At 40.3% G+C, this 72,089-nt stretch overlaps 1 non-coding gene across 1 annotated transcript; it reads right to left on the bottom strand.

Moving 5' to 3' along the window:
• Positions 1-33,746: 33,746 nt before the first annotated feature.
• On the bottom strand, positions 33,747-33,818 carry TRNAD-AUC (transfer RNA aspartic acid (anticodon AUC)). The gene has a single exon. It is a non-coding gene; the product is annotated as a tRNA-Asp (tRNA).
• Between the last annotated feature and the right edge of the window lie 38,271 nt (positions 33,819-72,089).

The raw sequence follows: 72,089 nt of genomic DNA, 5'->3' as shown, positions 1-72,089 counted from the left end.
ACGCAGAACCTATCTTCTGCAGTATGGGCTATTTTTGCCCCAAGTGGCGAGTTAATGAGTTTTAGATGAATTTGTATTGGTCAATCAACAAATAGTATCATTGAGTTTAGCGCGTTGATTGAACTTCTCTCTGATGCCATTTCACTTGGCATTCACCGAATCATCATTAGGCTAGACTCACAGCTCGTTGTGCTACAAATTATTGGCATTTATACTGTCCGAAACCCAGCAATTCATCGTATGCTCCTTAGAGTTCCTATTTTGGAAAGGTATTTTGAATTTATTCAATATCAACATATCTCTAGAAGTCTAAACACATTAACCGACTCTCTAGCAAATTATGTATTAAATAGACATTTGCAACACATGTAAAGTAAAAAAAAATTCAATTAGCATCATCAATTGAATAGGATTGCATTACTCAACCATAATAAAACCCTAAAGGTAAATTGTAAAATTTTTTACAAACAGTTTGTGTCCAAGACAAAAATTGGTCATCTGACCCAAAAACTAAATGTATGTAGAAAAGGTATCATACTGAACTAGTTGTGCTCATGATAGCAGGTCATTGCCTATGCTATCATGTGCAAAAGTCTCATCCAACGATCCGGCAGACCGATTTTTTGGCATTGCAATTGCATAGGTAGCTCCTCGATTTGGATATCTGGAATACCCAAGGTTAATCCCTCTATGTGATCTTGCAATTCAGCCAAAGTCTCAGCCAAATCCAAGTCTCAGAGAACTGCTCTCCCTATAGGTCTCTGTGTTAGTCCAACTACATCTCGTGTGTCTCCCACAGGTTGAACAAGTCCGATATCTGTATACATAAAAAATTGATTTAGTTTAGTCTTGGAGTTAATCAAAAACACAAAAAATGCAAAAACTTAAAAAAAATAAAAAACACTTGGTCAAGCAATTTACCAATAGCACCCCATATTGCTCCAGCTGGTAGTGGTAAATCTGGATCGCCATAGAAATCCATTCCTAAATATGGATATTCTGCAAAGGTCATCTCCTGATGATTGAACCATTCAAAGAATGTAGGGGTAAATACAATCAAAGAGTGGGCACCATGCCTAGCCATAAGATCTGTCCACCTTTGCATCCGTGGGTTTCTTGGTCCAGATACAGCCAATAAAATGAGGTGTGGCTGTAAGAGAGGTATTCTCTCCAAGGAAAAAGAAATCACAATTGATCCATATCCGAAATTCTTGATCTTTCCTTTTTTCACCTTGATCAGTTACTCTTTCACAGATGAAAAGACAACCCTACACCAGTTGAACACTTTTGGCTCTAAACATTCTAAGGCATATTGCATGTATGATTTGTTGGCCAAATGAAGCATGGAACTACCAGCCAATTTGGCAATGGTAAAAGGGATCATCCTTAGTGGTAAATCACTAACATCCTTGATAAGTATCTTTCTATCTCTGCTAGCCTGAGCACCTTGCCTATAGAACTGTCGCACATAATCTTTCACTAGTCTACCTTTGTGGGCAAGACCTGTTAGTGAAATGGGGGCACCCTGCCTCAACAGTCCAGTTAGGAAGTATATATCATCAATGGTAAAAGGGACCTCTTTTTCCTGAATGTGAAAATTCTGATCGATTGGATCCCATGATTGAACAAGAAATTGTAGAAGATCCATCTGTTGTCCCATGTTGGATAGCTTAAAATACTTGAGCAATCCACAATTTCTTAGGGCCTCAATTGTTCCCTGATTACTCAAGGCTATGATATCTTTCTCTTCATGCTCTCGTTCTCTCCATATGATTACCATTTCAAATTCCTGAATTGGAAAAAGAAACCCTAAGGACCTCAAAACCCTAAAATATTCTTAACTAAAACAGGAAATAAATAGAATGAAATGAAAGAGAACAAATTTAGTTCCTACATGGTCCAAACAACACAAGGAATGATCCCCTCAATCCTCCGTAATCAACTGGTGAACTTCAGGGACAAACTACTCCAGAGGTTAGAAGGTAAAATGAGATGGTGAGAACGAATGGTAAGAACCATTTTTAATATTTATTTCTTACACATTAATCAAGTAAACAATGGTTTTCATTTATTTAATCCATGAACATGTATTGTTTAATCTTTTGATGAAATCTTAAGCATGATTAACAACTGGCAAGTAGTTATAACATGCTTACATGTAAATTGAACATCTTTGACCACAAAGCAAACTTTTATCGCTGTTTTGAGCTTTGTTAAAAATGAAAAAGCAATGCCCTTGGAGTTCTCTTTAAGCTCTTTTCAGACTCTCTAAACATGAAAATATTGTCGAGCACTTGTCTTTTCTAGCTCGTTAATGGATTAGAATCGATATCTACTCAGTATAGTTTTACCCCTCCTTTGGGCTGAGATAGATTAACTACAAAAAAGGTACTCATTGGTCAAACATGATCAATAGGTTCTCTCTTGTATTGTTTTATTCTTTTTCAGACTTGATAGACAAATTTACGAAAAAGAACTTGTGGATTTTCCTTTTAGTCCCTTTTCAGACTCTCTAAATGTGAAAAGGACTGAGTTATCTTTGTCGTTAAACTCATTAAAAACATTAAAAAGCTACAAACTTGTCCATCTAGAAAAAACTTAGTTTCACCTTCGCTAGATTTGTTAAAACATCAAATAGCGATGGATTCACTCGAAGGGTGAAATTATACAACAAGCATATGTTATCCTCCTCAAGCTTGATAAAAAATAAAGAGGTACTAGGTAGAAATGACTAGGGAAACTGGGAAAAAGCCGATAACACTTTATGGTAGTAGGTCACTCTTGAACATGACACCTTCACCTCATCACTGTGACTATGTGGGTTGGGTCATTCAGCTTGATGGTTATCACACTATTGGTCTATCATACCATCCATCACTTTTTTTTGGGTCAATGCTACCAATTCACCTTAGTGTCACCGACAAGAGAAGTCATTCAGTTCAAAACTTCATCCTTTACAATACAATAAACCTTCATTTTCATGTCCTCCATTCCTGAACCTTGTGTCGTCAGTCGATGTTAAATATCCAAAATAATTTACCTCGTTTCGTGTTGTTGATGTGGGATACATCAAGGTCCTCCTGTGATGAGTCGCTTCTTGTCGACATCAGCACATCATCCAAGAAGTCGACCTAGAAACACCCCTTCAATACCTTGAGGCTGGCATACATCAACGGTAGGTTTCTTGCTTCCGGCGATAGGTTGACATCACTGGACTTCAACCGAAAGACTTTGTATGGTGTTCAGCATCAAATCATTTATTCACACCTTGCGAAATGTATTGCAGTACCTTGAGAGTCATTATCATTATCAGTGATTCCTCTTGCATCTATTAATGGCTTACATCATTGGCTGGTAATCAAACAATGTCTCTCCATGTTCGACTTCAGATCATCTATTCACATGGTTAGACGTGTACATCGAGTGAAGATTGAACGAGATTGAAGACCCCGAATCTAGTTTCATCCATCCGGGCTGCGATGTATTTTTTAGAAGTACTATATCAAATGTACAATGGCTTTACATTCATGGTCATCCATTCATGGGTCTATATCTATAGATGACTATATTTGTACACATAATGAAAGTTTATAAGTTGAGCAGGCGTATGCCTTCCCTCAACTAGTTTGTGAGAAAAAATCAAAGTATCATGACATATGTATTGTAACTAATTCAGGTCTCCTTCCATTTCGAAACCTTCTCTCCAAGTGGTAAAGAATCTCACTCGACATGTTTATTTTTGACTTCATTCTTTAGGGTGCAACTGTTATAGGTCAATTTGGGCACATCAACCCCACCTTCCAGATCCATATTATTAGGGTCCATCAATCCCTAATTCAGTTGTTTTCATTCCCTAATGAGGTCAACTTACATCATGCTTGCCTTCCAAGAGTTTCATATCACCATTCATCTAAAAATTGCCACTAGAGAGATCAATGTAGGTGGCCCTTTATCAGGCTACAATGCATTGCAAGAACTACACTGTCTGGGTGTTATGCATCGCACCTAGCCTTTGTTTCATTGGATGCTTCTGGAAGTTTCCAAATGGATTGAGCTCGCTTTTGGATGAGGAGGAGGATGAATGAACCATAATCTATTATCCCTTCCTCCATGGAACCGCTTACCAATTTTGGCAAAGCATCCATGAGGGCCATTAATGGCTTAACCTCCTCCATTCAGCTATAAATTGACCAAGCATTCAAAGGCTGGTCTAGGTTGGAACTTCTTGAGCTAAGGAAATGTTGTTTGAATGAGGTTAGTAAGAGTATTGTAATGATGCCAAATTGTTGCTTCATGAGGAGAGAAGGGTTTGAAGCTAGAAGGATGACACTGAATCAAGCATGCATATACATGGGTTGTAATCTTTCCTTCTACTAATAAAGAATTCTCAGCTTTCTCCATTCATCTATTTATATGATGTATATCGTATTCTAGATTCTATGATATGTTTAGTTAACAGATCATCATTATTGTATTCTTTGATGGGTTTCTGTCTCGGCTTGTGTGCAGGTACTTTCCAAGCAAGTTAAGTATGGAAAGGAGTGGCAAAATCGGTCGAAGGAGAGAGGGATTGAGCAAAAGTTATAGGCTAGTACCTTTCTTCTTCTTTCTCTTATCTGTTAACTATAGGAAAGGTGATGAATTACTTTATCTATTGGTTCTAGACTAGCTACTAGGTCTAGAGGGTTAGGCATTTGGAGAAACACTAAATTTGCCCAAAAGAGGGACTTTTAAATTCCTTGTAACCTTCATACAACCCATATATATAGCATTCTCTCTTGATACATTGGTTACATATTGTTTTAACACATAAAACCTCATCGATGCTTAATTCCTTATAAAATCCTTTTACAAAGAAATACTACGCAAAACATACCTTTCTGCGTCTTCCGTATGACTTCTACACAGATTTCGAGGTTGTACCTCTATCACAATCGCTATCGGCTATCGGGACTTTCATAGGCCACATTATATATGTGCCTCATCACCCCTCTGATTCTGATATGTGACTATCAGAAGTGTTAAAATAACGCTTAAGCCTTTTAAACACTCAACGTAATCCTTTAACACAAAACAAAGGAATTACACTAACCTTCTACCCTGAACCATATATGGAAGACTTCAAAACTTATCCACTAGCACTTATAAGTGTCATCGGGTCCACCCTTAAGTTGCTCCAAAATGTTGTACTATATGAAGGCCCGACCTCCAATCAACCGATATCTCCGATCTCTACTTTCCCGATATGTGATGGCCGATTTAATCATGGCCATCGATCAGGTTCACGATCCAATAGTCGACGATTAATCGCATGATCACAATCGCTTTTTCACAAAGGCCTATTCCAGTCTTTGTTGCAATGGTTTTCGCCGACCCGATATGCCTTTCGAACCCGATAAGGGTATAAACCAACTTGTATAAATTTTCATGTCCGGAATCTAAATCCGACTGTGTTTTGCACTCGTTCTTAGTGTAAACTGGCTTTAACACTTACGGGACTTAACTTTGTAAATAACTTCCGCCGATGCGATAATTCACCTTTCTCCTCATGACATCATCCGAACCATTGATCCATATGATCAAACAACTCCTGTGCATTCCTCTTCACTTCTCCGCTCACTCCTTTTACTTGGAAATGACGTTGTTTCTTCAGTGTTCTCTATAACTTGGTTTTTCTTCAAGGTTTCGCTTTCCGCCTCCACTGCTCAAATTTCACTGAGCTTAACTTCACTCCTTCTCTCCAAAGCTTCACTTTACTTCTTCAATTGGATTCTAAGATCCTTTTACGACTCCTCTAAATCACTCCATTCCTCTGCGCCCTTCAAAATTCTGCCTGCACTCTATTGCAGAACCTACAAATTCAAGTAATTCATTCATGAAAATACTCTTCAAACACTGACACAGTCAGTAACAAACTCTGTATATATATATGAAAAAAAAAATATTACATTCAAGACCTCTCTGTCTCGCACCAGCCTGATCTTTTGCTATCAGTGGCCTCTCTTTGACTCTGCCTGTAGGCTTACATATATGCTAGGAGTTCTATTGAACTATCCTGGTTCAACTCCTATATCTACTGAACCAACTCCTAAATCCTCTGTCCATTATGTCCACTTCTAATTAATTAATTCCTAAAGTCTCTCCTTAGTTCCTCGAATCATGAACTATTCTAAGAGTCCTAATTGATTTTAGGCTCTTTTGTCATTATTGCCACTCATGTTCTCATTTATTCAAGAGCACTTACAACTTCCTCCATTATCTAATTAAATCACTTAAAGGCCTAAATATTGCATTAACTTGAGACTTAGGAAACTACTTCTCTAAAGCTACATGACCCCCTATGTCTACTTAATTACAATGATTTTCTCTTGGGTGAATGCTCCTACATGATGTTCTGACCCTGAGTCAGAACTTGACATGAGGAATGAAAAAGGGAAGCAGATAATTGATGCGGAACCTAGCACCACTGTTTCCACCACCAAGATCCAGAAGAATGAACCCATAGATGCAAAGGAGGGCGAGCGTCTATTCCACTCAAAAATGTGGGTGAAGGGTTCACTACTACAATTCATTGTTGACAGTGGCAGCCAAAAGAACCTCATTTCAGTAGAGGTCATGAATTATTTGGGCCTACTGACCATACCACACCCACAATAGTACAACATCAGGTGGGTTCACCAAGGACGACCTCTTTGATTCTGCCAATAGTGTCGCCTTTCCTACAACATCAAGCCCTTCACAGATGAGGTATTGTGTGATCCTGGAGCTCTTGATGTTTGTGATGTATTATTAGGCCAACCATACTTGTGGAAGCGTCATGTTGTGTATGATTCAAGGTCTTGCGTTGTTATTATTTCTTTAGGTAATTCATGATACAGGATAAAAAAGGTAGCCCCACCTACTACCACATCTTGGATCTCTGCTAAGAAATGTAGCAAGATCATCTCCCAGACTAGGAAATTTATTTTCTTTCTGGTTCACTCTCAAAGTAAGGGGAATATCACAGCCACATCGATGGCCCTCGGGAAGGGTTCCTTCATGCAGCAGAAGAAGGTGGATATGGTCATGAAAGAATACAAGGACATCGTCTCCTCACCCACAGGGGTACTGTTGCACTGTCAGGTCAAGCATTCAGTCAATCGACTCCTAGAGAACCTCTACCGAACAAGATGATATATCATCACTTCATTGTGAAAAATGCCAAGTACACATAGCGACTTGATCAACATCAGGTACCACACAAGCTTCAGGTGGGTGACAAAGTCTGGTTGCATTTGCAGAAACAACGCCTTACAAGAGCCCATCAAAAGCTCAAACCACTCCTATATGGTCCTTACATCATTACCAAAGTTTTGGATGACAATGCTTTGGAGCATAGCATTCCCCCATTCCTTGGCTTGCACTAAGTGTTCAATGTGGATTGCCCTTGACCATGCTTACCACCATTACTAGACACATCAGACATTGCAGAATAGCTCACACCTATAGAGTTAAATCCAGATTGCAAGGAACAAGCCACAACTGATCAGCTCATGGACACACAGATCAATAACACTCGACAACAAAGAATCGAACTATATCGAGTTGTCAAAGGAGACCAACTTCTTCACCAGGGCAAGTGGCGGCAATTTAATGTAGGAGTAATGCTTTTCGATTTGTAGTACAATGCTTCAAATACAAGAGTAAATGAATGCTTAAAATAACACCTACTTGCAATTAAAAGAAACTCAATGCTCTGAAACTAAATCATTCACTTAAGAAATTAACAACAATTATTAGTCAAGGATGCAGTAGCAATAACTCTTTCCTTTGTCAACTGATGTAAATGAAATCAAACTTAAACAATATCCCCAATCTGAGAACTCAGATAGTAATAGTCAATGTTCTTTACAGTTATTGATCTTCACACTCCACACTAAAGTGACTGAATAGGAATGACAAAGAATTAAATCAACAATGCTACTACTAGAAAATGGAATAAATACGTTAACTTGTAATGATGCTAAAAGGAAAAACCAAACACTTGCAGAAAAGAAATGAACAGCAATGCTATTTAGTAGAAATGAACAGCAAAGTCAATTTACTGGAATGAATAGCAAAGCTTTATAATTGAAATGAACAGCAGAACAATATATTTTGCAGAGAGTAATAATCTTATTCTGATGAAAAGGAACGACAACGCAATTCAGTTACAGCGTATCTAATAAAACAATTCATAAACTCTTGAAACAAGGAATAGTAAAGAGATGTGATTCAAATAAACGGAAATCAAACCAAACCATCACACGACTACAACTGTAGAGTAATGGTATAGAATAGCAAGTGGATCCACCATGGCCGGGCCCTTAGCCGCTAGTGAAGCACTGCCAGACTACTTCAGTATAAAGGAATGGAACAACAACCAACTTATGTATTAATCATATACGAAAATGTTTATAGCCAATTGTACTCTGTTTTAATCAACGAGAGTCAATGATCAAAGTGAAAATACAATAGTGAGTTCTGAATAATGATGATGAATGATTGACCCCTAATCTTTACAAGAGTTGTCCCTTTTATAATGGCCAGGCAGATAAAACAAGAAATAACAGATAGACTGTAAAACAACGATCCCTTAAGATCAAGAGATCCTGAGGGATACGCTCCATCTTCTAACTCCACTCAAACCTTTGTCTTCTTGCACTGATACTATGATTTTCCATTCTTATCCTTAACTATGCGCTCCGATCTTGATCTGCTTGTCTGGATATAGCTTCCTGGTGAAGGAACAACAATTACATTGTTTTGTCTTTTCCTTCAAAATGGTAGTTTTCCATTTTTTCTATTTCCTGCATGGAAAAAGACAATAATTAACTAATTCGCAATAATCAATAACTCCCTAGTTTTTGCTATAATTCTTTGATATATTACCATCTTAGAATATAAAGGAGTTATGATTAATGAAAAAGATAAGGAAATAAATGGCAAATTCATACCTTTTCCATAGCTCAACACACCCCCCTGCTTACCCTTTTTCATGGCCTCATGAAAACCATGTAATTTGCATGCAAAGAGGTCAAAGAATAGGCTAGGGGAGGGATTGTCATGCAGTGGTCTAAAACCATGATTTGTAGCTAAGACTTCAAAAATGGGCCCTGCCTGCCCTTCAGGCAACTCATATATGGCTTTATATCCTTCTGCAGGATACCAGATAATAGGGCTTCGAAACCTACAACTAAGCCAATATAGGCCTTCCCTCAATATGAGGTTACTATAGGTAACCAGGCAATCTGCAGCTAACTTAAAGTTCTTGTAATTGAATGGATCTCTATATTGTATATTCTGATTGGAAGTCTTCCATCTGAATTTAGCTACTGCGAAGGAATTTTCTTTGATAAAGAGGAAATATTCTACCCCTTGCTGTACAATTTCTTTGTGGATAGGTCCCAGGGTTTGGATTACACCCTCCTTTTTCATTAGGCTTTTATTTTTAGCCAGAAGTTGTAATGGGTTTTTTCAGTTCACCCCTAACCCAAAGGTCTGGCCCATTTTCTTGTCTTTGAAAAGTGTTATGGGCCTTGAGCCACTTTAACTGGTTAACAATAAATGAAATAAATGCTTGAAACTGTACATCACCCACAAAAGGACTGGATTCTTCTCCACGTCCTCTTCCAATATAAAATTATGTAAATAAAACTCACAGAGTAATTGTTGGACTTTCACTCCATGGTATTTACAACAAGTTATAAAATCATCAATAGCTTTTAATTCTATAGATTTCTGTGCCTTAACTGCCTTAATTTTTAACAGTAAATATCTTTCTAGTAGAAGTAAAGCATAGTTTTTGGCAGGTGACCTACATGCTAGAACATCCGTATATAAAGAACATAGAGTATCCATTTGACTCCTGACTGTTTTCATACTATTCTTTACCTCTTCAACTTTTTCTTCTGCTCTTCGATATTTATCGAAGGCTTTGTTCTCTAATGCATTGATGCTCCTTAATTGCTGTTGTAATTCTTCACATTTCTTCTGAGGAATAGTCTCTTCCTCAAGCTTCTCTATAGTCCGTTGAGCTTGTGCGAGATCCTCTTGGAGTTTTGTTATACTAGGGTGGTTGTTTATCAAAATGTTTTTGGGTTGAAGATTTATCTGGGTACTCTTATCACAATTCGGAGTGCCCATAGTCTGTGTCTCTTCATCACAGAAAGTCTGGGTGGCCGTATTGCTCGAGGATAGTGCCTCTGTTTGAACATCTTTATCGCAGACATATGCATTTTCTGTTTGGGCAGCTGCATCTATATTAGCTGCATGTTGTTCCTTATTATCTTGAATGAGTATGGGCTCGGTCTGAGTCTTCGTGGCCCTTTTATCATGGGTTTCAGTTTGTATGGCTACATCCACTATTTACGGGGCTCTTCTTGCGATTTTCCCCCTTTTCAATGCCCTTACCTCCCGTCTAAGTTTTTTTACTAAATTTTGTAGTTTTTGTTGTTCCTTTCGTAGCCTCTTAATTTCACTTTTCTTCTTCTTCTCAGGAGGAATATCTATTTCCCTAACTGTCTCTATTTTTTCTGGGCTCAGGTTTTCAGTTGGATTTTTCTCTTCAGGGACTATGCCTTTGCCTTGGCTGATTTCCATATCTTCTGTTTGGAGTGTCTCTTCAGTGTTTACATTCTCCAGACTAGGTTCCTCTGAAGAGGTAACCCTAGCTTGGTCTGCCACTTCCTGAGTGGCTTCTGATCCTACTTCTTCCTCCTCATCTATTTCCTCTGATGTATTCTTGCCATGGGCAGGGTGTTCCTGTGATTTCTCTACCTCAGTATTGAGGTTCAGCGGACTCTGGGGCTGAATATAATCACTCATATTGACCAAAATCTGGGCCAATTCATCCTCCTACAATGGGTTTTGTGGTGGACTTGCGCTAGGGGTTAAAGTAAGTTCCGCTTCCTCCCTCTCTTCTTCACTAGTGTGTTTAGTTTCTTCTTCCAATTTTGATTCTTGGTTATCTTTTACTTTGAGTTGCTCACTTTCAGAACTATGTAATTCTAAGGGTTGGTTGTTGCTACCCTGGAGGTTCTCAAACATTCCCCTGCCTATTCTTAATCTAGAGGAGTGTCTACATTTTTGAGGTCTGTTTGCTGTGCTAGTGGTTCTTTTTCTTTTTGGGGCTGGTAAGGCTAGTCCCCTGTCTATAGAAAACACCAATTCTTCCCAACTGGTCTGTTGCTGAGCAAGGTTATAACTTACTATCAATCGAATTAAATAATGGTGGCTCACTACAATACCTATATGATGGGATTTCTTTATGCTCTGAGTAGCATCATGCAACAAAAAATTTAAATATGTAGGCAAATTTACGACACATTTCTGTTTTAGTACTAATAATAATTTGAGGTGGCATGGTCTTACCACATCCTTTCTCTCATTGCATGTAATGTAGCTTTGTACTACCCTAGCTAGTTCTATCCATGGTTCTCCCAAAGATGAAGGTTGGACTCCTTTTCCTTTAACGATCAGGTTCTATCCCTCATCCTGAAAGGTGGCCATGGCATCTTGAAGTCTCAATTTCTTATGTGTCCATATGGGCCCCACTGCTGGTAGTCCAAATACCTCTGCAATTACTATATCTGTCACTATTATTCACCTTCCTCTTACTAGGGAATGATCATCCTGCAAATTCTACAAAAATTCGATAGCCACGGCTTCATGGGGCTGCTGTAGTCGTGTAAAATAGGCGATCCATCCTGCTCTTACCAAACTTTCTCGTGCAGCGTCAGAAATTGTTAGTACCTGTGGCTCGCTGCGTATTGATTGACCTCCCATATCGTCTAAGTTCTGCACATTGTTAATTTTACACACCAATACATAGAGATAACAATGGAACATCAAACTATGCATATCGGATAATATCCCTTTTTCTAACATCAATACCGTTAAAACCTTCTATTAAGGGATCTAATGCAGTCTAGTAACTCCAAATAGGAAATTGACACATATGCAGGAGTATTTTGGAAATCACCCAAGCCCCCCTGAAATGTGATAGGTCATCCTCGACTGATTAAATGGAGGAGCAGCGTACTGGATGACAATCGTAGAGTATAAGAAAGGAAAGGTGTGCATATTTATGGCAAGATCACAAGAAGTATCGAGTTGCTAAAATCGAGGTTTATGATGAAAATCATGAATAGATATGGAGATGCTATGGAATGATGTGAAAAAAGGAGAAGGACAACTGACATAGGTAAAATGCTTATGCGGTCCTCATCTCAACTAAACCGTTCTGATTGATTTTTTAAACGATATTTCATGCATAAAAGGTTCAAAAGGAGTTTGGGAACATAACCACTTTTGAAATAAAGATAAAGAAATAAGAAAAGGGTTTATAATTACTATTGGCATTGAAAAATATGACTCCAATACCATCAGCAGAGCTCTGTTGCTCACAAGTATTTATAACCTTGACAAAGTTGCTTTTTCACCCTTGGAACCATAATCCTTTATGTATGCCTAGGAAAGTGCTTTTTGATGTCAGAATGGAGGCCATTGTGCTGGCTTGGTAACCAGTTGAATCACAATGCCATTCACCAGGAAGGAGTGAAAAGTGGGCAGGCCAGCTCGTGATGAGACCTCCTGTTCCAAGGACTTTTATTTTTTCTGATGTGACCATTGGATCATATCCCTGGTGTGGTGGCCATAGTGGGAATGCCACTTCACTGGTTCCTTATGATCATGGTAGGCTGCCTCTTGATCAGACCCCCTATCCTTCATTTGACAAATCATAGTATTGTTAGTAATCATATAGATATATTTTTTCTTTCTCTTTTCTTTCATATAGCACTTCCTATTTATATATAGAGTCCTTAAGAGTAGGGATGGTGGAAGAAGTTTGAACATCTCAATAGAGGAAAATATGCCCTTATTCTTATTCAATAATAATAATCAAAGAGAATTATGAGAATTAGGGAAGAACCAACATGATAAAAATAATCAATCAATTTAAGTTTAAGTGAAGATAAAGACAGCAAAGTGATATAAATAGTTGTGCCCTTTCCTTTTCCTTATTAATACAAAGCAATCTCTTTAAGGATGAAAATTTCTCTTTAATTTTCTTATTTCAGTAACCTCTAATTTTTGTATCCTCTCATAAATTTGTATCTTTGCCTTAGAAGGATCATGAAGAGTGAAAAATTATTCACAAAAACTCTCAAAAAATATGATGTTCTTTAAGAGAAACAATGAAAAATGCACTCAAAAAGTGTTGTTCCTTAGATGGAACAGCTATTGTTCCTTAAGAGGAACAGTAGAAAGAACATATGCATGCACAAATTGTAGTTCCTTTAAGAGGAACAACAAAATAGAAAAAATTTTACACGCGAAACTGCTATTCCTTAAGAGGAACAACAACTGTTCCTTAAGTGGAACAGCAAGTAAAGCAAGCGCAAAATAAAGTGTTGATCCTTCGGCAGAACAAAAACACTCCAAATTGAAATTGCTGTTCCTTAGAAGGAATGATAGAAAGTAAAAGAAATAGTGAAACTGTTGTTCCTTTAAAAGGAACAGCAGCTATTCCTTTAATGGAACAACTAAAAGAAATGCACATGGGGTTGCTGTTCCTTAAGAAGAACGGTTGTTGTTCCTTAAATGGAACAACAAAAATATGAATCATGTAGAGTTTTTGTTCCTGAAGAGGGATGGCTACTGTTCCTTAAGATGAACAGTAGTTGTTCCTTCAGAGGCACAACAAAAAATAGATGCACGCGAAGTGTTGTTCCTTAAGACGAACGCTTGCTATTCCTTAAGAGCAACAATGAAAATAGAAACACACAAAAATGTTGTTCCTTAAGAGGGACAATTGATGTTCCTGAAGAGGAACAACAATTGTTCCTTAAGAGGAATAGTGAAAATACAGTCAGGCGAAAGTGTTGTTCCTTAAGAGGAACGGTTGTTGTTCCTTAGGAGGAACAACAACTGTTCCTTAAAAGGAGCAGAAAAAATACAACACACAGAAGTGCTATTCCTTAAGAGGAACAACTGTTGTTCCTTAGGAGGAACAGCAGCTGTTCCTTAAGAGGAACAACAAAAATATAAACACGTAGAAGTGTTGTTCCTTAAGAGGAACAAAAAAAAATGTAAACGCCAAACGAGACATACAAAAATGTTGTTCCTTAAGAGTAGCGGCTGTTGTTCCTTAAGAGGAACAGAACGAGAATAATAAAGAAATCATCTGCTACTCCTTAAATGGAATGGCTGTTGTTCCTTAAGAGGAACAACAGTTGTTCCTTAAATGGAATAGTAGTAAAAATCTGTACAAAAAAACCAGTTTATACAAGAGAAAAAAAAGAAGAAGAAAAGTTTATGTACAAAATTCAAAAATAAAGGAATTGTTCAACGAATTAATGCCGAGGAGGGGTTATCTTCCTCAACAAGAATCTTCATAGTGGAATCTTCCCGTAATTGCTGGTAAAAGGATTCTCGAGTAAGCGGTTTGTGATAAAGTCGCACTCAATGACCGTTTGCTTTGAAAGAATGTCCAGATCCATCAATGGTAGTTAATGTAATGGTGCCATTGTCATGCACTTTCTGTATCTCATAAGGTCCAAGCCATTGTGGCTGGAGTTTTCCAGAGAAATCCTGAAACCTAGAATCGTATAGGAGTGCCCAATCTCCTTCGTGGAAGATCTTATTTTTAATAAGGGCGTCATGCCATTTTGCTCTCTGTTGTTGAATTAATGCAGTGTGTTGAAGAGCTGAGAGCCTTATTTCATCTAACTCATTGATTTGATGTAATCTATTAGTCTGGGCCTAATTTAAATTCAAACCCACCTCCTGCACTATTGTTAATGTTTGAATTTCGAATTCGATTGGAAATATGGGTTCTTTTCCAAATACTAATTGATATGGTGAAGACCCTGTGGTGTTTCTTCACGTTGTTCGGTATGCCCACAAGGCTTCCGGCAACCTTGCAGCCCAGTCACGTCTGTGTGATGCAACTATTTTTGTAAGTATTGCCTCAATTACCTTATTAGTGCTTTATACTTGGCGATTTGCCTGTGGGTGGTATGGAGTTGTAATTTTGTGCAGAATGTGGTAATTTTCTAATGTTGCAACAATTTTATTGCCAACAAATTGCAGTCCCCCATTTGTAATTATCTCCCTCGGGAGGCCATATCGCACAAATAATTGGAAAAGAAAATGTATTACAGAATCCTCTATAGCTCTTAGCAGTGCCTCTGCTTCAACCCATTTGGTAACATACTCTGTTGCAACCAATATGTATGTTTTCTAATTTGATGATGGGTTAAGAGGACCAATAAAATCGAGCACCCATTGCTCAAATGGCTTGATTACTAAATGCGGGTTCAGAGGCATTTCATCAAATTGTCCAAGGTGTTCCGCCCTCTGGCAACTATCGCAGGCTTGAACAAACTTTTTAGCATCTTTAAAAATAGTCGGCCAGTAATAGCCTGTTTGTAAAACCTTATGACCGGTCCTGTGGTCTGCAAAATGTCTACCACATGGCCCATTGTGGCATGCTTTCAGAATGTCAAATATTTCATCTTCTCAGACGCATCTTCTGATGTGCATATCTGCCCCTGTATGAAATAAGTACCCCCAAATCCATGAGAATCGGGTAATGCGCTGCACTATATGTTTTCGTTCATTAGACATTAAATGCTTAGGTAATTTTCCTACTTCTAAGTAATTTGCAACATCGGCATACCATGGTGTTCTGACAATAACAGCAAACAAATGTTCATCTAGAAATTGATCTTCGACTGCTGCTGTATCCGCTGGCTTTGGCATTCGTGAGAGAAAATATGCTACAGGATTCTCTTTTCTAGGTCAATCCTTAATTGTAATGTCAAATTCCTGCAAGAGAATCAACCATCTTGTCACTCTTCCATTTGTAACCGGTTTATTTGCTAAATATTTTATGGCAGAGTGATCTGTATATAAAACTACAGGATACCTAGTTATATAATGTCTAAATTTATTTACAACATGTATTACAGCTAAAAACTCTTTTTCAGTCACAGTGTAGTTTAATTTAGCAGGAGATAGATTCTTGCTAATATAATAAATTGCATATGGCTTTTTATCTTCTTCCTGCCCAAGAACTGCTCCGATTGCTGTGTCTGAAGCATCAAATGAAATTTGGAATGGCAAATCCCAATTTGGGCCCCTAAGCACTGGGGCTGTCGACACAAGATTTTTCAGATCCTCAAAAGCATGGTCACACTTATCTGTCCAAATGAAATCAACATTCCCTGTTAGTGCATATAAAGGTGCAGCAATTTGAGAAAAATGCTCTATAAATCTTCTATAATAACCAGAAAATCCCAGAAAACTGCGTACCTCTGTTTGTGTGGTAGGAGTAGGTATTAACAAAATTATATGAATCTAAGCCGGATCTACCTGTATTGCAGCTACTGAGATATAATGACCTAATATGAGTCCATCAGTTATCATCATATGACACTTTTCATGGCTCAAGCAGAGCTTAGTGGCAATACATCATTGCAACACCTTTTCCAATGTTTGTAATGCTGGCTCAAAATCATCTCCATAAGGTGTGAAATCATCCATATATACTTTGAGCCCTTCATTTATTAAATCTGAAAAATGCTAAGGATGGCCCTCTGAAATGTGGCAGGAGCATTGCATAACCCAAAGGGTAAGACTTTGTAAGAAAATGTTCCCCAAGGACAGGTAAAAGTGGTTTATCCTGATCTTCAGGGGCAATTTGAATCTGATTGTATCCACTGAAGCCATCTAGGAAAGAAAAGAATTTATTTCTTGCTAATGTGTCTAATACCTGATCAATGAATGGAAGGGGGAAGTGGTATTTCTGGGTTGCTTTGTTCAATTCTCTATATTCTACACATATCCGCCACTTTCCATTCTTCTTTGGCACCACTACTAGTGGAGAGACCCACTTGCTGTCAGATATTGGGTAAATAAAGTTTACATCTAGAATTTTTTGTAATTCAGCTTTCACAATATCCTTAAGATGAGGGTTTAATCTTCATTGTGGTTGACGAATGGGTATAGCATCCTTTTTTGTATAAATGTGGTGGGTACACAACTAGGGATCAATTCCTTTCATATCGGGATAATCCCATGCAAAATCTTCCTTATATTTTCTTAGTAGCAGGACCACCTTTTCTTCTTGTTCAGCAGTCAGATTTTTGTTAATGTTCAAAGTTTTTCTTTGCTCAATTTCTATAGTTTTGCTGTTGTAAATAGAGGTGGTAGGTATTGATTGATCTTGAGTGTCTTTCAAGGGATCTTCTTATACATCATTATCAAATTCTGCCTCAATCATGTGACATTGTAAATGGGATCTGGTTTCTGGTTAGTTAACAAAGCTATTAATGATGTCGTCCTCTGTTTGGTCTTTAAATTCGAGGGCATCTTCTATGGTTAATGGTGATCTAATGTTTTCAGTCAAGTATGATATAGGTTGTTTTTTTGTTTTGATTATTGTTAGGCTTGGCTGGGCTGGAGGGTATAAGGCTAAATTCTTGACATTACTCCCTCTTGTTATAGTCATGATGCCTTGTCGACAGTCAATGTAAGCATTAGCAGTTTCTAGCCAAGGTCTACCTAAAATTAAAAGGTGTCCATCTAGTCGGTTTTTGGGATTAATAATCAGAAAGTCTGCAGGGTATTCTGAGGAGTCTACAGATACCATTACATCATGTAGTGTACCTTCTGGTCTGACTACCGATTAGTCAACCAGCTCCAATAAGGTTGTGGTTGGATCTAATGATGTAATGCAAGCTTTTGAGAAGTGGTGGTTGTTAAAATATTGATTTCAGCTCCTAAATCAACTAAGGCATTTGGAAAGGAACATCCACTGATTTGCACCGTAACTATAGGATTCCCTGGGTCCTCATATTTTATAGGTGCTTCTCTTCCTGATAGTAAGTCAAATAGGGTGCCGACTACTTGGACAGTTGGGTTAGTTGTTATTCTCCTCTTTGGCTTTTTTATACATAATTCTTTGATGGTGTTGGGGTTTCAAAATATCATGCAAATATCACTCATTACCATACATTTTTCACCTATGCTTCCATTGTATCACTCACTATTCACCACCTTGTCACTCCATTTTCCTACTATTCACCATTAATGGGTCGCATTTATATTTTCCAAATATTATTTGTTTTTAAGCATTTTTGAGAGAAATTCTTGATTATGTTAGCCTCCTATACCAATAGGTTTCATTTTTCATGATTGATAGTGGAGGTGCCAAATATGTTCATCTTTTCATACTGCAAAGGTTCCATATTTTGTAAAAAGGAATTAGTGGAAAGTTAAAAACTGTAAAGAGGGTATGCCCTAAAAGAATTATCAAAGGGCAAAAAGAGTAATTGGTCAGAAAAAATGATAAAAATGAACCCCAAAGAAAGACCAGGAAAGTGGCTAGTCCAAATGCCACTGCTAGCTTGATGGATGGCCCAACAGTTCAATCTGGACCATGCCATGTTTAAATTGCTTGTTCTAGACTAGAGAATGAATATCTGTCCAAATAGCTTAAGCTTGGCAGATGAGTAGCTAGGTAGAGAAATGAAGGAGCCCAACTACTTCATTTGGGCCCTTGGAAGAGATAAGGGTACACTTAGATAGGAGGGCAGTCAAAAGAAATGAGGATAATCAGGTTCTGCAAGTCTAAATGCACCCAATCAAATGGAAGAAAAAATGCTAGGTGAATTAGGCTGGGTAGGTAGTTTGAATTTGCAGAAGCAAGGTTTTGATCAATTTTGTCTTATCAAAGGAGAGCTCACCTCATCAATAACAAAAGTGCCAAAGCAGTTGTTTGATGGCAGAACTTTGGAAGCATGTCTAACTCCCTTTCACCCCCCCCCTCAAAATCACTCACTAACATCCCCTTGAGGACCTTGGGATCTGCCCAACCAGTCCTATTATCACTTCATTTCTGTAAAATACTAAGTCAAGCTTTGACTTTCTTCAACGAAAAGAAGCCACATTTCTTGTGTAAAAATCCTCATTCCAAATTCCATTCACTTCTTATGTCTAAGTTTTCCTTCATAAACTTGGCTTCATGCCCCTATAATTTCACTTCACAAGGTCATATTAACTCCTAACTCTATTATCTAGCTCCCTAGATCATTTCCTTATCCCCTATTATACAAAAAACTATATAAAATTCCAAAAAATAATAAATATTCCCACCCCATGGCACTATAGCCATATATTGCAGTCTCGGGAAATAATAGTCCATATGGGACTATTATGAACCCGTCCGCGTCCTAACCCTGGAATAAACCTAACCTCTGGTTAGGTTAATAGCCTATACCTAGCCCTCTACCCTTGTATTTTTCCCATTTTATCGCTCCCCTTTCGTTTTATATAATTGGTGTCTAAAGGCCTTGTTAGACATTAAATTATTTTTCTATGTCCACGCAGAAACCCACAATTCTGCGTTAACCAAAGCTCGAAAGCCCCCATCGCACAATATTAATGTAATATTCGGGCGGGCCCCTGAGTCGCAACGAGCCCGTATGTTAACATCCCACCAGCCCACAGTTCCGTCCACCGTCGGATCAGGCCCTTCCCATCCGACGGCCCTCGGCGATTTCAGAGCCGCCCCGACGTCCGACGGTTAGCCTCTGATAGCCTAGCGGTTTCTTCGCCGTACAAAAGACAGGTGTCCCATTTTCATTGCATCAGAGCCCCTCTGACACTTACCGCCCTCATACAAAAGGTGGTCCGATAAAACCACAAACCACCTTCTGTCTCTCCGGCCACTTATGTCACTGCCATGTCACCTCCACGTCACCCTGCCGTACTGCCATGTCATTCGCCACCTGTCCTCCGCTGACGTCACTGCCATGTCACCCTGCCGTACCCGGGACCCACCATGATGTCATCACAGAAAAGGTGCAAAAGGGCGAGAATCGTGTCAAAGGATGCCTGAAACGAGAAACAGAGGCAGTTTTCGATATCACGCATCGCTAAGAAAAATTACTCAAAATGGAGAGCTTCCTGTTGCTCAGCTACCTGCAAAACCCAAAAATTCGTAGGAGGCAACGCTGGAAACAGAAAACTAAAGAAAAGACAGCAGGCAGAGGGAGTCAAGATATGACTACGGCAATTTCATAAGAAGGCCAAGGATGCATACCGAGAGCAGGATAACAAAGCAGTAACTTAGCAAAACACCAGGGTAGCAGGCCCAAAAAACACAAATTAAAAGCACCGCCTCAGCCGAATCAGTCGATCCCAAAAGTCTAAATTCTCTGACAGAATGGATAGCTAATACCCTAAATATCTACTGCATCATTTACTCTTTCATCTACTATTCCTCAAGAGTTGGTAAAGAAGTTATGAGTTATTAACTCATCAACTAGATATTTTGTAATTCATTTTTTGTATATATACCGCCCCACAGAACATATTTGGGGTTGGTCGTTGGTTGATAATCCTCATTCTAGACTTGCGTTGTATACTTTGAGAGCTCTATAATCAAAGACTGTTGGAATGCTTTGGATGAAGAACTGTCTATTGTGTTATTTAATGGCCAAAGAGTGACTGTGGAATTCCTGTGCTACTACACGGCTCAATAAGTGTTTTCTTACCTCCGTTTACAGTTTATATATGTTTACTCCATCATGGTGTTACCATCCAAATGGCAAGAAAGAAGAATAGCTTAGGCTTTGCTTGACTACACTCTATGCTCAGTTCTTGTTATTTCTATATGTTTTCTTTAGAAATGGTTATGAATATGCATACTTAAATGATCATGTTTACCCTGTTTCTTTCACATATGACTGTTATTTAGGAATTCTTGACTAATCCTAAACAAACTTTCATTCACCTTCCCTCTATGTTAGCTAATGAAAGATTCTTAGCTGCCTTTGATCTCTGACCTTCATTCCATCTTTATTCCAGCTTGATGTTCTATGTGTAGCTATCCTGCTCTGTATTCCTCCTGTGACCAAGAAAACGCAACAGCAAGCCCTAATTCATGACTCCATGCCCAATGGTTTGAACTTCTCACTCTATGCATCCCAACTCTGCTTGAAAACATCATCCTTCCAACCAAAATCAAAACAAAACCATGTACACCATTACTAGCCTAAAATCAACCCAAAACAATGCTAAATTTTAAAGAGAGATCCCTCTCTGACTGCAGGTAGGCTAGGACCTATAGCCTAAAGATTGGTTTGTGGTTACCTCGGCCATATCCCTTAAGGAGCGAAGGGACAACCTGAGTGATAATATCATTTGCGACTCCACTCGGGAAATATTCAGAAAATTCCCAAAAAAAATGTTAGAAGCTAGCTCCCAAAAAGAAAACACGTAACACTATGTCAAATCCAGACCCAAATCCACCAGTTGTTTTTGAAAATTCCAGTTTAATCTCTAGAAACCTTAGCAAACAAAAACAAGAAAAGTTTGCTGATACTAGTCCTGAAACAGTTCAGCCAAGCTGTTTTCCAACCCCTGTTAAAGTTTTGTTTCATTCAACCCCTACTTCCCCTTGTTCGTCATCCACCTCTCTAAGCACCTTTTCCACACCTCAATTCACTGCGCATACTACCACTACCACCACTGTTTTTACAGTTGTTCCAACTGTTCCAGTCGTTCCACTTATCCCTGTAAATATGGCTAACAGATATGCACCTTTGCAGATACCTACAAATCCAGGGGCTATGCCTCAGGATTACCAAACCAAAATAACTTATTTTAATGGCACAAGTGCCTACACAGCCCTGCAACATACCAAGAAAATGTAGGACTATTTTGAGAATTATGAAATAGATGATGATAGTGTAAGAATGAATATTTTTGTCCAAAGTTTAACAGGAGATGTAAGGCCCTGGTTTAGAGCTCTTCCTGCAAATTCCATAGCTGACCCAGAGGCCCTTTACCAAACATTTCTTAACAGATGGGAGAAGAAGAAGGACCCTCTGCACATATTATCCGAGTATGACACTATCAAAAGAGGCCCTCAAGAAGCTGTCTTAGACTATTGTGCCAGGTTTAACAATGTTTACAACGCTATTCCACAAAACCTTAGACCTCCACCTGATCTTGCTTTATACAAATTCCCTAATGGATTTGATTCAGACATGGCTTATCAATTAAGGGAAAGAGCCCCTCAAACCTTAGCAGACATGCAGAATGTAGCTGTTAGTGTGGAGGCAAATCTGATTGCCAAGCGAAATAGAGCAAGAGCTAAGAGAAGAACCACTTTTAAAGATGAACCTTCACCCTTTGAGCAAAAATTGGACACAATCATCAAAGGTATGGACAGCTTTGAAAATAGAAAGGGAACTATTGAAAGAAAAGCCTCATGGGAAGGACAGCAAAACAATCCTATCAGAAATCCAAACTTTAGAAAAAATCAGAACCCAAACGTTGGAAGGGTAAGTCCTGACCATGATATAAGACCTCCTTTTCATGAAAACTATGCTGAAGCATCCACATCTAGAGAGCAAATAGAGGACACTCACATAAACATGATGCGTTTGAAGAGTGAACAACAAGTATTTCTAACCCAAGAAGACCAAGATGACCATGATATAAATCAATTTCAGACCAAGTCTGGAGAGTCATTTGACTTCAAATAAGGCTATGCTTCAGCTGTCTACGAAGTCCATAAACAATACAAATTGAGAACAAGAACCATTGATGTGTCTGATCCCATCAAGCCAAAGGATGCTAAGCAGCCTAAGAAAGTAAAAGACAAGGCCGCTATCATAGAACCTGCTGATAAAAAAGACCCAAAATTAAAAGAAGTAACCATAGAGGATGTATCTGACATGCAACCCTCTAATAACCAGCCTTTGGTATCCTTTCCCTCAAAAGACAATGTAAATAGCACTCCTCAAAGCCTTCCCAAAACAGAACAATCTCAAGAAATCACTGATAACCAAGAGAAGATCACTGAAGATACAATTGAAAAGGAAAAATCTGCCAGTCACAATACTAAAACACAGTCAGAAAAACCTTTTGATTTAGAAGCAGAAATTGGTAAATTAAAGATATCTATTCCTCTCTCTGAGCTTGCCAAACATGATGTGTACAGACAGAAAATCAAAAGATCACTACAAATGCCAGAGAACAGGGATGATGTTAATGTCTTAGATGATCAACCTGAATTACGTTTTGGTCCTGAAGTCAATGGTAAATCAAGACATGGAGTTGTTCTACCCTTTTATGTCAGTTTGTACATTCATGATAAAGTGTTGCACAATGCTATGTTTGATTCAGGTGCTTCACACAATCTAATGCCCAAAGTTGTAATGGAAAAGCTAAACCTTGATGTCACTAGACCCTACAAAGACTTATTCTCATTTGATTCTAGTCAGGTCAAGTGTTTAGGCTTAATCAAAGACCTTTGTGTGTCTTTAGTCCAATTTCCCAACAAAACGATCCTAATGGATGTGGTGGTTGCTAACATTCCACCAAAGTATGGCATGCTCTTATCAAGATCTTGGGGAGAAAAACTCCAAGGATCTCTCCAACTAGACCTCTCCTATGCCACTATTTCAGTATTTGGGCAACCAAAGAGACTGTATAGAGAAACAATGATGAAGTGTGTGGTAAGTAGTGAGGAAAAACCCCAAAACTTTCCCATTTACTCAATCCATTATGATATGGATTCCTTTATATTGTTCAATGATGATAGCTGCCCTCCCACTGATGAGAAGCCTTTTCCTTTAGAACAAGAAACATGCATCAATCAAGATTTGGTTTCCCATACCCGTGAAACTGTTAAAACAATTAGTGCAACCAGCATACAAGAAGAACCACATGAAGCACAAAACCTAGGTCCACCCAATCCTAAAATAATCGAAACTCTTAATACTAACCACAAGCAAGAAATCACATGGTATTTAGAGTTTGATGGTTCTGTTAATAAGCTAGGAGCAGGGGCAGGAATATGGATTCACAATACACATAACAGCCATGCAGAGGGTCATGCTTACAGACTAGACTTCAAATGCACCAACAACATGGCAGAGTATGAGGCTCTCCTTTTAGGCCATAAACTGCTCAAAGCTCTAGGAGCTGCCAAAGTGTCCATTCTAGGTGACTCCGATTTGATCATTCAACAGATGAAAGGTAACTTTGTTACTAATGACAATAGGCTAAGAGCTTATAGGTCTTCTTCCACAGAAATACTCAATTCCTTCACCGAATCCAAGCTTGCTAAGATTTCTAGAAGCCATAACATGCATGCTCATAGTCTAGCTACTTTTGCTAGCACTTGCAAGCTGCCCTTTGAGCCCAATCACCACTTTACTGCTGAGATAAAGCATAGGCCTACTGTCCCTAACAATATCAAATATTGGCAAGTGTTTGAGGATGATGCTCAAATCAACAATTTTCTTACCTTACAGCAAGAATTCTCAAGCTTAAACATTGATGAAGATGCCATGGATGACCCACAACAACAAATGAGCCAAAATGAGCAAATTATAACAGCTGAAGCAGCAAATCAAATGCTACACCCAACCATTTTTGATGAGAAAAACATGCAAGAGCTGAAGCAAATGCATTTAGATGAAATAGCTGAAGCAGAGGCCAAAGTGATTGATTTAAAAGACAATTTTCTACCTGCTGGCCTCACTCCATTAGAAGACATATTTGATTCAAACGATGTCCCCAAAAAGCCAAAGATGTAGCCCTTAAACGCTGCTATGGAAGACTGTAATATTGGGACAGCAGAGAAGCCCAAAATGATTAAACTGTCCAAGTCTTTGCCTCCCGATCAAAAACCAAAATATGTTGATTTATTTAAAGAGTTTCAAGATGTATTTTCCTGGAGTTATGAGGACCTTAAGTCCTATGACACCTCTATTATTCATCATAGCATTCCCTTAAAGCCAAATCAAAAGCCCTTCAAACAGAAACTAAGGAGAATCAATCCTGTGCTTCTCCCTTTGATCGAGAAAGAAGTGAAAAGAATGTTTGAGGCTGGTATCATAGCACCCATTAGATTTTCAGAATGGGTATCCAATCTTGTTCCCACAAGGAAGAAAACAGGGGAGATTAGACTATCTATGGACTTAAGAAATCTGAACCAAGTCTCCCTTAAAGATCACTACCCACTGCCAAAAATGGACCACATTCTACAAAGAGTAGTGGGGTCTTCAAGAATTTCTTTGCTAGATGGCTTTTCAGGTTTTAATCAAATACTTGTTCACCCGGATGACCAAGACAAGACAGCCTTTACAACACCATGGGGAACCTTTAAATATGTGAAAATGCCTTTTGGACTAAAGAATGCAGGTGCTACCTTCCAAAGGGCCATGGACATTGCATTTGCCAAGGAAATCCATGATTTCCTAGTGGTTTACCTTGATGACCTTACTCCTTTCTCAAAATCTGATCAAGAGCACCTTAAACACCTAAGGCAAGTGTTCCTAACCTGTAGGAAATATGGCATTTCCTTAAATCCTAAAAAATCTCTCTTCGGCCTAGAAGAAGGCAAATTGCTAGGCCATATCATTTCAAAAGATGGAATTAGAATAGATCCAGAAAGAATCCAAGCCATTTTGCAAATCCCTTATCCGAGAAACATCAAAGAATTGCAAACATTCCTAGGAAAGATCAATTTCCTAAGGAGATTTATCTCAAACTTGGCCGAGCTGATAAGAATGCTAAATAAAATGTTAAAGAAGGATTCCAAGGTAAAATGGACTTTAGAGGCCAAGCAAGCCTTTGAGGGCATAAAATCCGCCATAACCCAAGCCCCAGTCCTCACAAGTCCTCAATTTGATAAGGATTTCATCATTTTCTCATTTGCATCTGAACACACCATTGCTGCTATCCTTTTGCAGAAAGATGATCAGGGAAATGAAAAGCCAATTGCATTTTTCAGCCGAGCCCTTAGAGATGCACCCTTGAAGTACCAAATCATGGAGAAGCAAGCATATGCCCTTGTTAAAGCAATCAAAGATTTCAGAATTTACATTTTATATTCACATGTGATTGCTTATGTGCCAAATGCTGTTGTAAAAGACATATTAACTCAAGAGGGCATAGAAGGCAAAAGAGGCAAATGGATTGCCAATATCCTTGAGTATGACATTGAGATAAAACCCACCAAGCTGATAAAGGGACAAGGTTTAGCCAAACTAATGTTCGAAACCAATTTTCAAGCCTTAGACATTAATCAACTGGACAATGAACAGGAGCTGGCGACTCCACAGATCAGTGAAGCTTTTTTGCAATCCCCATGGTATGCTGATATATGTTTTATATTGTTAAACCTGTGTGCTCCTCCAGGGTTGTCCAGAACCAAAAAGAGATTTTTAAAAATGAAAGCATCAAAGTTTTGTGTCTTAGATAGTGCCCTGTTTTGGAAAAATCATGAAGGAATATTGTTGAATTGTCTAACTATTAATGAAACTGATAGCGTCATGAAAGAATTTCATGCAGGGGACTGTGGAGGGCACTTATATTGGAGGTCCACTGCTGATAAGATACTAAGGGCTGGTTTCTATTGGCCCTCTTTGTTTTTTGATGTGAGAAAGTTTGCTATTTCATGCCACAAATGCCAAATCTTTGAAGGCAAAAGAAAGCTTCTGCCCTTGCCCCTTAAGCCCATTTCAACCGAGAAGCCTTTTCAATAATGGGGTCTTGACTTCATTGGAGAAATCCATCCATCCTCTTCTGGCCAACATAAGTGGATTCTAACAGCCACATATTACTTTACCAAGTGGATTGAAGCCATCCCATGTAGGCAAGCCAATGACTCCACCATCATCCAATTCCTCGAAACCAACATTTTGTCTAGATTTCGCTATCCTGAGAAGATCATTACAGATAACGCTACTGCCTTCAAATCCAAGAAAATGATCAGTTTTTGCCACAAATTCCACATTACCTTAGGTCACTCCACAGCCTATTACCCTCAAGGTAATGGCTTGGCCGAATCATCCAACAAGAGTCTGATTAACATCATTAAGAAAGTCTTGCAGGAGAACAAGAAGAACTGGCACAAAAAGCTTGTAAATGCCCTATGGGCAGACAGATTGTCAACGAAGAGATCCATTGGGATGAGCCCATATGAGTTAGTATATGGCATGGAGGCCAAGTTCCCCTCTTCTTTGGGAATCCCTGTTATCAAATTGCTGCAAGAGATTTAGGCAGAGCCAAATGGTATCCAAAGAAGAATAAACCAAACCATCCATTTGCAGCAAACAAGAGAGAAATTGTATGACAAAGCTCAGATTTTACAAGAAAATCTCAAGAAAATGTTTGACAAAAGAACCAAGGCTGAAGATTTCTACATAGGCAACAAAGTCTTAAGATGGGATTCAAGAAGAGACGACAAAGGAAAGCATGGCAAGTTTGATTTCCTATGGAAAGGCCCCTTTATTATTTCTATTGTTCAAGGCAACAACACATATTTTCTTAAGAGTTTGGATGGCAGCACAGCTGAAGAAGGCCCTATCAATGGTCGAATGATAAAGCACTATCATGATCCCTTTTGTTGAATGCAACATAGCTCTGTATACTATCTGTACATTAATATTTGTATTTTCATCACTTTTTCTTATAGCAGGCCAATAAGAGGGAACAACGCAGCAAATTTTGAAGGAAAGATCAAAGAAAGCTCTATTTCAGATCTATGTTTGTGAAATAATTCCAAAGAAGTGCTCAAGCAGATTTCAATATGTTTACAAGCACCCAAAAGGCAAGAAGTAGAGCTGTAATTTTTCTGCAATTCAACTCAAAAGGATACTGCATATCAACTTATAAGAATTCGGTTAAAGGCATTGAGAAGAAGGAGAATTTCAGTTTACAACAACAATTGAAGATCAAGTCATTCTGACTTGCTGTTCTTGGCTTTTCATCTTGAAAAACCATCCCCAAGTGAAGTCACTGTTAGCCTCCTATACCAATAGGTTTCATTTTTCATGATTGACAGTGGAGGTGCCAAATATGTTCATCTTTTCATACTGAAAAGGTTCCATATTTTGTAAAAAGGCATTAGTGGAAAGTTAAAAAATGTAAAGAGGGTATGCCCTAAAAGAATTATCAAAGGGCAAAAAGAGTAAATTGGTCAGAAAAAATGATAAAAATGAACCCCAAAGAAAGACCAGGAAAGTGGCTAGTCCAAATGCCACTGCTAGCTTGATGGATGGCCCAACAGTTCAATCTAGACCATGCCATGTTTTAAATTGCTTGTTCTAGACTAGAGAATGAATATCTGTCCAAACAGCTTAAGCTTGGCAGATGAGTAGCTAGGTAGAGAAATGAAGGAGCCCAACTGCTTAATCTGGGTCCTTGGAACAGATAAGGGTACACTTAGGAGGGCAGTCAAAAGAAAGGAGGATAATCAGGGTCTGCAAGTCTAAATGCACCCAATCAAATGGAAGAAAAAATGCTATGTGAATTAGGCTGGGTAGGTAGTTTGAAGTTGCAGAAGCAAGGTTTTGATCAGTTTTGTCTTATCAAAGGAGAGCTCACCTCATCAATAACAAAAGTGCCAAAGCAATTGTTTGATGGCAGAACTTTGGAAGCATGTCTAACTCCCTTTCACCCCCCCCCTCAAAATCACTCACTAACATCCCCTTGAGGACCTTGGGATCTGCCCAACCAGTCCTATTATCACTTCATTTCTGTAAAATACTAAGTCAAGCTTTGACTTTCTTCAATGAAAAGAAGCCACATTTCTTGTGTAAAAATCCTCATTCCAAATTCCATTCACTTCTTATGTCTAAGTGTTCCTTCATAAACTTAGCTCCATGCCCCTACACTTTCACTTCACAAGGTCATATTAACTCCTAACTCTATTATCTAGCTCCCTAGATCATTTCCTTATCCCCTATTATACAAAAAACTATATAAAATTCCAAAAAATAATAAATATTCCCACCCCATGGCACTATAGCCATATATTGCAGTCTCAGGAAATAATAGTCCATCTGGGACTATTATGAACCCGTCCGTGTCCTAACCCTGGAATTAACCTAACCTCTGGTTAGGTTAATAGCCTATACCTACCCCTCTACCCTTGTATTTTTCCCATTTTATCCCTCCCCTTTCGTTTTATATAATTGGTGTCTAAAGGCCTTGTTAGACATTAAATTATTTTTCTATGTCCACGCAGAAACCCACAATTCTGCGTTAACCAAAGCTCGAAAGCCCCCGTTTCACAATATTAATTTAATATTCGGGTGGGCCCCCGAGTCGCAACGAGCTCGTATGTTAACATCCCACCAGCCCACAGTTCTGTCCACCGTCGGATCGGGCCCTTCCCATCCGACGGCCCTCGGCAATTTCGGAGCCGCCCCGACGTCTGACGGTTATCCTCCGATAGCCTAGTGGTTTCTTCACTGTACAAAAGAGAGGTGTCCCATTTTCATTGCAACGGAGCCCCTCTGACACTTACCGCCCTCATACAAAAGGCAGTCTGATAAAACCACAAACCGCCTTCTGTTTCTCCAGCTGCTTACGTCACTGCCACATCACCTCCACGTCATCCTGCCGTACTGCCATGCCATCTGCCACCTGTTCTCTACTGACGTCACTGCCATGTCACCCTGCCGTACCCAGGACCCACCATGACGTCATGCTGATGTCATCACAGAAAAGGCGTAAAAGGGTGAGAATCGCATCAAAGGATGCCTGAAACGAGAAACAGAGGCAATTTTTGATATCGCGCATTGCTAAGAAAAATTACTCAAAATGGAGAGCTTCCTATTGCTTGGCTACCCGCGAAACCCAAAAATTCACAGGAGGCAACGCTGGAAACAAAAAACTAAACAAAAGACAGCAGGAAGAGGGAGTCAAGATATGATTACGGCAATTTCATAAGAAGACCAAGGATGCATACCGAGAGCAGGATAACAAAGCAGTAACTCAGCAAAGCACCAGAGCAGCAGGCCCAAAAAACGCAAATTAAAAGCACCGCCTCAGCCAACTCAGTCGATCCCAAAAGTCTAAATTCTCTAACAGAACGGATAGTTAATACCCTAAATATCTACTGCATCATTTACTCTTTCATCTACTATTCCTCAAGAGTTGGTAAAGAAGTTATGAGTTATTAACTCATCAACTAGATATTTTGTAATTCATTTTTTGTATATATACCGCCCCACAGAACATATTTGGGGTTGGTCGTTGGTTGATAATCCTCATTCTAGACTTGCGCTGTATACTTTGAGAGCTCTATAATCAAAAACTACTGGAATGCTTTGGATGAAGAACTGTCTGTTGTGTTATTTAATGGCCAAAGAGTGACTGTGGAATTCCTGTGCTACTTCATGGCTCAATAAGTGTTTTCTTACCTCTGTTTACAATTTATATATGTTTACTCCATCACGGTGTTACCATCCAAGTAGCAAGAAAGAAGAATAACTTAGGCTTTGCTTGACTGCACTCTATGCTCAGTTCTTGTTATTTCTATATGTTTTCTTCAAAAATGGTTATGAATATGCATACTTAAATGATCATGTTTACCTTGTTTCTTTAACATATGATTGTTATTTAGGAATTCTTAACTACTCCTAGACAAACTTTCATTCACCTTCCCTCTATGTTAGCTAATGAAAGATTCTTTGTTGCCTTTCATCTCTGACCTTCATTCCATCTTTATTCAAACTTGATATTATTCTATGTGTAGCTATCTTGCTCTGTATTCCTCCTGTGACCAAGAAAACGCAACAGCAAGCCCTAATTCATGACTCCATGCCCAATGGTTTGAACTTCTCACTCTATGCATCCCAACTCTGCTTGAAAACATCATCCTTCCAACCAAAATCAAAACAAAACCCATGTACACCATAACTAGCCTAAAATCAACCCAAAACAAAGCTAAATTTTAAAGAGAGATCCCTCTCTGACTGCAGGTAAGCTAGGACCTGCAGCGCAAATATTGGTTTGTGGTTACCTTGGCCGTATCCCTTAAGGAGCCAAGGGACAACCTGAGTGATAATAGATTAAACATTAGACAATAATATATTTTACTTTATATATGGAAAGTGGGTTGTTTTTGTGACATGTGTAGGTGCCAAGGAAGCTTCCAAGACACCTTTATGTGGCCTTGAAGGATCGAATTCGAATTTGAAGAGATAAACCTCATGGAGAAGATCAAGGACAAAAGGGGGTTATGTGTCTAGATGGTTGGGAGATGTATGGAACTAAAAGAGAGATTAGTGGCTGATCATTATGCGTTTGTTACTCATCCCATTGTATAAATAGGAGTACAATCTCCTCCATTTGTAATCTTAGATTGTTGAAGTTTGGTAATGTTGAAGTTTTTGTAAATCTTAGAATCTTGAAGTTTTTGTAATGGAGATTTGGGAATAAAGGATCATACTTCAATTTTGCTTCTACATTTGAGTCTCCATTGAAGTGGTGTGCTTGTGGAGTTATGGAGGGCCCCCATGGCCTCACTTGCATGCTTATTTGCTTATTTTAGGTATAATTTATTTTATGTTTTTGTTTGATTTCAGCTTTCAAGTTTTGTTAAATGTTCTAATATTGGAAGAATCTTATTTGGAAGTGTTCTTGTAAGAGAACCGTAAGATCTCATACAATTATTAGATCTAGGTTTATTTCATTTCAGCTTTTAAGATGATCTAATTTTTGAAAGAGATCTTGTAGAATATGTTCTTGTAAGAGAATCATATATCTCATACAATTGTTAGATCTAAGTTTGATTAGTTATTGAAACATATCTTAATGAATTTGTTCTTGTAAGGGGACTTTAAGATCTTGGACAAATTAAGAATCTTTCTAGATCTATATATTTTAGATAGGCACTTCTAAGTTTACCTTCCTGGGTTGACATTAAATTAAACTCTAATTTGCATCCACATTTTAGACCAAACATTTTGGCGCCGTTGCTGGGGAAGTGAAACTAGAAGGATTTAGTAATTATTTTATGCATTTGTTTTTAATGGGCTAATTTGTGGAACTTGGTGACAACAGGTTCATAAAGGAGTTCGAAGTTTGGAGCATTTTTATTTTCGTACATAGTTAATCCCCCCATTTCTCATTAATCCATCTACGGATGATGAATTTGACAATGTTGAACAGGTACTTCTTGGAGAGCAAGGACAATAACCTTGAGCCAACTCTAAGACAAGATTCTCACATACTTGCAAAACATAATGTAAAATTTTTAAATCTTGATGTGAGCATGTTCGAATTTTTAATCCATAGATGGCTTCATTGGAAGCATTCTTTTACTTAGAAAATAAAACATCTTTTAAATTAATATAGAATAGATTAGAAAAATAAAAATGAGATCTCATTAGAAGTCATTAGAAGTCATTATCATTAGAAGTTTTTAGTCTTGTTTTCAAAAAATAAATCATCATGAATAAATTTAGTGGCACATCTTTACATCTCTATCTCTTGTTTCTGTATCACGGGTGAGCCGGGAGCTTGATTATCAGAAAGCCTTGTCTTCCGAGAGTCTAAACGCCCTCGTGACATTGCAGAAAGAGTGTAGATAATGCAAGGTTTTGTTGCAGATCTTAATAGTGTTTTATCCATCCACGCTAACCTGCATAAATAAAAATAAATCAAGAGATTAGTATGCTCTCTTCCTGCGCTTCGTGCGATCAGGAAGATCAGAAAATCTATTGATTTATTCCAATAAAAATACTTTTGCTGGAAAATTGATCTGCATGAGCGAAAAATCATCTTAAAAAAATTTAGATAAAATTTAGTTTTTAATTTTAAATTTAGTTAAAAAAAAAAAAAAAAATTCCCACATAATAATATGTATATCTTATATATTATTATTTAAAAAAAAATTGAAAACTAACATTTTTTTTGTCCCATGTATTGTTAGCGAAGAAATCGCAGTTGGATAAGATGACTTTGTAAGTCTCCTCGGATATAATTCCATGACTCCATGCGTAGTCCATGTTACCTTTCCAGTCATAGTCGGTATGCGTCTCTGGGTTGCCCACCATGAAACCTTTGAGGTTGATACGGTTTGTCTGAGGAAGAGATTTGTTGTTGAAATCATAAATGACCTCTGCAAGTTGTGGTACGTAATGCCCTCCATAGCTCTCTCCTGCTATGTAAAAATCGTGTTGTTTGTATTCGGGAAACCTTGTAAACCAATTTTGCAGAAAAGAAAATGTGTCCGAAGCAGTAAGGTTGTCGCCAAGTATGTTGTAAACTGATGATGTGTTAGTATAAGAAAACCCTACTCCAATAGGTGATTCCAGAATCAATAAGTTGGCCTCATTGTTCCAAGCATATTCACTGAAGGAAACCATAACACTGGGAGGGTCCACAAGGAAAGGTCTTATTTCTTGTTTTGCTCCATATCCAACAGAAGAACATCCAGGGCCCCCATGGCCTCACTTGCATGCTTATTTGCTTATTTTAGGTATAATTTATTTTATGTTTTTGTTTGATTTCAGCTTTCAAGTTTTGTTAAATGTTCTAATATTGGAAGAATCTTATTTGAAAGTGTTCTTGTAAGAGAACCGTAAGATCTCATACAATTATTAGATCTAGGTTTATTTCATTTCAGCTTTTAAGATGATTTAATTTTTGAAAGAGATCTTGTAGAATATGTTCTTGTAAGAGAATCATAGTCTCAAACAATTGTTGGATCTAAGTTTGATTAGTTATTGAAAGAGATCTTAATGAATATGTTCTTGTAAGGGGACTTTAAAATCTTAGACAAATTAAGAATCTTTCTAGATCTATATATTTTAGATAGGCACTTCTAAGTTTACCTTCCCGGGTTGACATTAAATTAAACTCTAATTTGCATCTGCATTTTAGACCAAACATTTCGGCGCCGTTGCCGGGAATCAAACCCGGGTCACCCACGTGATAGGCGAGAATACTCACCACTATACTACAACGGCGCCAAAATGTTTGGTTCCAATTGATGATGTCAATTAGAGCTTAATTTAATGTCAACCCAGGAAGGTAAACTTAGAAGGGCCTATCTAAAATATATAGATCTAGAAAGATTTTGTTACACAAAAATATCGTCACCATGACTATTTGCAGTCAGTATGGGTCTATCATCACTTATACTGTCCTCCTAAGCAAGTCTCAGACCTCAGCTCTTCAAGTCAAGCTTTGAAAGTGAGAGAAAGACATTGAAAATCAACGAAGCTCTGGTTCCGCACTTTCTCTTACTGTTGCCTGTGGTCCCGCACCCCCTGTTCACATTACTTGCGGACTTGCCCGCTCTGTCCCTAAAGGAGTGGGTGCAAACCCCTGTGAAAGTCAAAAAGGCGCAAGTTTATTCTAAAAAACTCACTTTGGGTTAATTCTAGATGATTCTAGAAAAAACTTTGACGTGGATTGTTCGCTCTTAGGTGGTTCATGCATCCCAAAGAAGAAGGAGCTAATCCCTTGATGAGAGGAGCTATCCCTTTGAAGGAGGGCTTTATCCCTTTGAAGGAGGACCTAGTAACTTCCCTCCATTGCACTATAAATTAAGGCATTGGGCTGGTTGCTAAGGAGGTTGGAAGCTGAACATTTTTTAGGGTAAATGCTGGTGGAATTGAGACTTCCCAGTTAAGCTTGAGAGGAGAGATCACATACCTTTTGGCTTCATTGGGAAGAGAGTGAAACTTGTCAAAGTAGAGGAGACTTCTTGTTGGACCCTGGGAGGAGCTTGTACAACATCAAGGCACAGGTTGTAAAGTTCTTCTTTGATTTGAATTAATACAATCAGATTCATTTTTCTCAACAAATTGTCTTATGTCATTTGTTTCATGAATTCCTTGATCATCATGATAATTATGATTTATGATATTGGCTTTTCAGGTGCTATTTAATTAGTTTGCTTGTTTGTGTTTGTAGATTCGCTACAAGGGAGCTCATTTGGATCAAAGGAGCGAGGCTTTCACAAACTTGCATTGGACCCAAGGTAGGCCTAAAACACTTGTTTGCCTTTGTTTATGAATTGCATATTTAGAGAAAGATAGTTTTTTATTGGCTCTGGTGAATAAAAAGTGTCATGTTCAAGAGTGGTTACAAAGTATGACAAACAGGCTCATTTTTCTCTCTTTTCCCCCACCATTTCTGGCAAGTACCTCTTTATTTTTGACAAGCTTGAGGAGGATAACATTTACTTAATTATAAGCTCATCCTTCGGATGAGTCCAACTTAGTTTAAATTCGAACCCTAAGAAGGAGTGGTCCATTCCTGTTTGTAATTGAACAGGTCCTTTACTGTTAAATTTTAACGAGTCCAGTATAGGAGAAACTCGGTGTTTTTCAATTTTAGAGAGTCTGAAAAAACTTAAGAAGACTCCAGGGTTGACCTTTTTCGTAAATTTGTGTCTCCCAAGCCCAAAAAAGTATAAAATAATACTTGAGAGAACCGCTTGATCATTACGACCAAGGATTAATTTTCGTAATTAGTGTCTCTGATCCAAAAAAGTAAAAAAGTGATCAATGACACGTCGTTTTATAACCAATATCGAATTTGAAACGACAAAAATCCGGCAATCTTTTCATGTTTTTACAGTCAGAAAAAGAGTTGTAAGTGGACCATCTTTTTAGTTCCATTTTAATGAGTTTAAAAAGAAAAACTCGGTGATCTTTTCATGTTTTAGGAGTCAAAAAAGAGCTTAAAGGTGACTCTGGTGTTTTTCCGTCGAAAATGACCAATTTTGCCTGAAAAATCTGTTATCCTGAACAAAAACTTCAAACATTACTCATACCTGTTTAAAATGGATAAAAATGCTGCAAAAGTTACCTTTATAAAGTGAAACATAAACAAATTTACAATTCATTTATTCAAAAAACTTATAAAAAGGGCTTTCGTCAATTCATTTTTACCGTTTGAGATTTGGGTGAGAAAATAGAGCTTTTGGTCAGAAACTTCCCGTGAAGATTGCGGAAAATCCATCCGTCGGAATCGAGCGCCGTCTCCTCTAGGTAATCCACATCATCCTACTCTTCAATTTTATCCGTTTCAAATCGTTTTTTAGGGTTTCATTTCATTTTTTAGAGGATTTTTAGGCTAGAAACCCGCGCGCGGGGGCCCGCAGGCACAACACAGGTAACCTGCGGACCCCGACTTTTTCTCAATGGGGAAAAAGTCAGGGGTCCGCACCTACCATGAAGGCAAGGTGCGGACCCACGCACTGTCTCTAATAGAGAGGGTGCGTTCCTCGCAACAAGGGTTTTTAACCCTAAATTTTTCAAAATTCACCCAAACAATTCAATTTCTTGCATTCTAATTCACCTTTTTGTTGGATGTAGAGTATACATCATGCTTGATTGGTGAGAACGAGAGCATGAGGACATAGATCTTGCTGCATTAAATCACCAACTTTCGATCGATGCATTGAAGGCATGCGGCTTGTACAAATTCTGGGCCATACCTGGCATGAGGGCCCAGGTGGACTTCTTGCACTGGCTGGTAGACAGGTGGAGCATACAGGACCAGTGCTTCTTCATTGGTGGCCACCAGCTCGAAATTGAGCCGGCAGACATATACTTTTTGACTGGTTTGCCTAAGAGAGGCGAAGACTTGACTCTATTTGAGAATAGGCCAGGTGGCCAGTCTGTCGGTAGCCTCCAGCTAGAGTTCTGCAACAACTAGACTAGAGACAAAGGGATAGACATCAACACCATATCTTGCCTTGAACTCATGGTGATCGCATTTACTGTTACCAGGCTCTGTGGGAGCGCCGCACTACATATAGCCACTGGATCCCAGATGTGGATGGCAGTTGACTGCTTTCGAGGCACCATCTTCAACTGGTCCGATGCTGTGTTGGCTAATGTAAAAGGCCAACTCACCAGAGCCAAGAACGGACAACTGAAGAATCATCTGCGAAACCAGAGATTCTGGGTTCGATCCCCAGTGGAGTTTCCATTTTGTCACACGAAATGAGTCGATCTTGCGGACAAGATTGACCTTCCTAGAATCTAACGATATCTAGTGACAAGCAAGCCAATCAAAAACTATCTTTCTCTAAATATGCAATATATAAACAAAGGCAAACAAGTGTTTTAGGCCTACCTTAGGTCCAATGCAAGATTGTGGAAGCCTCACTCCTTTGATCCAAATGAGCTCCCTTATAGTGAATCTGCAAACACAAACAAGCAAACAAATTAAATAGCACCTGAAAAGCCAATATCATAAAGCATACTTATCATGATGATCAAGGAATTCATGAAACAAATGACATAAGACAATTTGTTGAGAAAAATGAATCTGATTGTATTAATTCAAATCAAAGAATAACTTTACAACCTGTGCCTTGATGCTGTACAAGCTCCTCCTAGGGTCCAACAAGAAGTCTCCTCTACTTTGACAAGTTTCACTCTCTTCCCAATGAAGCCAAAAGGTATGTGATGTCTCCTCTCAAGCTTAACTAGGAAGTCTCAATTCCACCAGCATTTACCCTAAAAAATGTTCAGCTTCTAACCTCCCTAGCAACCAGCCCAATGCCTTAATTTATAGTGCAATGGAGGGAAGTTACTAGGTCCTCCTTCAAAGGGATAAAGTCCTCCTTCAAAGGGATAGCTCCTCTCATCAAGGGATTAGCTCCTTCTCTTTTGGGATGCATGAACCACCTAAGAGCGAACAATCCACATCAAAATTCCTTCTAGAATCATCTAGAATTAACCCAAAGTGATTTTTTTAGAATAAACTTGTGCCTTTTTTACTTTCATAGGGGTCCGCACCCACTCCTTTAGGGACAGTGCGGGCAGGTCCGCAGGTAATGTGAATAGGGGGTGCGGGACTGCAGGCAACAGTGAGAGAAAGTGCGGAACGAGAGCTTTGTTGATTTTCAATGTCTTTCTCTCATTTTCAAAGCTTGACTTGAAGAGCTGAGGTCTGAGACCTACTTAGGAGGACAATACAAGTGATGATAGACCCATACTAACTGCAAATAGTCATGGTGATGATATTTTGTGTAACAGATTGCCCCCTAAAGTGCGAAGTCTATAGTAGATGAGGATTTAATTTATCATTTAGGAAGAGTGAAGTACTTTATCATTTCGAGGATCATCTTGTGGAGAGCCTGGTTGGAACCTGTAAAAACATTCAATGCAAAATATATATATGAGATCATATCATCACTGAGGTAGGCATTCCCATACTTAGATCAAAACTGACTAGAAAACTAACTACTACTCTGATATAGGAATGATCTTGTAATACATCTCAAGTATAGACACATGTAGACACAGTATGGACGCAACCATCTGTTTATGAATAGCCCACAATATAATGAATACAAAATTCCTCTCATCGTGGATGGTAGAAACTGTTAGGATATTCCGACACATAGGAAATAGTTAAGTTCAACTTGGTCTAGCATAGAGTTAGGTAAAGTGTGTTTCTTTACCGTTGTACATTTTGTAACTTACAATCCGACGGTCACGATATGTAGTGATCCGACGGTTCACTCTCTCCTCGGTATTACCGACACTTGATCTGTGGCTTGACACCCGATTGGTCCATGAGTTCTATTTAAAGCACATGGAGGGTCATTGTTCGAGTAATCCGTGCATGAGAGAAGCTTATGTAAATTTTCATTCTTTGATTAATAAATTGCTTGTAGTAGCCACGTTGGTGCAGACCGTGGACTGTTTCCCTCTTTGAGGGTTTTAACCACGTCAAAAATACTGGTGTATTGATCTGTGATCTGGTTGTGAGCGGTGTCCTTTTGGTGTTCTTTCTGAGGAACTTACCCTGTAAATTCCTACATGGTATCAGAGCTATTTGAGGGCCGCGTCCGTTGGTGATCCAAATCTGAAGCCGGTAAAACTGCATGCGGCTGTCGTTTCCTAGATCTGCTGTTTCTGACTGCTTTCAGGCCGAGAGGACTACTCTGTTGCGTTCGGAGCATCTGTTCCAGTGAGGAACCCCTTTCGTTTCACGCGAAAAGGTTTCCGGTAGCCCTAGCTGCGTCATTTTTTAGATCGGGAGGTATACAGTGTTTTTGCAGTTTACTATTATTTTCTCTCTGCTTATTTCGGTTTCGGTTTATTTAGCCCTTTTTTTTTAACCGGATCTATACCTTTCATTTCTGCGTATGCTCTTTTCCCTGCGACTCTGTGCAATCTGGGCAAATCAGAAACAGAAAGGAAGGATTTTTCTCATGCGTATGCTCTTTTCCCTGCACCTTAGTGTGATCTCGGAAAATCAGAAACATTGAGAAAAATATTTATTTTTTCGGCTAAAGCTAACTTTGAGCCGCAAGGTTCATTTTTTTTAAAATATCTAGTTTTTTTGGCTAAAGCTAACTTCGAGCCGCAAGGTTCGTTTTTCTTTGCATATTCGTGTTGGGTTTTGTGTTTTGTGTTTTGTAGGGAAAAAGAGCTTTCTCAAGGCAAGCACGCAAACCAGGGCCCCCCCCTGGCTCTCTCTCTCTCTCTCTCTCTCTCTCTCAAATTTTTTGTATAGATCAATTGGTTCAAAGCTATTTTAAGAGAGTAGAGGTCTTGGGTTCAAGTCTCCATTTTGTGGGGGCGGATTTTTTCATTCCCGCACATTCGCGCACTTTGCAGGCAACTTCAACAACTTTTTTTTCAAAAAGCCATAACTTCTTCATCCGGAAGCCTTTTTCAGAGCCGTTTTTTTTAAAACAGCCTAATTTTTCGAGATCTATCCATTGGAACACTTACTTTCAGCATCTTTAGCTTTAGTTTTTTTTTTTTAAATGGAAAGTCCATGCCAAGTCATTCTTGACAGCACTAACTACTTCCAATGGATAGCCTACATGGAAGATTTACTTAGAAGTAAAGGTCTCTACAGAATAGCCACATACCAAGAGAAGAAACCAAATGATGAAGACAAGGCTGCAAAATGGGAAAATAGACAAGATCAAGCACGTGGTTTGATAGGGATGTCTATTTCTCCTGATCTTAGATTCCATATTGCAGAACTTGAGACTCCTCATGAAGCATTGGAAAAAATCGCTAAAGTTTTTGGGATTAAAAATGAAATTAGAGCCCATCAACTTGAAAATGAGTTGCTTACTTTGGATCCTAATAATTTTTCTTGCATTGAAGATTTCTTGTCCAAATTCAAGACCCTTAGATATCTCTTGGAAGGTGTTAAGGTTAAGAAAGAAGATGGTAACCTTATTTATTCCATCCTTACTAAGTTGGGACCAGCCTACTCTGTATTTGTTTCCACTTTCCATTCTACAAGGGAAGCTTTCATTTGTCAAGGAAAAGACTACAAGGCCCCTTCCTTTGACTCCTTTTGTGATTCCTTAATAAGAGAACAAGAAAAAATCTTACACCTTGGTCTTCTTAATCTTGGAAACTCTTCCAAGAAAGCGTTAGCCGCCCAGCAGCAACCAAATTCAAAGAATCCTAAGAAGTCATATCCTAAAAAGAATGGTCCTAAACCAAACAAGGGTCCTAAGCAAACTCAGCCTCAAAATGAAAGATCATTTCAGCAAAATGATAAGACCAATAAAAACAAATGGAAGAAGACTGATAGACATTGTAACTTTTGTAATCGAGATGGCCACTTAGAATCTAAATGCTTTAAGAAGATGGAAGCCTTGGAAGCCGCAATGAAGAAACATAACATCCATGTGGAGCATACTTCAACTTCAACTTCCGGAATGGCACTTTCTGCATGTCGTTGTCAATCATCTCAGTCTGGTTATGCATTAAATGTATCTTCTTCTTCTCCTTCTCATGAGTGGCTCATTGATTCTGGAGCCTCTTATCACATGGCCAAAAACCAAGCCATGTTTTCTTCTTTAAATGATTGTAACACCAAAAATATATATGTTGGTGATGATAGATCTCTTAATGTTGTAGGGACTGGAACTGTTCATCTAGACAATGGTCAGTTTAATGATGTATTATGTGTTCCAACCTTATCCAGCAACCTTCTATCTGTATATCAGATAACTCATTCAGGTGAAGGTAAAATTGTTGAATTTTCACCTCATGATGTTGTAATCAAGGATCTAAGAGATCCTAAACAGATTCTAGCTACTGGTATTGCTGATGATTCCACAAGGTTGTATAAGTTTCACAACTTTGGGTCATCAAATCTTCCCTCAGTATTTGTTGCTCATAATGATGAAGTGAGCAAACTTTGGCATGAGCGATTTGGTCACTTAAACTATCGCTCCCTTCAGCATCTATGTAAGGAAAATATGGTGACAGGTCTTCCTATGGTATCTTGTAGAGATGGTGTTTGTTCCGGATGTGTACTCGGAGAACATCATCGAGACAATTTTGAAAAACGTGCCTCTTGGCACACCTCAGCCCCTTTACAGCTTGTGGACAGTGATTTATGTGGTCCACTTCCTGTTGCTTCATTCTCTGGCTGCAAGTATTTCTTAACTTTCATTGATGATTTCTCTAGACGCACTTGGGTATACTTCTTAAAACTCAAGAGCGAAGTATTTAACACATTTTTGGCCTTCAAAGCCTTTGTTGAAAAACAATCTGGACATCAAATTCTTAAGCTAAGAACTGATAATGGTGGAGAATATGTTAAAAACACCTTCATCAACTTTTGCACCGAAAATGGAATTCAAATGCAACATACTGTTCCATACACTCCACAACAAAATGGTGTAGCTGAAAGAAAAAATCGCACCTTAAAGGAAATGGCTAATTGTATGCTGCAATCTAAAGGACTCAGTCTTAGTTTTTGGGCCGAAGCAATTAATTGTGCAATTTATATAATCAATAGCACTCCTACTAAGGTTCTAAAGAATATCACTCCAGAAGAAGCTTGGAGTTCCATTAAACCAGATGTAAGTCACTTTCGTGTTTTTGGAAGTGAAGCATGGGCCCATATTCGAGATGAAAAGCATAAAGCTTTAGAACCCAAGAGTGAGAAATGTACTTTTGTTGGATATTCTGAAGATGTAAAAGGTTATATACTTATTCCATTTAAGTCCAAAAATGTTATCATTAGAAGAGATGTAAAATTTGATGAACATAAATCGGCCTGCGAGCCTAGTCCGGCGGATGTGCCACCTCTTCCTATCTCTTCTACTTTTGAAAACATTTATTCTTCAGATGATGAAAGTGAGGATGACAATCCTCCCCCACCTTCTCAGGATCCTCAACTTCCAAGATGGGTCTGTGCTACTCGGGATGCAACAGGTGATCTTGCCGGTGATCCTACAGATCAGCGACGTACACGTTCTCAGTTTGAAAGAGCCTCTTCTTTACTGGCTCAAGGTCCAGTAAATCATGATCCTGTCACTTTTGCAGAAGCTTCAGGCCATCCACATTGGGAAGTAGCTATGAATGAAGAATATCATTCATTGTTGGCAAATGATACATGGGATCTTGTTCCTCTACCAAAGGGACGCAAACTTGTTAGATGTAAATGGGTTTACAGAACCAAGTATGGACCAGATGGGAAAGTTGATAAACATAAAGCTCGTCTTGTTGCTAAGGGTTTTTCACAGGTTGAAGGCATTGACTACACTGAAACCTTCTCCCCTGTTGCCAAAATGAACTCTATCCGCCTTGTTCCTTCCCTTGCTGCCTCTTTGAAATGGGAAGTCCATCAGATGGATGTTAAATCTACCTTCTTGCATGGGGACTTGCATGAAGAAATCTATATGGAACAACCCATTAGCTTCATCCAAACAGACTCAAGCCTTGTATGTCGACTTAAGAAATCTCTCTATGGTCTCAAGCAAGCTCCTCGGGCTTGGTATGCCAAAATGGATAGCTTTATTTTAGAATCTGGCTTTTCTAGGTGTCATTCTGACAATACTGTCTACACCAAGAAAGTGGGCAACTCTCTTATCATCCTTGTTCTTTATGTTGATGATCTTATCCTTACTGGTAGTGATCCCAACCTTATAAACCATGTGAAGTCTAGCCTCAAAAGGAAATTTGAAATGACAGACTTAGGACACTTACACTATTTTCTCGGTCTTCAAGTCTTGCAATCCAAGGAGGGTATTTCCCTTTCCCAGTCCAAGTATGCTTCTGATATTCTTTGTCATTTTCACATGGAAGACTGTAAGCCAGCCCCTTCTCCCTTTCAGTCTGGAGTCAAACTTTCAGTCTCTTGTACTTCTCCTGAAGTTGATGCTACATTATACCGTCAACTTGTAGGAAAACTCTTGTATTTAACCCATACTCGTCCTGACCTTTCCTTTGCTGTTGGCCTTGTTGCTCGGTTCATGAAAAACCCCCGTGAAATTCATTGGAAAGCAGCTAAAAGAATACTTCGTTATGTTCGAGGTACAGTTCAGTTTGGGATTCATTACAGTGCCAAAGCAGCTCCTCTATTAGTTGGTTTCACTGATTCTGATTGGGCTGGTGACCCTGATGATCGGAAGTCTACTGTCGGTTATGTCTTCACTCTTGGTTCAAGACCTATTACATGGGCTTGTAAGAAACAGGCTACCATTTCTCTTTCGTCAGCAGAAGCAGAGTATCGTGGTGCCGTGGAAGCTAGTAAGGAAGCCTTGTGGCTTCGTCAGATCCTATCAGAGTTTGGCTTTGAGCAGCAGCATCCAACCACACTTTGGTGTGATAATCAAAGTGCCATTCAGCTATGCAAAGATCCAGTCCAGCATCAGCGCAGCAAACACATTGAACTACACATGCACTTCATCAGAAAGCTCATTCATGACCATGTTCTTGAAGTGCAATATTGTTCAACAGATGATCAGGTTGCAGACATCTTCACAAAGGCTCTCACAGAGGCGAAGTTCACTAAACTTCGATATATGCTTGGAGTTCAGGAAGTTGTCACTAAGGGGGGATAGGCTCTAGTGCCTCCTTCCTTCTCCTATTGTGTCATATTTGTAAATCCTTCAATCCTATCCCAAGTTGTTCTTAAGGGGGGATGTTAGGATATTCCGACACATAGGAAATAGTTAAGTTCAACTTGGTCTAGTATAGAGTTAGGTAAACTGTGTTTCTTTACCGTTGTACATTTTGTAACTTACAATCCGACGGTCACGATATGTAGTGATCCGACGGTTCACTCTCTCCTCGGTATTACCGACACTTGATCCGTGGCTTGACACCCGATTGGTCCATGAGTTCTATTTAAAGCGCATGGAGGGTCATTGTTCGGGTAATCCGTGCATGAGAGAAGCTTATGTAAATTTTCATTCTTTGATTAATAAATTGCCTGTAGTAGCCATGTTGGCGCAGGCCGTGGACTGTTTCCCTCTTTGAGGGTTTTAACCATGTCAAAAATACTGGTGTATTGATCTGTGATCTGGTTGTAAGCGGTGTCATTTTGGTGTTCTTTCTGAGGAACTTACCCTGTAAATTCCTACAGAAACTAGATCCAGGGTCTTCATTTCTACTTCTCGAAATAGTACGATTCTAACCATGCGAATGAATGTGCTGAAGACGAACATGGTAGAAGCCACTTGATTACCAGTCAATGATGTAAACTGTTAACAAGTGTGAGAGAAGCCACCAGTAATGTCAATGGCTCTCAAAGTACTCAGTACAATCCGTGAGATGTGAATAGATGTGTTGATGTCGAACATGTCACGGAATCCTTTGGTCGAAGGTCAATGATGCAACCTATCGTCGAAGGCGAGAAACTTGCTATTGAGGCATGCAGATCCCAAGGTACTAATGATTTCTAGATCATATTTCTAGATAATGAGCTGAAGTCGATAGAAAGCGATCCGTCGTAGGCAAGCCCACAATACGAAATCATAGATCAAGTTTGAAGAAATTTAGTTGCAAGGACTGACTCAACGATGGTCAAGATGGATGATAGATATCTTGCAGATGAATGGCTTATTGACACTGACCTCTTGAACACATAACGACATAGCAGATGGTTTGGTGACAATTGACCCAAAGTTAATACCCAGAAACCAGCTGAAGACTTTCAATGTGGTTTGATCAACTGTTAGGCAAAGGATTTCCCAACCCAGGTGAATGAAAGTGTCGTGTTCAAGAGTGGTTACAAAGTATGACAAACAGGCTCATTTTTCTCTCTTTTCACCCACCATTTCTGGCAAGTACCTCTTTATTTTTGACAAGCTTGAGGAGGATAACATTTTCTTGATTATAAGCTCATCCTTCGGATGAGTCCAACTTCGTTTAAATTTGAACCCTAAGAAGGAGTGGTCTGTTCCTGTTTGTAATTGAACAGGTCCTTTACTGTTAAATTTTAACGAGTCCAGTATAGGAGAAACTCGACGTTTTTCAATTTTAGAGAGTCTGAAAAACTGAAGAAGGCTCCAGGGTTGACCTTTTTCGTAAATTTGTGTCTCCCAAGCCTGAAAAAGTATAAAATAATACTTGAGAGAACCGCTTGATCATTACGACCAAGGAGTACTTTTCGTAATTAGTGCCTCTGATCTGAAAAAGTAAAAAAGCGATCAATGACACGTTGTTTTATAACCAATATCGAATTTGAAACGAAAAAAATCCGGCAATCTTTTCATGCTTTTACGGTCAGAAAAAGAGCTGTAAGTGGACCATCTTTTTAGTTCTGTTTTAACGAGTTTAAAAAGAAAAACTCGGTGATGTTTTCATGTTTTAGGAGTCAGAAAAGAGATTAAAGGTGAATCTAATGTTTTTTCGTCGAAAATGACCGATTTCGCCTGAAAAATCTGTTATCCTGAACAAAATCACAAACATTACTCATACCTGTTTAAAATGGATAAAAATGCTGCAAAAGTTACCTTTCTAAAGTGAAACATAAACAAATTTACAATTCATTTATTCAAAAAACTTATAAAAAGGGCTTTCGTCAATTCATTTTTACCGTTTGAGATTTGGGTGAGAAAATAGAGCTTTTGGTCAAAAACTTCCCGTGAATATTGCGGAAAATCCGTCCGTCAGAATCGAGCGTCGTCTCCTCCAGGTAATCCACATCATCTTACTTTTCAATTTTATCTGTTTCAATTAGTTTTTTAGGGTTTCTTTTCATTTTTAGAGGATTTTTAGGCTAGAAACCCACGCGGGGGCCCGCAGGCACAACATAGGTAACCTGCGGACCCCGACTTTTTCTCAATGGGGAAAAAGTCAGGGGTCTGCACCTGCCATGAAGGCAAGGTGCGGACCCACGCACTGTCTCTAACAGAGAGGGTGAGGTCCCCGTAGCAAGGGTTTTTAACCCTAAATTTCTCAAAATTTACCCAAACAATTCAATTTTTTGCATTCTAATTCGCCTTTTTATTGGATGTAGAGCATACATCATGCTTGATTGGTGAGAACGGGAGCATTAGGATGTAGATCTTGCTGCGTTAAATCACCAACCTTCGATCGATGCATTGAAAGCATGCGGCTTGTACAAATTCTGGGCCATACCTAGCATGAGGGCCCAGGTGGGCTTCTTGCAGTGGCTGGTAGACAGGTGGAGCATACAGGACCAGTGCTTCTTCATTGGTAGCCACCAGCTCGAAATTGAGCCGGCAGACATATACTTTTTGACTGGTTTGCCTAAGAGAGGTGAAGACTTGACTCTATTCGGGACTAGGCCAGGTGGCCAGTCTGTCGATAGCCTCCGGCTAGAGTTCTGCAACAACCAGACTAGAGACAAAGGGATAGACATCAAAACCATATCCCGTCCTGAACTCATGGTGATCGCATTTACTATTACCAGGCTCTGTGGGAGCACCGCACTACATATAGCCACTAGATCCCAGATGTGGATGGCAGTTGACTGCTTTCGAGGCACCATCTTCAACTGGTGCGATGCTGTGTTGGCTAATGTAAAAGGCCAACTGACCAGAGCCAAGAACGGAAAACTGAAGACCTTTGGATATGGTGCTTTAGTTGTGAGCTTTGGTCTAGAGAGGGTCCCAATGTTGGTCCCGCAACACCTTACTGTTGGAGCCGGACTTCCTCGAGAGCCCAAACTGATGCGATGTGTTGTAGTTATGGCCCGTCATCATGATGAGGGGACAGAGGTCGTTCGATTCAAACCTGAGTATTTCCATTGGTTGGAAAACAAAGTTTTTGCTATTCAGGACTTCCCTTACGCTAGGGTAGATTTTCGCGGTGACCCAGACATGGCTCTTCCACCAGGAGAGTAATGGGATGACTCAGGTAAAATCATTTTCAACATTTTCCTAATTTAATTTTTTTATTTTTTTGTTTTTATCTCGTCCCAAAACTGATAGTAAAAGTTTCAAATGCAGATGTGGGTCCAGAGCGACCAGCCGCTCTCCGGCCTTACGAGAGGAAACAACCAGCTGTAGCGGCACCAGCCCCACAGGATGAATCAGTAGAGACCTTGGCTGAATTGGAGAGCCATCTAGAGCGTTTGACAGGAAACATTCCATAGACCGGCATAGATGACATTCCTCATCGACTACAGCACTATGTGATTGGGGTCCCAAGACCTTTTAGGAGGTTCCTTTGTAAGGTGGCCCGTACAGTGGTTTCTTATCGAGATCATCACCAGTGATAGGATGGTTGCCTATTGTAGACATACATATGACATTTTTTCTTTTTTTGTATATCATTTTTGCCGATCATAAGGTGTTTTTCAACCTATGATCGAGGACGATGTATATTTTGACACACTCCTATATTATACTATATCACTATTACCGGATTATCTTGTAAAACATGTAATGGAATGTTTTTAAATTTATTTGTATGATTATTGCAAATGTCTACTTAACATTCGAGAAGCAATTGAATCTGCTAATGTATTTAAAGATCTTGGAATATGCTGATATTCAATATAATCAAATTCACGTTCCAAGAGACACACTCTCAAAAATAATCTCAATAACACTGGATTTCTAATGGCATATACTCTATTAAGCTATAATACAACGAGTTCAGAATCTAACCTCACTATCAAACTCCGAATCCCAAATGAAATAGATTCAGATAATAACTCAATCACTGCACTATACTCGGCAATTTTGTTCGTTGTTTGACAGAGGCTTACCCCATGCATAGATACCAACTCGTCAGAGGGCGAATAGATAACCCAAGCTGTAGAAGAAATGTTCCGTGTATTATGACAAGCACCATCAGCAAAACCAATGTATGTTTGGAGAGGCATCGACATCTGCAATATCAAGAGTAAAACCAAGATAAGCAAGAATAATGATGAAAAACACTCTCTAAGCTAAGCACACTTTCTAAACTAAAACACACCAGCTAGAAAGAAAACTAACCTAACTAAAAAATCTCCACACCCATATTTTAAGCATAATACCTCTTCAGGTAAAGACCATTTTTGGGTTTACCTAAAGAGTCCCCGTCAAAGTATACCAATTCATAGGCCCCTTTTGCTAGCTTTCGCTTGACAACATAGGGACCATGCCACATAGGAACAAATTTTCCAGCGCCTAATTTATCATTAGCTTGATCGTACAATAAGACTAGGTCTCCTTCCGAAAAATTTCGAGGGGTCACATTTCAATCATACTGAGCTTTAATACGTTTTGCATGAGTTTCGATTGCCAATGCAGCATCACGTCGATTCTCATCTAGTTGAGCCAAGTATAACAAAAGTTTTTCCTCTTTGGAAGTGGCTGGAAGTAACTCGATGGCCATTTGCAATGATGGGATTTCGCATTCAATGGGTAACACAGCTTCCAGACCATAAACTAGTTGGAAAGGAGTGAACCCTATTGACGTTTTTACTGAGGTTCGATATGCCCAAAGCGCTGAAAATAGAATGTTATGCCAATTCGACCGATGAATCCCAATGATTCGTCGAATCATGATGACTAAAACTTTGTTGATGGATTCAACCAGACCATTAGCTTGTGGATAATAAGGAGTTGAACTATTGTGACGCAAGCCAAGCTGGCCTGTAAGTTCAGTCATCATAACATTTCGAAAATTACGCCCATGATCAGTGATAATCGCTTGTGGAACACCAAACCTAGCAATTATATGATTGAACATGAAAATTGCAGCTTTTTTGCCGTCTGCCTCAAATGTAGGCATCGCCTCGGCTCACTTGGTAAAATAATCTACCGCAAGGATGATATACGCATGCCCCCCGGCCGAGTGAGGGTTACATGTAATAAAAACGATACCGCATTTTGCAAACGGGCTGACGGCAATTATAGGGTGGAGAGGAGCTGGTGGAGCGCGCATCTTTCGATCAAAAATTTGGCAGTTGTGGCATTTTTAGACCGCGTTAATACAATCTTTAAACAAGGACAGCCAGAAGTAGCCAGCGCGCAATATCTTTTGGGTTGTGCCGTACCCAGACATATGACTGCCACATGCTCCAGAGTGATAGTCATTTAGAACCCTTTCAGCTTCCTTGTGAGTTAAACAACGTTGAAAAACAGAGTCCGCCCCACGGCAATAAAGAGTATCTCCAATAATTCTGAATTGTTGGGACTGGAATCGTATTTTGCAATGTTCTGACCTTGATATTTCTGGCCGAAAGGATTGGGTCTGGAGATAAACGATGATATCCCCATACCACGGATCTAAAGTGCTGATTAGAAACAAGGATTCGTCTGCAATGGGCTCCTCCCCCACAGTTTCCGTGTCAGCATGCGGGAAGTCATACATTAACTCACTAAAGATTTCTTTGACTTAGACTTTTCAAATTCCAAGTCGAACTCTTGTAGGATGACAATCCATTTGCAGTACTTTCCCCCTAGCAATTTCTTGGTCAAAATATAGATCATAGGGTTGCAATCAGAAATTACTATAGTTTTACGTAGTAAAATGTAATGACGAAAACGTTGGACAGCTTAAACAGCTGCCAATGCCAATTTCTCCACATGTCAGTATTTTAGCTCAGTTGGATTTACAGTTCGACTAAGGTAATATATCACATGTTCAGTACTGAATTCATCTTCCTGAACTAACACCATTCCAATGGTCGAATGGGAGGTGGCGAGATACAAGAAGTAGTCCTGGTTGTAGTTGGGAGGATGCAATAACGGTGCATGGGTCAACGTGTGTTTTCTTGCATCAAAATATGTCTGAGCTATCTCATCCCAATAGAATGGAGTATTCTATTTCAACAACCGGGTAAAACACTTTGTAACCTCAGCGTAGTTAGGAATGAATCGTCGTAAAAAGTTTGCTTTCCCTTGCAAACTTTGGAGTTGGAGAAGACTCGAAGGAGGAGGCAATTTGACAATAGCTTCAACCTTCGAGGGATTGACGCGAATGCCAGCTTTTGAAACAACAAACCCCAGCAACCGACCCGTTTCTATACAGAAAACACACTTGTGTGGATTCAATCTAATCCGATAATGCCTACACCTCATAAAGATTGCTCGTAAATGGATGAGATGATCAGCTCGATGTCATGAATGAGCAGGCAAATCGTCGAGATAGGGTTGCACAATGTGCTTGATGTCATGAAACGCATAAGACATGGCCGTTTGAAAAGTTGCCCCGGCATTCTTGAGCCCAAAAGGTAATTTTCAATAAGCAAATGTTCCCCATGGACAAATGAAAGCCGTTTTTGGTTGATCGGCAGGTAGAATATTGATTTGATTGTATCTGGAAAAACCATCCATGAAGGAGAATATTTCGTTGCCGGCACAATCATCAATGATTTGATCGATATAGGGAGTTGGGTAATTGTCTTTTGGACAGGCTCGATTAATGTCCCTATAATCGATACATATTCTTATTGTCCCTTGCTTTTTGTTAACCGGAACAATATTCGATACCCAATCCGTTAACGGGATCGGATAAATGAAACCTGCTTTGAGTAATTTTTCAACTTCTGCTTTAATAGCAGCAGCTTTTCTCGGGTGAATCTGACACAAACATTGCCGGACGGGTTTAGCGTCCGGGTAAGTTTTGATTTCATGGACAACAATTGCAGGGTCAATTCCTGGCATTTCCTCATATGACCAGGCAAACACGTGGCGGAATTTTTGAAATAGGGCCTTATATATTTGAATTTCATTTTCCGTACACGAGGCACGTATATGAATGTTTTCAACAATTCCAGGCTTAACCGAAATATGAATAGGAATAGTTCAAGAAATGTTTCCCAAATTTAACTCTGAATCAAGATTTTTCATTGGATTCTGAGGTTCCTTGACATATTCAGTCGTAAAAATTGATGAAAAATCATTTTCAAAATGATCACTCTCGGGTAAAAACGAAGATCTGTGATGAAGATCTTACCATGGTAAATCATCGACACATAGGATTTCATGAATTTTCTCATCAGTGTGAACAAGTTCAGAAAACGTTGTTGAATCCGAGTTTGATGTGAAAATTGATTCCTCATGGACCACATTCATTAAGTCAATTTTGGTTGAAGATGGGTCGGAAAATGACTGCACGGCCTGATACACAATTTCATATGGACTCAAAGGCATAACATCACCAAATGAGTCTATCTCAGATTCGGAAGGTACGATCCAAGGATCATCATAAACAATGGTGTCTGATGAAATCATATGAATGGCTGTAGTAGAAGACGATGTGTTGATAGGAGGAGAAGGAAAAGTTCCCAGTAAACCGACATCTTTAACTAGTCCTACTACAACATCCTTATACGGGATAGTCGTTTTACCGACATGCTAAATACTTTCAGAAGAGGCTGGGTCGAACGAAAAGTAAGTTAGCTGGTCTATAGTTACGATCTTTCCATTATGAGGGAACTTTATAAGCTAAAAGACCGATGAAACGACAGTTTTCATAGCGTAAGACCAACTACGACCCAAGAGAAGGTTGTAATCTAGAGGGGCATCAACCACCTCCACATCTAGATTAACCGTTTTGCCTTCAACCCCTATAGGTAGATCCTGTAGAATGCCGAAAGGATGAAACCCACGGCCATCAAAGGCCTTTAGAATCGTCGGGGATTGATTTAGTGAAGGATAACCAAGCGATCTCCAACACTGTATCGACATAATACACGTTGAGGCTCTCTCATCAATCACAATCCTATAAATAGGTCTATTTTTTACTAACACTGGGATCTGGAAAGCCATTTGATGAGGTAAGCGCGGTGTACTATTTTCTAGATCAAAAATTATAAGGTTCGAGTCCTGAACGTCAACAGCTCCTATAGCCAACAATAGTAATTTACATTGTGCTCGACATGATTACAGCACTTCCAAAGCCGACATTGCTGAAGGTGAAACAGCTAAATCTTCAACAATGTTATAGTTATGAGCTGCTCTCGCATGTGGATTGAAAGCTGACTTTCAAAGTATACCCTTGGCGGGTGGTCTGTGTTGGAGAGGTAAATCCCCTCTACGGATAGAGGCGATCCCTACTAGCCCAGCAAGGGTCTAGCAACAATCAAACAATGCTGCTATGCATGCTCCTAATTACAATTAAACAAGAGGTAAAGAGCACCTACTTGGATTCCTGCGCTGTCGTTTGATGAAGAGATGCCGCCTTCACTCCTTCACCTTGGCCGGTCAAAATCCTTTGCGATCCCCGCGAATAGATACCTGCACACACGAAGAGGAAACAAACGCAAGCGTGAAATCTAGTAAAAGCAACCATACATCAGTCAGAAAAGATGTAATTCACATTTAACCATTGCATGTACAAATGAGAATGGAACAATAATAGCAGTCATCTATTATTAATCAAGACAGAGAAGAGTACAACCAAATGTTCTGACGTCGGTATCCTTCTCAGGAGGGGCCAGTCAGCAAGCGTCTCAAGCATTCACCTTTGGAAATGATTCTCCTAAGACAAGAAACTCTCTCTCACACAAGCAACACAAAGCAACCTTCCCTAAGCTATCAATCACTTCCACACCTAGCACACCAAATACCTATAGTAGCAGCAATCTGAGCATTATAAGCTCTATACAATCCAAGCTATTCCCAACTAGCTGCTCATGGTAATGGCGGAAGCTTATATAGGAGAAGGAGCCTCCTAAAAGGGTGGAAGGATGAGCTTATCCTTGAGGGAAATGGTTACAAAGGGTCGAACAGACATGCCATAGAAGGGAGTCGATACTCACAAAGCCAACAACCACACCTGGAGTTATCTGGAAGGCTGGCTGTTGGAACAAATTCGCCCAAACAGGATCAGCGCGGATTATAAGGTGACTGACACGCTGACGTCGCGCCTCAATAACTGAGAAAGTCATGTCAGCGCGACCCAATACAAAGGAGAGGTGCGCTGGCTCATAAAATGCGACCAGCGTGGAAAAGTGATGTGCTTCCGCACTGGCAGCGCACTGAATACACTACGAGCCGCCAGTCAGCGCAGATATTTTAGAAACAGACGCGCTGATGAGGAAAACTTTGGAAAAGTGGGTTTTGGGCCAGTTCAGAAGGCATGAACTTGATTATTGTGAATTCTTGACACAGTAGGGTGACTGACAGGAAGACAGTGACAAATTACTGTGTAACAGATGCCCCCTAAAGCATGAAGACCGAGAGAGTGGGAGGGGTGAAATGCTTTACAACACTTTGCCGAACTGGAACATCACCAGGAAGGACCGAATATCTCTGATAATCAAGTACATGCAGTCTAGGCATGGGCGCAGCCATCCAAAAGAGATGCGAAAAGGTCTGTGGAATGGACGCAGCCACCCAGCTAGAGAGACCAAAATAATGATAAGGTATGGTTGCAGCCATCCATGAAGACTCAGGTATGGGCGCAGCCATCCATCAATGAGTCATGTAATGATCATCCACAAAATCGCAACCTGGACCATAATAGACAGGGATCCAGGGTCTTGCGCTCCGTCCCGATCCGAACAAAGTACAAGTTCAAGCATGTGAATACATGAGTTGAAGTCGAACACGCATGAACATCGTCTGATTACCAGTCAATGATGAGAACTGTTAACAGACGCGAGAGGTACCACCAATAATGACAATGGCCCTCAAGGTACTATAGGTACAATCCGCGGCATGTGAATCAATGAGCTGGTGTCGAACACCCATGGAATCATTCGATCGGAGGCCAATGATGTAAACCTCACGTCGAACACGAAGAACCTGCCATTAGGGCATGCATGCTCTAAGGCACCTGAAGGGAGTCTCTAAGTCACCTTCCTGGATAATGAGCTGAAATCGACAGGAAGTGACCTTGATCGAAGGTGGGCCATAATGATTCCCACATCATCGACACGAGACAGAGGAAAAAATTATTTGTGTGAGACAGCAGATGAGGTTGTACTATTGCAGAGGTCAACTTCTCTTGAACATATCAGCGACACCATAACGGATTTGGCAGTATTTGACATCGAATGAGCAGAGGGTATGGTGATGATGGCAATGAGCGGATGAGAGGTCAAATAGGATAACCCAAACCCACGGAGGCCAGTGAAAAACAAGATGAGATGGGCCCACCCAGACACGAAGCAGAAGAGTGCCATGTTCAAGAGCGACATACTGCCGACACGACTATGATTACAGTTCCATTTTCCCCACCATTTCTGGCAAGTACCCCGATTATTTTTGGGTGACAAGCTTGATGGGGATAGCATATGCTTGGAAAGCGTCATTTCGATGGTGTCCGATGTCATTAAGTTTTAACGAGCCTGACAAAGGAAGAACTCGGCGTCTTTTCCTGTTTAGAGAGAATGAAAAGACAATGGAAAAGAAAACTCCAGGGGGGTCCTTTTTCGTAAAGTTGTGTCTCTCGAGCCCGAAAAAGTATAAAACAATACTCGAAAGAACCGCCCGACCAAAATGATCGAGGAGTACTTTTCGTAAATAGTGACTTCGACCCGAAAAAGTAAAAAAGCGGTCAGAAGCACGTCGTTTTGGAGCCAATAACGAGTTCGAAACGACAAAAACCCGGCAATCTTTTTAGTTTAAACGGTCGAAAAAAGAGCTTTAAAGGCGACCGCCTCTCATTCCTTTTAACGAGTCAAGGGGAAACTCGGCAATCTTTTCATCTTTAAACGGTCGGAAAAGAGCTGAAAGCAGACCTCCATTTTTATTCTCTTTAACGAGTCAAAAAGGGAAAAATACTCGGCAATCTTTTCACATTTTACGAGTCAGAAAAGAGCTTAAAGGTGACTCGTCCTAGAGGAACGAGTGGTATAAAAGGTAGCAACTGGTTCCGGAAATGGTGGAACTGCTCAAAACATGTAATGGTCAAGAGGCTGGCTAATAAAACCACTCATCGCTGCGGTTCCTAGGAAAGGAAAAACAACCAAGTGAGAGCATATGATCAGCCAAAGAGATGGTAGCAATGGAATGAAACAACCAAGGCTCATCGAACAGAATTCAGCAGATAAAGATGGCAATCACTTGATGTAAATCGGGTATGGGTTCATTTTACACAAGCTTGATTCATGGAGAACTTTTCTTGGATTCGGTTTCATGTTTATACAAGCTTGAAACGAAAAACTATGCTTGTTATAAGTTCGCATGCCCCTAGCAAAATAATGCAAATCGAGGTACATACCCCCCAAGCTTCATTGCATTCAACAAAGTGGATGGAATGAAGGTTCACTCTTGAGATCTAGGAAAGACTCGACTTGTGTCTTACGAGATATTAATCAAAAGACTCGATTTGGAAAGGGGGTTGTTTCATTTTTTAATGAGGTTGACACAGTAAAAGAACTATCCTCATGACCCTTGTTGCGTTTTTTAACGAGGTCGTCACAAGATCAAAACTATCCTCGGACTAAGCCTAGTTTCATGTTTTAAGGAGCTTGACACCGGAAAGGAACTATGCTCCAACCGGACCTAATTTCATTTTTTAGGGAGCTTGACATAGGAAAGTGAACTATGCTCCGCCCGAACTTCATCATAATGAACAGGAAGTCGGGGCTTCCAAGAGTGGCGCTCCCGGTGGGAGGTCAATATCTCGAAAGTCAGGACCCAATGCCCCCAGGACACTATGCACGACGGTGACATTGTTGGATATAGGCACGGGGGAGGTGGCCACGTAGTTGATCTGGGGTGAGACAGATGCAACAGGTGGATGAAAACCAGGAGGGAAGGACAATTGTGCCGGAGGGGCTTGTGGACGAACGAACGATAATTGATCGATCGTCACTATTCTTCCATCGTGTGGAAAGCAAACCACACGGAAAAGCGAAGAAATAAGTGCCCCCATGGCGTAAACATAGTCGCGACCAAGGAGAAGACTAAAGTCTAAAACACCTTGGGTAACCAAGACGTCTATATAGACGGTTTTTCCTCCCAAAGTAATAGGGAACTTCGGGAGAACTCCTAGAGATGGACAGGCTCCTCCGTCATAGGCCAACAGATTCTGCGTGACCGGCCCGAGCTGCGGGGAACCTAAAGCTTGCCAAGTAGTGTACGGCATAAGACTGACCGACGCACCTTCATCCAGAACAGTGCCAGGTACTGCCTTATCACAGGCAAGTACTGTAACCTGGAAGGGCACATGGGATGGAAGGCGGCCGGCAATCAGGCGATTCCAATCAAAGGAAGCGACCAGACTACTTGGTGGGGGAATCGTATGATTGCCCCCAGGTGCTGAAGGGAATGAAGGAGAACCTTCGGGAGTAGCTGGGTTAGGGGAGTCATTTCGGGACTTCGGAGAATCTGAAGAGATGAGAAGAACATGGGCATGATTCTCTTCCGAAACAGAGTGAGCGAGCGGCGGACTCGAGTCGACACTCTTTCCGACCAATGGTTGGTCTGGAACAGGCTGGGGACAGCCAGGTTCGGGAAGAGGGGCTTGGACAAGAGAAGAATGTGAACCAATCTCATTACCGGGAGGCGGATGATCTGCAGCTGCAGAAAGACGTTGATATCCAACGGGGAGTTGTCGTGAGGGAGCTGTAAGACTTTCCAAGACACTGGAGGCTTTATCCATGAGTGGACAAAGGTGAAGGGGATGACTGCCTTCACAAATTTTACAGGGGATTCGAATCTTCCCTTTTCCCTTACCATTCCCAACTAATAAGGTAGCATCGCCGTGAGCTTCAGAGGACGATGAGGGGCGGGCCAGATCGTGAGACCAAACTTCTAATATCCTGGGAATGCCAGGACAATCACGAAGAAGATGGTTCTCCTGGCATAATCGACAAGGAAACTTAACCTTCCGTGGAGGAGCAGAAGGTGACCCGACTTCAGGTGTACTGGAGTGGATAGCTGGACTTGAGAGGGGGACCGTGTGTGTAGGCTCTCCCTTAGGGGACTTCTTCTTCTTGGTCCTCCTCTTCTTCTTCTTAGCCACCTGGTTACTCACATCGAGAATTTCACCAGGCGAAGTAGAAGAGGACGACGTAGAAGTAGGCGTCGAAGGGGAGAGATCCACCTTAGGATCAACATGAGGTTGTTCAGGTGGAGGGACTGATGGACCAACAGCTGATACGGTAGGGACCAAAGAGGTTGAAAACAACCAAACAGGCAACCTAACAGTTAACCCTGGTAGGGACAACGTCGCCATATACGGAGCACCAACATTCCCAAGAGGAGGGAATTGACCTGGATTCCCATCAGAGGGGGAACCTGGGTTATTGAATCCCGGAAAAGTTGCCATAGCAAACGAAAACGAAACCTACTCAAGCTAACGCACATGAGATCTAACCAGGTGATGTTATCATGGCCGAATAAACTTTTAAAACACAAGAACCAAACTTGACCTTTTCATGTTTCAAGAGTCGAGAAAAGGACGAAAAGATGACTCCAGTCTCCTTCGAATGTTTAATGAGCATGAAGTGACAAGACGCTCACAGGCACCTTTTCATTTAGGGAGTCCGAAAAGGATCAAAAGTGACTGCTCTGGAGACTCTAGGTATAGGGTTTACCAGGCGAACCGTAAAACTGCTTATACACCTTAGCAATCGTATGAGAGCCAAGGACTTTCCGTACTGCAGTCAATCTTCCCGAATGCTGTGTTCGGTGCGTTATGGTTCACAAGGCGGCAGACTCGCCTTCCTATGGATAAAGGATAAAAGCCTAGTGGGGTCTCCCTATATACGCGACGGTACGTGGGAGCACAGTCCGTGTTAGACCACTATTGAGTCACAGAAGGAGGAATCACCCAACCGTAATGTGAAACAATAGTGACTATGTTTAAAGACGCCGGAACACGTCTCTAACCTAGACCTCTAGATGTTTGCGTTAAGTTCCAATGCGTTTTTAGGTTTATTCAGTTTATTTTATGGTTGATCTTGAATTAAGTTTTGATTTCAGGTCCTACCGTGTGTTCTCTCAAAATTACTTAGATGCAAACTACATGCCAAAGAATACCATTTCGTTCGATGAATTCTAGCTATGAGAAGGTTAAGAGTTTTCGATCAAACAAAATGAACGCAAGCAATCAAACAACCTAATGCAGCTAAAAGCAAGGAAAGGAAACTTTTTCTTTTGAAAATGCAAATCAATGAAATGTTCTTTTCCTTTTCAATTTCCAAAAGCAAAGCTACTAGTTTGATTTTTTTTCAATGACACAAAGCATCTAAATGAATTTGGAGGAACCGGAACACCAAGCAAATCACTTAATGAAAGCACACAAAATTCCCAAAACATCCAACAAAGATTCCCAAATCAAAAGGAAAACTAAGTTGTGCACGAGCTATGTGATCTAAGCTCGGCAAGACAAGCAAGGATTGCAAGCAAGTAGGAAGCGAAAACCACTTGGAAACACAACCCAAAACACTTCGACAATCACTGAACAAGTGCAACAACAAATCTGAAGTTGGCCGGTCAAATACGCAAACAAGATCCCTACGGAAGGCTTGACACACACACGGCCACTAGATGCCCTAGGGCTAGAGTCCGAAATCAATGGAGAAAAGCAAACACCCGGAGGATGAGAGTTACAACCAGTCAATTAGAGACTCAACACAATCCAGCAACTGTAAAAGTGATGGCGGAAACACAAACCAAGCAGTGAAAGCAAAGAGGAAGGTATTTGCAAAACGAAACCCTGTGGAACAAGACTTCGCAAGCAAGCAGCTCAGAGTTCAGATAATGAAAAACAAGTCACAAATCAAGTGGAGAGAAGAGGGGAAAGCTAAGCAAGAAGTTTAGGAGGCTAATCTGGACAAAAACAAGTTTTACAGGATCAGCGCGGGTGGCCTTCAGCAACTCGGCGCTGACAGGAGGGGTCCCGTAGCAACTTTGCGACGTCAGCGCGGGAATACACGAATAAAGCGCACTGTCTCAGAAAAACAAGGTCAGCGCGACTATTAATCACACAGGCGCGATGACAGGGAGGACAAAGAAGCAGGTGTGCGACGTCAGCGCGGAAGCACACGGATAAAGCGCGCTGTCTCTAAAAACGAGGTCAGCGCGACTATTGATGGTACAGGCGCGATGACAAGGACAACACAGAAGAAGGGACGCGACGTCAGTGCGTCTGTTTTGAATTAAAGCGCGCTGAGGGTAAAACAAGTGAAGCCAAAGCAAAAACTTCCCAAACCAAAGGTAAAGACCTTTTAACAGTTTAAACACTTCCCAGATGCACCCAGAAAGTTTATAAGCAGAGAAACAATCCTAGAATCTCGAAAAGAGAGAACAATCAAATTCAAACACAAAAGTGGACTCAAGAGACAAAAAGGTTGTTCCCCAGCGGAGTCACCAAATTGTTGGAGAGGTAAATCCCCTCTACGGATAGAGGCGATCCCTACTAGCCCAGCAAGGGTCTAGCAACAATCAAACAATGCTGTTATGCATGCTCCTAATTACAATTAAACAAGAGGTAAAGAGCACCTACTTGGATTCCTGCGCTGTCGTTTGATGAAGAGATGTCGCCTTCGCTCCTTCGCCTTGGCCGGTCACAATCCTTCGCGATCCCCGCAAATAGATACCTGCACACATGAAGAGGAAACAAACTCAAGCGTGAAATCTAGTAAAAGCAACCATACATCAGTCAGAAAAGATGTAATTCACATTTAACCATTGCATGTACAAATGAGAATGGAAGAATAATAGCAGTCATCTATTATTAATCAAGACAGAGAAGAGTACAACCAAATGTTCTGACGTCGGTATCCTTCTCAGGAGGGGCCAGTCAGCAAGCGTCTCAAGCATTCACCTTTGGAAATGATTCTCCCAAGACAAGAAACTCTCTCTCACACAAGCAACACAAAGCAACCTTCCCTAAGCTATCAATCACTTCCACACCTAGCACACCAAATACCTATAGTAGCAGCAATCTGAGCATTATAAGCTCTATACAATCCAAGCTATTCCCAACTAGCTGCTCATGGTAATGGCAGAAGTTTATATAGGAGAAGGAGCCTCCTAAAAGGGTGGAAGGATGAGCTTATCCTTGAGGGAAATGGTTACAAAGGGTCGAACAGACATGCCATAGAAGGGAGTCGATACTCACAAAGCCAACAACCACACCTGGAGTTATCTGGAAGGCTGGCTGTTGGAACAAATTCGCCCAAACAGGATCAGCGCGGATTATAAGGCGACTGACGCGCTGACATCGCGCCTCAATAACTGAGAAAGTCATGTCAGCGCGACCCAATACAAAGGAGAGGTGCGCTGGCTCATAAAATGCGACCAGCGCGGAAAAGTGATGTGCTTCTGCGCTGGCAGCGCACTGAATACACTACGAGCCGCTAGTCAGCGCGGATATTTTAGAAACAGACGCGCTGATGAGGAAAACTTTGGAAAAGTGGGTTTTGGGCCAGTTTAGAAGGCATGAACTTGATTATTGTGAATTCTTGACACAGTAGGGTGACTGACAGGAAGACAGTGACAAATTACTGTGTAACAGTTTGATTGCTAAATCTGGATTAAGTTTCTCGATCTGTAGTGGATCGGAACCGGGAGCTGAGGTTGATGGGTTAGAATGAGAAGATTCTGCTTCTTTACCATCAACAAGACTTTTACTACCATAATCATGCGATCGAGTCGCAATCCTAACATGGAACATCATCAGTATGGGTTCTTCATTGGCATTTGAGGAAGAACCTATCATCTTACTGTCTTGACTTGGAAAAGGATCCTTCAAAACAGCAAGCGTTTGGGAACCTTTGACAATTTTCACAACCTCTGCACAATGAGGGTAGTCTCTTGTAAAATGCTCTTCGTCACAAATGAGACAAGGATAATGAGGTTTGCGTTTCTCATCATTTGATTCCGCTTTTTCTGGTTTCTCCTTCGAATTTTTATCTGTTTTATTTTTCTTCTTCCCTTTATTCTTACCACCGGATTTTGATTTGGCTGTAGATGACTCTACAACATGAATATCAGCGGAAATTTCCACGGAAGAATCTCCTGTCGGGGAATTTGGCAAGGTTATGATAGGAGAAGAATTCTTGGAAGACTTCTTCTTACTTTTAGTATTAACCGTACCAATCATACCATCAGCAGCATGAGACCCTGAAGGAGCTACAGTGATTTGATTTTGCTTAGGAAGATCGGGGATTTTGTCATGTAACATACCTGACAGAGTATAAACTAAATCAAGGTACTGTGCTTGAGCAATTACTTCCTCCTCAGTAATGACTCCGGCCTTAGCTACATCCTCAGTGATCTTTGGCAATAAAGATTTTACAAACCATTCAGCTAATATCTGATCCGGAATAAAAACCTTCACTAAATGTTGTCGACGTCTCCATTCATGAATGTGATCTGAAATGTAGGTGGACGTCGACTGCTTTAATGAAGTTAATAATTCCGTGCCATTGTCATATCTGACAGGCAACTGAAAATGAGTTAAAAACGAGGTAGCTAACTGACTAAAATTATAAAAAGTCGCTCGCAGTAACTCAATGTACCACTTGGCCGCAAGACCAATTAGAGTGCGCTGGAAAAGCCTTAAACGGATTGAATCATCTGAAATGGAATTAGATGCACACCAGAGGTGATAAGTCATCACATGGTTCGATGGGTCCTCTCTTGATTTTCCTTCAAACTTATGAATATCACTAGGTAACTTATTCGACATTGGCAGCCAAAACGGAAGATAATTAATGGGATCGTTCATTAGGCATGACAAGTCAGGAAAGTCCAAAGTTGCGATAAACGGTAACTGACGATTAGGGTCCCTAAAACTCTGGGTCATGAGACCAGCCCCAGGAGGAGGATATCTAGGATAACTAGGAATTGGAATTGCATTTGGGATATTGTATTCTCCCAGAAAACCAGGATTAACCGGACCGTACTGGGGTTGTTGATATGTATACCTAGGGTACGGTTGATATTGATAGACTGGCTGCTGCACAGCAAGACCGAATTGGTACTGTCCTTGGTACGGTTGATAAGTAAATTGAGGTTGACTTATGACAACCGTACTTGAACCAGGTTGTCCTACAGGCATCTGAACCGAAGTTTGAATTGTGGATCCAGACTGAGGTAAAGATGTCTGAGGAGTTGATATAGGAACAGTAGAAACTGGAGCTGTCGATACTCCAGAAGTAGGTGGGGTAGATTGAACAGATGTTGCAGCAGCTGGTTGAGGCGGAGTACGAGGCGTACTAGGCCCAGGCAGAGAAACTACCGAAGGTACAGAAGTTTGAATAGTAGACTGGACAGGTTGCTGTGGTGAACTAGAAACTAATGGTTGTCCAGTTTGAGATGACAACTGTACATTTGGTTGCAAGACCTGTTGAGTTTGCGATGGATCCCACACTAAGTTCATTCTGGGGGACGGACCCATAACAGGTTGAGAATATTGAGGACCATAACCAGGTTAAGCGTAGGGTTGATAATTCAAAGGTACATTTCTAGTTCCTTGAACATATGATTGACCGGAAGGTGGTTGGAAACCTTGGTTCGAGTACCGACCTCGGGGTTGATAACCCTGAGGCACGTACTGATACTGGGGTTGACCTTGAGGTACATATTGATACTGGAGTTGACTCTGAGGTACATATTGAGTTTGGGGTTGACCTTGAGGAACGTACTGTCCCGTAGGTATGTACTATCCTTGAGGTCGCCTCCCAGGCGCAAATTGGGTACCTTGAGGTTGCCCCCCAGGCGATAATTAAGGATTTTGAGGCTGCCCCCCAGGCGATAGCTGGCCACCTTGAGGTTGAGGATTAGGAATAGTACCTGACATCATGAGAATATCTTTTACACTCAATGGCTTAGTACCATTATTTCCAGTTAATAACCCTTGTTCAATGGGTTGAGGAGATGCTCCTGAAAAAGTACCAGTAAGTGACTGATACCCAGAGGGAACAGAAGGACCGTCGTACAAAAAGGATTCTGGAGATTGAGAAAACATGGACGACTGTCTTGACATATTTAATGGAGGATAGTAACCTCTAGGTGTTGGGTGATAAGGAATACGAGGTGGTGAAAAACTTAGTCCCAGGTTTTCCAAAAAGTTAGTCAATGAAAGATACCAAGCACTGCTCCTAGGTGGACTGTAAAAGATTGATTCACGCTCCCTCAGTTCGATAACAGGTTGATTTTCAAGGATAGGGATGCCTACTTCTTCTTCCGGAGTAGCAAGTTATTCAATAGCTACAAGTCCAGAAGGAAGATTTTGGGTAATTATTCTTTCTACCCTGGGTGAACCAGGCCCACTAGAAGTTGGAGAGGTAAACCCCAATGTCGAAGTAGCAGCAAATTCACTTTCAGGTTCGAATATTTCAGGTTCCTCACCTAAATCACTAGTAGATGAAAAGCTACCAGTAATTTCAGAAACAGACACAGATTGTGCATTATAATCTTCTACTAGAGCTTGAAAATCAGGATGTACCACCAAAGAAGACTCTCCTTCTTCAGGTGACCCAACTCTACTGTCTCTAGGAGTTACGAGGGCTCTCAACCCTTCAGGCTGGCTCGGTGAAAACTCAGGAGGTTGGCCCCGAAGTCTACGGGACTTCCTCGGTAATTCAGCCACGATTAAAAAATTTTAACTATTTCACACAAAAACAAAGTAAAATCTCAATGAAAACCACCTAAAGCCTCTAAAGAACCAAACAAATTTGAATCACACGCCTAAAGAATCTAGGAGATCAAACCACACACAAACAATAACTTTCTGTACTGAAAACACTAGTTGGTGATGAAATCCAACGTTGCAGAGTTGAATACCCCGGAAACCTGCTTAATGAATAGACTGGCACAAGTTCCTCCACTAAACTGTCTCGAGTGAAGAGAACCCCCCAGAAAATCCAAGTGAGTCTAGCCGACGTCTGCTCTAGGTACAGTGGGATTTTCCCACCACTGTCACCTTAGGAAGAATCCTATAGAATATGGTCACTATGGTTACCAATGCAAACACATATACCTGGGGGAACAGTCTACGATCCGATACGCACGTAAGGGCAGAGTAACAAGCTCAATCCCCTTGAAGGCTCCTTGACATAATCCAAGGTTTACCAACAAGTGACCCCAGGCTCCTCGACAATGGTTAATCCAAGGTTTACCGTTTTTAATACGTGAATATCTGGCATCGTTCCCAATGATGAAGGATTGATTCCCACACTGGTTTGGACACGATCTCGTGCTTCTCCTTTAAGAAGAGCTTTCCCAGAGCATAGATGGAACAATTAGATTTTTCTCGTACCGCAAGATATAGCTACTTGTTTGTTTTACTGTCTTGGAGAGTTAATTACTTCCTACTCCAAGACACTAGCCTAAGCTATGTTGGTGTATTAGAGCCCTAGAAACAAAAATATTACTAGATAGATTTTACTTTAAGCGTTATTTTTATTGGTTTTTGTTTAAGTCAAGAGGTGTAGAGATGAAACTAGTGGTGTGAAGACTCGACTCGAAATCACTAAAAAAATGCACCTAAGATGATTAAGAAATCTTTTCCCTTCAATGAACTTCTAGCTAGGAAAGAGTTTGAGAATGCAAATGCTTGTAAACACAAATCTTTCTTAATCAACAAATTAAAAGGAGAGCTTTTTGTCTTTTCCAATGCACTCAAAATGAGACAACTAGTTATTTTCACAAAAAATTCTCTTTTCTTTCAAACACTCAAATACTACGAAAACAAACTTTTTCCAAAAGAGATTTTTTTTTTTTTTATAAAACACTCAAAACTATAGAAATAACTAATCTTGAGATCTATAAACTATAAAAAACTATTTGAAGTCAAAGCTTACAAGATGTCCTTTTCAAGGATGTTTTACTTAGCTATAAGCAAACTAAGGACTAATTTGTCCAGAATCACAAATCAGTCAAAAAACAACCAATTTTTGTTTTCTTTTCTAAAAATGAAATCCAAACTTTTAACACAAGCCTTTTCGAAGTTTCGCAAAGAGAAAATACAAGGTGGATTCCTCAACAAAGGTAGATTTTGCAAATGGTCAGACTCATAAGAAGGCCAGTAAAAACCAAGCTGATCTGAGGCTTCTACAGCTTCTAAGCTCTGAGCTACTACAAGACCAAAATGAAAACCAAACCCGGTAACCAAAACTTCTAGTAATTTCACCTAAAACCCTAACACCAATGGAATTAACCTAAGAAAAGTTCTTAACAAGTCATGAGCAGGTCTGGGCAGGGATAACAACATCTAAACGAAAACTAAACTGACTGAAAGAGAAAATCCTAAGTTTTTCAAAATTTTAGCAGGGTCCGCAGGCCCACCGTTCACACAGGTGCGGTACCGCTCTGTGCTAAAAGCAAAAGTGTGGATAGGTCCGCACTGTGTTCCAAGCCGAGGGTGCGGTCCTCTCCCAAAGTTATGAAAAACAAAAAATAATCCTAGATCAACTAAATCTACCCAATTCCACACACAACAAGCCAAAAACAGAAACAAAAACATAGTTTCTCAGGTCAAAGTAAAGCAAATAAAGAAATCAAGTCCCCAGCGGAGTCGCCATTTTGTCACATGGAATGAGTCGATCTTGCGGACAAGATAGACCTTCCTAGAATCTAACGATATCTAGTGACAAGCAAGCCAATCAAAAACTATCTTTCTCTAAATATGCAATTCATAAACAAAGGCAAACAAGTGTTTTAGGCCTACCTTGGGTCCAATGCAAGTTTGTGGAAGCCTCGCTCCTTTGATCCAAATGAGCTCCCTTGTAGCGAATCTGCAAACACAAACAAGAAAACAAATTAAATAGCACCTGAAAATCCAATATCATAAAGCATACTTATCATGATGATCAAGGAATTCATGAAACAAATGACATAAGACAATTTGTTGAGAAAAATGAATCAGATTGTATTAATTCAAATCAAAGAAGAACTTTACAACTTGTGCCTTGATGTTGTACAAGCTCCTCCCAGGGTCCAACAAGAAGTCTCCTCTACTTTGACAAGTTTCACTCTCTTCCCAATGAAGCCAAAAGGTATGTGATCTCTCCTCTCAAGCTTAACTGGGAAGTCTCAATTCCACCAACATTTACCCTCAAAAATGTTCAGCTTCCAACCTCCTTAGCAACCAGCCCAATGCCTTAATTTATAGTGCAATGGAGGGAAGTTACTAGGTCCTCCTTCAAAGGGATAAAGCCCTCCTTCAAAGGGATAGCTCCTCTCATCAAGGGATTAGCTCCTTCTCTTTTGGGATGCATGAACCACCTAAGAGCGAACAATCCACGTCAAAATTCCTTCTAGAATCATCTAGAATTAACCCAAAGTGAGTTTTTTAGAATAAACTTGCGCCTTTTTGACTTTCACAGGGGTCCACACCCACTCCTTTACGGACAGAGCAGGCAGGTCCACAGGTAATGTGAACAGGGGGTGCGGGACCGCAAGCAATAGTGAGAGAAAGTGTGGAACCAGAGCTTTGTTGATTTTCAATGTCTTTCTCTCATTTTCAAAGCTTGACTTGAAGAGCTGAGGTCTGAGACTTACTTAGGAGGACAGTATAAGTGATGATAGACCCATACTGACTGCAAATAGTCATGGTGACGATATTTTTGTGTAACAGATTCCTAATTTGTCCAAGATCTTAAAGTCCCCTTACAAGAACATATTCATCAAGACCTCTTTCAATAACTAATCAAACCTAGATCTAACAATTGTTTGAGATCTATGGTTCTCTTACAAGAACGTATTTTAGAAGATCTCTTCCAACATTAGAACATCTAATAAGAACTTAAAAGCCTAGATCTAATAATTGTTTGAAATCTTACGGTTCTCTTACAAGAACACTTTCAAATAAGACTCTTCCAATATTAGAACATTTAACAAAACTTGAAAGTTGAAATCAAACAAAAACATAAAATAAATTATACCTAAAATAAGCAAATAAGCATGCAAGTGAGGCCATGGGGGCCCTCCATAACTCCACAAGCACACCACTTCAATGGAGACTCAAATGTAGAAGCAAAATTGAAGTATGATCCTTTATTCCAAAATCTCCATTACAAACCAACTCTAAGATTACAACTCTAAGCTTCTAAGATTACATACTCCAAAATTCTAAGATTACAAAAAAAAACTTCAAGATTCTAAGATTAGAAAAACTTCAACATTCTAAGATTACAAATGGAGGAGATTGTTGTAGAGCTGTAACAAGGGCCTTTTTCACCTCTACTTATCTCACATTACAAGTCAATCCGGGAGCGTTTTGTTATTGCAAAGGGTATCTCAATTTGAGGCTATTTGTCAGAGTAATGCTTAGTAGTATAGGTCTAAGAAATAGAAGAGTAAATGGATGCTAAGCTATAGCTAAATTACTTTTGCAGAAAGAAATCACACACAACAACCTTACCAGTCAAGGGTACGGAAATAGTAACCCATCTCTCTAGAAACTGATAAAGGAAAAGGAATTAGAGTATGGATCATGGATCTGGGAGCATAATAGCGTCTGCTGTGTCTCACGACAGCCTTGATCCTCCTCCCACACCAAACCAATGAATGCAAGTAAAAAGGAACAACAATTCAGAAATGGAACGGCAGTAAAAGGAACGGCAGTAAAGAAACTAAGTCTCACGAGTTCAACACTCTCAATTCTTGGCACCAACTTATATACAAAGAAAGAGCAATCTTTTGTACAAGTAGACAGCTTAATCAAATGGAATAGAAAACCATCATAAACAGGAAACGTCAATCATATACAAAAGTAGACAGCTTAACAACAAATCACCATAAACAGGAAACGTCAATCATATGTATACATAATCTGAAATGATCACTAGTGGTCCGCACACAACGTTAATTCCATCTTCTTATGATCGTCACTCCAACCATATGTAGCTAAAACATTCCACTTATAAATTCTGTAACAGAAGTGAACAACTCAGAGCAATGTTATGTGAACAATCCTGGAAATATGATGTAAACTTGTTACAAAGATTTACAAAAGGAAAACTACTGATGAACGAGTATGGAATAGCATGTAAGTATATCAGATTATTAAGAGCAATAAACCAACCACACAAAACCAAGTTGTAATGATACAATCAGCCAGTGTCCGTTGGAGCCGGGCCCTTAGCTTCCAATGGCACACCGCCGTAGCTTACTTCAGATGCAGAGAGAAAGTAATACCAAATATATTATATTAACGCATCAATGATAGTACAGAAAAACTAAGTCTCAAAGAGACTCAATAGTCTGAGTTTAACTGACTGTGAAGTCTGTAAACAGAAAGTAAAGATACAAGATAATCAAAAAGTCCCTTAAGTCTTCGATGCTGCCCCTTTTTATACAAGTAATGGCGGAGTTAACTATACAACAAAATAATTGAAAGTAACGATCCCTCAGGATCAAAGATCCTGAGGGATCTGTTAAACTGTTAACTCCTCTCTTTTCTCTGCCTAGCCTTCCGAACTAACAGTCCTTCATCTCATCCCGGATTGATCTTCCTTGATTTACTCGCCCTGGTCTAGATTTTATTTAGTTTTGGAGGGACAGCCATTATCTCCTCATGGAACTCTCGTTTTGCACCGCGCCTTCCTACTTTTGTCTTTTCCTGCATAGAGAAGATAACTATTAGTGATTGGGTCATTCGTGCTCATTCTCATTACATTTTCCTATTTTATAACAAAGAAAAGGTTACAACTATTGCTTGAAACACCACTAAGTTATTCGTTAAAACATACCTTTCCAATGCTCTACACACCCCCCGGCTTACTCTGTTTCATGGCCTCATGAAAACGTTATAATTAACATGGAGAGCGGTAAGAGAATAGGCGGGAGAGGGTATCTCGTGAGGAGGTCTGCAACCATGGTGAGCAACCAAATTATCAAAGAAGTGATTCAATTGATCTGCAGGCATATTATACAAGGCCTGATACCCAGGTGTAGGGTGCCAAATAATTGGGCTACGGAACCGGTATCCTAACCAAGACGGCCCAGCTTGCAAAATGCGCTGGCCATAAAGGCTCAACCGTTCAACAGCCTGCTCAAAATTTTCGTATTTGAATGGCTCCCTGAGCTGGATGCTTGGGGTAGAAATCCGATAGCGGAATTTGGCAGCATCCAGGGCAGAATCCTTAATAGCCAGAAAGAATTCCACGCTATTTCGGATCAAATCCTCATGCATGGGTCCTAACAGTTCCATGACGCCCTGGGTTCTCATAAGGTTTTTGTGTGATTGCCATAGGTGAACTGGGTCTCTAGCCTCGGCCCTGACCCATAGATCTAGGCTGTGCTCCTGCCTCTGAAAGGCATTGTAAGCCCTGAGCCACTTTAACTGATTGACCCCAAATGAAACAAAGGCTTGTAGCTGTATATCACCCACGAAAGGGCCAGGGTTTAAATCAGTTTCCTGCTCAAGCACCATATTGTGCAAATAGAATTCACATAGCAACCGTTGGACTTTAACCCCATAATGTTTGCAACAATCAATAAAATCATTAACAGTATTAATCTGAATAGGGGCACCCGCCCTGACAGCTTTTATTTTCAATCTTAAGTATCTTTCAAGGAGAAATAAAGCATAATTCTTTGCAGGGGCCCTGCAAGTCAAAACATCATTATACAGCAAACATACATTGTCCAATTGTTTAATAACAGCATCTAGTCGACGTGTTACCTTGGCAGCCTTTTCCTGTTCCTTCTGCCATCCTTCAAAGGCCTAACTCTCTGATTGACTCATGTTCCGCAGTTGCTGCTGCAGTTCTTCATATTTTTCCCGAGGGAACATTTGTTCTTTTAACTGCTCGGCTTCCTGCTGCAACTCCTCGTATTTTTCCCGAGGGATCATTTGTTCCCTTAGCTGGTCAGCTTCCTCTCGGGCTTGCTTCATCTTGTGGTGCAAGGCCTTGGTTTTTGGATCCTTTTTCCATGATTTCTCAAAGGCAGGGAGGTTTGCCTGGACCTTCACGTGTCGCTGCCTGGAATTCGTATCCCGAATTATCCCTAAAGGTGATGCCTCAGTTTGGACTGCTTTGTTTTCCCTTTCTTTCTTCACATGAATAAAGGGGTACGATGGCCCCTCTGTAAATGGAATGTCGTCTTGCGGCTTGGTTTTGATTGGAACGGCAGTTGGTCCCGACGGGCTATTTGGAACAGCAGTCTGTTTCGGAACGGCATTCTGTTGTTCCATATCAGATGGAACGGCATTCTGCTCTTCCATATCAGATGGAACGGCATTTTGTTCCTCAGTGCTGGTTGGAGCAGTCGTAGGTCTATCAGCAGAGTATTGACCTACGAGACGCCTATAAGCCCTTTGCCTTCTCATCTGACAGGACCCTGCTGCATTTGTCCTTCTTTTTCTCCTTATGGTCCTTCTTATCCTCAGACTGGCTTTCAAACTTCGAATTTTCTGCCGAAGCTGGGCTATAATATTCAGCAGTCTCTGCTGTTTCTTTCTCAATTTCTTAATTTCTCTTGCCTCGGCAGTGGGCGCATGAGTGGCCCTCAGTTCTGCTCCTCTTTCATCGAGGGTTTCTTCTGGCATTCTGGGAACGAACTGTTCCCGACAAGCATTTTCATTTTCCACGTCATCAGCAGGTGGGTTTTCTTCTGGTGTCTTGGGAACGGATTGTTCCCGGTCGGTATTTACATTTTCTCTGTCAACAACAGGGAGGTTTTCTCCTCCCGCCATTTCCTCATGCAATTCTTCATGCGTCTCTTCATGCAATTCTTCCCCAGAGGGTCCTTCAGGAGGGTCTGCTGGACTGGAAGGTGAAGCATAATCCCCCAGGCTGGCCAAGATGGTGGCCAGCTCTTCTTCCCCCATGGGGACCTGTGGAGGGATGTCCCCCAATTGTTCCATCTCCTCCTCCTGCATTGGCTGCTCAGTGGCTGCCTCCGGATAATCGGCCTCGGCCTTAGAGTCAGAATGTTCATTTCCTTCCTCGGCTTCTGCTTCGTTCTCAATTTGTTCCACATTTTCCCTCAAAGGTTCCTGTTCTGGCACTGGTGGCTCATCTGTTATTTCGATCGGCTGGTCAATGCTTGGCTGGATTTTCTCCAGCCTGCCTTTTATTCTTGCCAACCGAGCTGACTTCCTAGGCCTCTCGGGCCGTTCAGGTGTGCTGGCCACCTGTTCTTCCACCACCACCTTTCTGCGTTTTTCAGATTGTTCTGGCGTGCCAGAGGAATGCCTACGTTTTGAGGCAGCACGCTCTTCTGTGGCCAGTTCCTTATGTTTTTCTGCATGTCCAGATGCTCCAGAGGAACGTTTCCGTTTTACTGACCCCGTGCGTTTCTTGGGTTGCTCGGGTATATCCGAGGGATGCTTGGGTTTTGGTGATTCTCTGGGCTCCTTGGGTGCCTCAGAGGTACTAGCAGGATGCTTAGCCTTTGGGGATGGTGATGCCACTCCCCGTCCAATTGCTGTAATAAGCTCCCCCCAGCTACTTTGCTGTTGAGTGAGATTGTAGCTCACTATCAGGCGAATCAACCCATGGTGGCTAACCACTGTGTCTTCATGGTGTGCCTTTTTCAGGCTCCGAGAGGCATCATGCAGTAATGAATTTAACAATGTAGGGAGATTCACAGAACATTTTCCTTTTAACACAGCCAGGAGCTTAAGGTGACACAGTCTTACCACATCTTTTTGCCCCTCGCAGGTGATGTAGCTCTGCACCACCTTTGCCAATTCGCTCCAGGGTTCTCCTAGCATTGCCGGCAGCACTCCTTTTCCCTTCACTGTTAGATTCTGTCCTTCGTCTTGGAAAATCTCTATGATCTTCTACAACCTCTCTTTCTTTGTCGTCCATATTGGTCCTGAGGCTGGTAATCCTGTTACTTCCGCGATTATTTCCTCTGTGACCATTATCTGCTTCCCACCCACTACGGAGTGTTCTTCCTACAAATTCTGCAGGAATTCCATGGCCACAGTTTCATTTGATTCACGTAGGCGGCTAAAATAAGTTAGCCACCCCGCCCTTTCTAGGATTTCTCGAGTAGCTTCGGAGACTACTAGCTCACTAGGCTTGCTTCTGATAGCCTTGCCTCCCATGGTTCTGTTTCGAGCTCCTAGATGGAACAGCAATTACCTGTCGCAAAGAACGTAATCGCAGCAGGAAAAAAACACAGAGCATGCATGAAAATTGATTGTAAATAACAACTTATTGCAAAAATAGCATTGTCATGCCGTTAACCCATATCGTACCTTCGTACCATATCA

Source organism: Pinus tabuliformis, chromosome 9, assembly GCF_031772625.1.
Source record: "Pinus tabuliformis cultivar Carrire ecotype Pingquan chromosome 9, CPIR1, whole genome shotgun sequence".
Classification (NCBI taxonomy): Eukaryota; Viridiplantae; Streptophyta; class Pinopsida; order Pinales; family Pinaceae; genus Pinus; species Pinus tabuliformis.
Note: the sequence above shows the minus strand (reverse complement) of the source record. Positions and strands in the feature narration are given on the sequence as shown.